Source organism: Hordeum vulgare, chromosome 6H, assembly GCF_904849725.1.
Source record: "Hordeum vulgare subsp. vulgare chromosome 6H, MorexV3_pseudomolecules_assembly, whole genome shotgun sequence".
NCBI lineage: Eukaryota > Viridiplantae > Streptophyta > Magnoliopsida > Poales > Poaceae > Hordeum > Hordeum vulgare.
In genome coordinates, this window is record NC_058523.1 from 268,060,793 (window position 1) to 268,132,881 (window position 72,089).

General features: G+C 47.8%; 1 protein-coding gene across 3 annotated transcripts; it reads left to right on the top strand.

The window, feature by feature from the left end:
- Window positions 1-27,349: 27,349 nt before the first annotated feature.
- LOC123401271 (ribonuclease J) lies at window positions 27,350-45,351 on the top strand. Of its 3 annotated transcripts, XM_045095031.1 has the most exons (18): window positions 27,350-27,549; window positions 27,654-27,882; window positions 28,218-28,341; window positions 29,179-29,235; window positions 29,354-29,545; window positions 29,620-29,697; window positions 36,713-36,898; window positions 37,007-37,087; window positions 39,720-39,785; window positions 39,873-39,965; window positions 41,405-41,530; window positions 42,000-42,113; window positions 43,219-43,314; window positions 43,393-43,490; window positions 43,672-44,063; window positions 44,212-44,265; window positions 44,377-44,657; window positions 44,973-45,351. In XM_045095031.1, exons 1-18 carry the CDS (start codon window positions 27,435-27,437, stop codon window positions 45,066-45,068), a joined length of 2,478 nt encoding a protein of 825 aa, XP_044950966.1. In that variant the 5' UTR covers window positions 27,350-27,434; the 3' UTR covers window positions 45,069-45,351. The 3 variants fall into 3 exon arrangements, with proteins under 3 accessions (XP_044950966.1, XP_044950964.1, XP_044950967.1); XM_045095029.1 differs by having other exon boundaries at window positions 44,212-44,657; XM_045095032.1 differs by lacking the exon at window positions 27,350-27,549 and having other exon boundaries at window positions 27,761-27,882; window positions 28,218-28,327; window positions 44,212-44,657.
- Window positions 45,352-72,089: the final 26,738 nt, after the last annotated feature.

Here is a 72,089-nt window from a genome sequence, read left to right on the forward strand (position 1 = left end):
GAAAGATGGTGGGAAAGGGTCGAAAGCACTCCGCGGCTCCTTCTTCGTCGGCGGGTGATGGGATGGGTACTTCCATTCCTGCCTCGCCTCTTCGGAGAGTGTTGCTCTCTACTATGCAAAGAGCGCCCCCCGTGAGAGGAGGTCGACCCCCCGCGAAGCCGAGAGGCACTAAAGGTACACGTTATATTCATGTTGGTATTTATGTTGTACTCATGTTGTATGCATATTGGTATTTATATACATTTTATTACTCATGTTGGTATTTATGTTGTACTAAAGGTACACGTGGCCGCGGGAGAGGTAGGGCGGTGGCTGCCACGCCTTCTGAGGTGGTGGCTACACGGTCTCCGCCACCACCCCAAGCTGATTCACCTGAGCACGGGACTTCTAGGGTGGATTCGTCTGAGGTGGAGGCTACACGGTCTCCGGTTCACGAGCCTCGGGTCGACGAGCCTTCAACCCACGAGACTCGTGTCCGAGAGGCTTCATTCCAGGCGACTCCGGAGCAAAGCAGGGATGAGGGTACGTCCCAAGAAACCCAGTGGGATACCTGGGTTGAGCCAAGTGGCCATGCTGGTAGCGATGAGGAGCTGGGTGAGGGGGCTACCGTCTACCAGAGTGGTAGTTCGGGGCTCCCGCTCGTGCCAGCGACCCCCGAGCAGTGGTGGTCGATTAGGCTAAATGGTACAAGTAAGTTAATTTACTCTTATTTAACCTTTTTCCTTCGCGTTTTCTCAAATATCTAATGTTTTGGCTTTAATTTGTCATATTGTAGGGGTTGGATTGTTGCCAAGGGTGTCCGCAAGCCCAACAGCGTCCTTGGTGTTCTTTGCCGTAAAAACTTCCCAGGGTTTGTTACGTTGCCTGGTCGGGAGCGAGAGGTAGGAATGACCTGGGAGCACTACTTGGGTGCCCGGCCCCGCCGGAGGTGGAGATCGACGGTGTTTTGTGCGACACGAGGGCGGACATGGTGATCCGAAAGTTCTGGATAATTTCTCCTTCACACAATTATAAATCAACCATACCTATTTATTGTACTAATCGGTGTTGTCTCGTTTGCACACCTACTACAGGTGTGAGGAGGGATACGAGGAGGACGCGGCAAAGGTTATCGAAACCGAATGTCGCTGCCTACTTCAAAAACTTTCGGCACGAGGCTCGGGTGCAGGTTGTTCGAGACTACTATGCCACGCGGCGTATTAGGCTTGACAAGGCGAAGTGCCGTGATGCTAAGATGAAGAAGGGGCATTACATGAAGGTAATTACATATTATTAAGGCTTTGAAGTTAGTTTCCTTGATTTGGTTCTTACGCGTTCAATGTGGGAGGCCAGCCACAACAACGCCAAGGAGAGGCGTGGCAAAATGGTTGGCGTGCCACACCATCAAGGGAGCGTCAACTTAATCCAATTTGGCGAGAACTGGGTATGTGGTTTGCTTCACGCCTCATGCAATTCATTCTTAATGCTATCTTGAGCCCTTTACTAATACAATTTTCCTCTCTCTCTCTCTTTTAGGCGCGTCACAATAAGACGGAGGCGCCACACATGTACGACCTGTATACGATGGCCCATACTGCCTCGTACAAGAAGGTCAAGGCATTCTCTAAGTCTGACCTCGAGCATCCAGAAAACTTCACCAACATCTCCTCCCACCACAAGCTCGTGAAGTACAGAGATCACGGGAAGGCGAGGAAAGGGGAGGACTTTAACCCGAGCGAGGGGCCTATTGATCCAGAGCTGGTGATGATAGCTGGCAACGGGAGGCCCCATGGCTCGATCGCCATTGGAGACGGCCTTATACAGTGTCCTAGCACTCTCCAGCAGATAAAGGCACGCCAAATGAGCTCTTGTCCGGAGATAACACGTCGCCCACGGCCAGTCGAGCTCGCCATCGAGGTTAGTTCAATGGACTCAACTATCTTTCCGCATTATGTTGTGCGTTGGAACCAATATGATTACATTGCTAACAATGAGTTGTGTTGTGGGCTGCTATTCAGAAAGAGAGAGAGGCAATGCAGGCGGCTATGGCGGAGAAGGATAAGGAAATTAGGGAGCTGGAGGAGAGGACGACTGCATTGGTGGAGGCGGAGAGGGCACGGAATGATGCGTCTAACAGGGCCATATATGAGCTCTTTGTGGTAAGTTTCTTCTTCATGTTATTTCAAATCTTGCATTTGAATGTCCGTTTCATTAATAAATAAAAACTTTGACTTTCCGAAACCAAATGTACAGTCTATGTGTGAGAAGAACGGCCAAGTCCCTCCGCCGATGCCAGTCATTAACGTAGCGGGGACTGTGAGTTTCATTTTAGTGCAGTGATCTTAAGAGTGTCCTCATGCTAACTACACATTGCAAACGATGTTTGGTGCAGAATATCTCCCGAAACGCATCGCACGACCCTTCTACAGTCGAGCCTTCTCTAGGGCAGCCTTCTCCACGTGAAACAAGCCAGAGCCACCGTGCTTCAACGCTGTGATGACGATAATGGTATGTTATTTCTAGTGTTTTAATAAAAAATAGCTAGACTTCCATTTAAATGACATAATCAGCTTAGTTAGCTCCAAGAAAGGCTAAATTGGCTAATTATCCTACGAAATGACATAATTAGCTTAGTTAGCTCCAAAATGACCTACATCTAGCTAAGTTCTCTCTTAAATGACATAATAAGGCTTACGTAGCTCCAAGATGACCTATTCCCCTAACTTAGGTATTAAATGGCCTATAATTAGCCTAGTTAGATCCAAAATGGCTTAATAAGCATAGTTTGCTCCGAAATGACCTATTTTACCCAAGTTAGCTCCGAAACGACCTATAGTTAGCTAGGGTTCCACCTAGATGACATAATTAGCTTAGTTAGCTCCTAAATGGTCTATTTAATAAAACATGACCTATACTTAGCTAATTATCCTTGAAATGACATAATTAGCTCCAAAAAGGCATTCTAAGCCAATTTAGCGCGAAGAAGGGGACAAGAGGAGAAGAAAGAGGAAAAATGAAAGGAAGGAAGAAGAAGAAGAAGAGGAGAAGAAGAAGACGGAGAGGGAGAAGGATAAGAAGAAGGAGAAGAAGGAGAAGGAGCTCCTCCTTCTCCTTCTTCTTCCTCCTTCTTCCGCCTTCTCCTTCTCCTTCTTGTTTTCTTCTTCTTCTCCTCTTCCTTCTCCTTCTCCTCCTCCTCCTCCTCCTTCTTCTTCTTTTACTTCTTCTTCTCTTTCTCTTCTTCTACGTAGCTTAGACTCATCCAAGAAAGGCTAAATTGGCTAATTATCCAACAAAATGACATAATTAGCTTAGTTAGCTCCAAAATGACCTACAGTTAGCTAAGTTCTCTACTAAATGACATAATAAGGCTTCCGTAGTTGCAAGATGACCTATTCCCCCTAACTTAGGTACTAAATGGCCTATAATTAGCCTAGCTAGATCCAAAATGGCTTAATAAGCATAGTTTGCTCCGGAATGACCTATTTTACCCAAGTTAGCTCCAAAACAACATATAATTAGCTAGGGTTCCACCTAGATGACATAATTAGCTTAGTTAGCTCCTAAATGGTCTATTTAATAAAACATGACCTATGCTTAGCTAATTATCCTCGAAATGACATAAATAGCTCCAAAAAGGCATTCTTCGCCAATTTAGCCCGAAGAAGGAGAAGGAGAAGGATAAGGAGAAGGAGAAGAAGGAGAAGGAGCTCCTCCTTCTCCTTCTTCTTCCTCCTTCTGCCTCTTTCTCCTTCTCCTTCTTCTTTTCTTCTTCTTCTCCTCTTCCTTCTCCTTCTCCTCCTCCTCCTCCTCCTCCTTATTTTACATCTTCTTCTCTTTCTCTTCTTCTACGTAGCTTAGACTCATCCAAGAAAGGCTAAATTGGCTAATTATCCTACGAAATGACATAATTAGCTTAGTTAGCTCCGAAATGACCTATTTAATAAAAAATGACCTACAGTTAGCTAAGTTCTCTCCTAAATGAGATAATAAGGCTTACGTAGCTGCAAGATGACCTATTCCCCCTAACATAGGTATTAAATGGCCTATAATTAGCCTAGCTAGATCCAAAATGGCTTAATAAGCATAGTTTGCTCTGGAATGACCTATTTTACCCAAGTTAGCTCCAAAACAACGTATAGTTAGCTAGGGTTCCACCTAGATGACATAATTAGCTTAGTTAGCTCATAAATGGTCTATTTAATAAAACATGACCTATACTTAGCTAATTATCCTCGAAATGACATAATTAGATCCAAAAAGGCATTCTTAGCCAATTTAGCCCGAAGAAGGGGACAAGACGAGAGGAAAGAGGAAAAATGAAAGGAAGGAAGAAGAAGAAGAAGAAGAAGAAGAGAAGAAGAAGAAGGAGAAGGAGGAGGATAAGGAGAAGGAGAAGAAGGAGGAGAAGAAGGAGAAGGAACTCCTCCTTCTCCTTCGTCTTCCTACTTCTTCCTCCTTCTCCTTCTTCTTCCTCCTTCTTCCTCCTTCTCCTTCTCCTTCTTCTTTTTTTCTTCTTCTCCTCTTCCTTCTCCTTATCCTCCTCCTCCTCCTTCTTCTTTTACTTCTTCTTCTCTTTCTCTTCTTCTACGTAGCTTAGACTCATCCAAGAAAGGCTAAATTGGCTAATTATCCTACGAAATGACATAATTAGCTTGGTTAGCTCCGAAATGACCTATTTAATAAAAAATGACCTACAGTTAGCTAAGTTCTCTCCTAAATGACATAATAAGGCTTACGTAGCTGCAAGATGACATATTCCCCCTAACCTAGGTATTAAATGGCCTATAATTAGCCTAGCTAGATCCAAAATGGCTTAATAAGCATAGTTTGCTCCGAAATGACCTATTTTACCCAAGTTAGCTCCGAAACGACCTATAGTTAGCTAGGGTTCCACCTAGATGACATAATTAGCTTAGTTAGATCCTAAATGGTCTATTTAATAAAACGTGACCTGTACTTAGCTAATTATCCTCGAAATGACATAATTAGCTCCAAAAAGGCATTCTTAGACAATTTAGCCCGAAGAAGGGGACAGGAGGAGAAGAAAGAGGAAAAATGAAAGGAAGGAAGAACAAGAAGAGGAAAAGAAGAAGGAGGAGAAGAAGGAGAAGGAGCTCCTCCTTCTTCTTCCTCCTTCTCCTTATCCTCCTCCTTCTCCTTCTCCTTCTTCTTTTCTTCTTCTTCTCCTCTTCCTTGTCCTTCTCCTCCTGCTCCTCCTCCTCCTCCTTCTTTTACTTCTTCTTCTCTTTCTCTTCTTCTACGTAGCTTAGACTCATCCAAGAAAGGAAAAATTGGCTAATTATCCTACGAAATGACATAATTAGCTTAGTTAGCTCCGAAGTGACCTATTTAATAAAAAATGACCTAAAGTTAGCTAAGTTCTCTCCTAAATGACATAATAAGGCTTACGTAGCTCCAAGATGACCTATTCCCCCTAACCTAGGTATTAAATGGCCTATAATTAGCCTAGCTAGATCCAAAATGGCTTAATAAGCATATTTTGCTCCGGAATGACCTATTTTACCCAAGTTAGCTTCGAAACGACCTATAGTTAGCTAGGGTTCCACCTAGATGACATAATTAGCTTAGTTAGCTCCTAAATGGTCTATTTAATAAAACATGAACTATACTTAGCTAATTATCCTCGAAATGACATAATTAGCTCCAAAAAAGCATTCTTAGCCAATTTAGCCCGAACAAGGGGACAAGAGGAGAAGAAAGAGGAAAAATGAAAGGAAGGAAGAACAAGAGGAGGAGAAGAAGAAGAAGGAGAAGGAGGAGGATAAGGAGAAGGAGTAGAAGGAGGAGAAGAAGGAGAAGGAGCTCCTCCTTCTCCTTCTTCTTCCTCCTTCTTCCTCCTTCTCCTTCTCCTTCTTATTTTCTTCTTCTTCTCCTCTTCCTTCTCCATCTCCTCCTCCTCCTCCTCCTCCTCCTCCTCCTCCTTTTACTTCTTCTTCTCTTTCTCTTCTTCTACGTAGCTCAGACTCATCCAAGAAAGGCTAAATTGGCTAATTATCCTACGAAATGACATAATTAGCTTAGTTAGCTCCGAAATGACCTATTTAATAAAAAATGACCTACAATTAGCTAAGTTCTCTCCTAAATGAGATAATAAGGCTTACGTAGCTGCAAGATGACCTATTCCCCCTAACATAGGTATTAAATAGCCTATAATTAGCCTAGCTAGATCCAAAATGGCTTAATAAGCATAGTTTGCTCTCGAATTACCTATTTTACCCAAGTTATCTCCGAAATGACGTATAGTTAGCTAGGGTTCCACCTAGATGACATAATTAGCTAAGTTAGCTCATAAATGGTCTATTTAATATACATGACCTATACTTACCTAATTATCCTCGAAATGACATAATTAGCTCCAAAAAGGCAATCTTAGCCAATTTAGCCCGAAGAAGGGGACAAGAGGAGAAGAAAGAGGAAAAATGAAAGGAAGGAAGAAGAAGAAGAAGAGAAGAAGAAGAAGGAGAAGGAGAAGAAGGAGGAGGAGAAGGAGAAGGAACTCCTCCTTCTCCTTCTTCTTCCTCCTTCTTCCTCCTTCTCCTTCTCCTTCATCTTTTCTTCTTCTTCTCCTCTTCCTTCTCCTTCTCCTTCTACTCCTCCTCGTCCTCCTCCTCCTCCTTCTTTTACTTATTCTTCTCTTTCTCTTCTTCTACGTAGCTTAGACTCATCCAAGAAAGGCTAAATTGGCTAATTATCCTACGAAATGACATAATTAGCTTAGTTAGCTCCGAAATGACCTATTTAATAAAAAATGATCTACAGTTAGCTAAGTTCTCTCCTAAATGACATAATAAGGCTTACGTAGCTTCAAGATGACCTATTCCCTCTAACATAGGTATTAAATGGCCTATAATTAGCCTAGCTAGATCCAAAATGGCTTAATAAGCATAGTTTGCTCCGAAATGACCTATTTTACCCAAGTTAACTCCGAAACGACCTATAGTTAGCTAGGGTTCCACCTAGATGACATAATTAGCTTAGTTAGCTCCTAAATGGTCTATTTAATATAACATGACCTATACTTAGCTAATTATCCTCGAAATGACATAATTAGCTCCAAAAAGGCATTCTTAGCCAATTTAGACAGAAGAAGGGGACAAGAGGAGAAGAAAGAGGAAAAATGAAAGGAAGGAAGAAGAAGAGGAGGAGAAGAAGAAGAAGGATAAGAAGGAGGATAAGGAGAAGGAGAAGAAGGAGGAGAAGAAGGAGAAGGAGCTCCTCCTTCTCCTTCTTCCTCCTTCTTCCTCCTTCTCCTTCTCCTTCTTCTTTTCTTCTTCTTCTCCTCTTCCTTCTCCTTCTCCTTCTCCTCCTCCTCCTCCTCCTCCTCCTCCTTCTTTTACTTCTTCTTCTCTTTCTCTTCTTCTACATAGCTTAGATTCATCCAAGAAAGGCTAAATTGGCTAATTATCCTACGAAATGACAGAATTAGCTTTGTTAGCTCCGAAATGACCTATTTAATAAAAAATGACCTACGGTTAGCTAAGTTCTCTCCTAAATGACATAATAAGGCTTACGTAGCTGCAAGATGACCTATTCCCCCTAACTTAGGTATTAAATGGCCAATAATTAGCCTAGCTAGATCCAAAATGGCTTAATAAGCATAGTTTGCTCCGGAATGACCTATTTTACCCAAGTTAGCTCGGAAACGACCTATAGTTAGCTAGGGTTCCACCTAGATGACATAATTAGCTTAGTTAGCTCCTAAATGGTCTATTTAATAAAACATGACCTATACTTAGCTAATTATCCTTGAAATGAAATAATTAGCTCCAAAAAGGCATTTTTAGCCAATTTAGCCCGAAGAAGGGGACAAGAGGAGAAGAAAGAGGAAAAATGAAAGGAAGGAAGAAGAAGAAGAAGAGAAGAAGAAGAAGGAGAAGGAGGAGGATAATGAGAAGGAGAAGGAGGAGAAGAAAGAGAAGGAGCTCCTCCTTCTCCTTCTTCTTCCTCCTTCTTCCTCCTTCTCCTTCTCCTTCTTCTTTTCTTCTTCTTCTCCTCTTCCTTCTCCTTCTCCTCCTCCTCCTCCTCCTCCTCCTTCTTTTACTTCTTCTTCTCTTTCTCTTCTTGTACGTAGCTTAGACTCATCCAAGAAAGGCAAAATTGGCTAATTATCCTACGAAATGACAGAATTAGCTTAGTTAGCTCCAAAATGACCTATTTAATAAAAAATGACCTACAGTTAGCTAAGTTCTCTCCTAAATGACATAATAAGGCTTACGTAGCTTCAAGATGACCTATTCCCCCTAACTTAGGTATTAAATGGCCTATAATTAGCCTAGCTAGATCCAAAATGGCTTAATAAGCATAGTTTGCTCCGGAATGACCTATTTTACCCAAGTTAGCTCCGAAACGACCTATAGTTAGCTAGGGTTTCACCTAGATGACATAATTATCTTAGTTAGCTCTTAAATGGTCTATCTAATAAAACTGACCTATACTTAGCTAATTATCCTCGAAATGACATAATTAGCTCCAAAAAGGCATTCTTAGCCAATTTAGCCCGAAGAAGGGGCAAGAGGAGAAGAAAGAGGAAAAATGAAAGGAAGGAAGAAGAAGAAGAAGATGAGAAGAAGAAGAAGGAGAAGGAGGAGGATAAGGAGAAGGAGAAGAAGGAGGAGAAGAAGGAGAAGGAGCTCCTCCTTCTCCTTCTTCTTCCTCCTTCTTCCTCCTTCTCCTTCTTTTCTTCTTCTTCTCCTCGTCCTTCTCCTTCTCCTCCTCCTCCTTCTTTTACTTCTTATTCTCTTTCTCTTCTTTTACGTAGCTTAGACTCATCCAAGAAAGGCTAAATTGGCTAATTATCCTACGAAATGACATAATTAGCTTAGTTAGCTCCAAAATGACCTATTTAATAAAAAATGACCTACAGTTAGCTAAGTTCTCTCCTAAATGACATAGTAAGGCTTACGTAGTTGCAAGATGACCTATTCCCCCTAACTTAGGTATTAAATGGCCTATAATTAGCCTAGCTAGATCCAAAATGGCTTAATAAGCATAGTTTGCTCCGGAATGACCTAGTTTACCCAAGTTAGCTCCAAAACGACCTATAGTTTGCTAGGGTTCCACCTAAATGACATAATTAGCTTAGTTAGCTCCTAAATGGTTTATACTTAGCTAATTTCTCTCCGAAATAACCTATATATACACTTCTTAATCTAGTATTATTCTTCTAACTTTCTTATTTGTCATTTTGTAGATTACCTTCACTTCATGGGAAGCTTGGATTATATTGATGGAATGCTTGAAGATGATTTCTTGTACCATGGCTTGTATTGAAACTATTGTAGTATATGGATATATATGAAACTTTGTATGCATGTGGATGAAACTGGTGTAATATATGGTTTGGTACGGATGCAACTTGCATAATATGTATGCACTATGGATGAGAGTTATTTTAATATGGTTATGAGTACGGATAGAAATTTATTTATGTCAAATATATATATATATATATATATATATATATATATATATCCCGATTATTGTTAAAAATGTTGGATATAATAACAAATAAATTAAAATGGGGCAGGTTCCCGTCTTTGCCGTCTGCCCCCACATGGGAAAGGGGGGTGGGCAGACGGCAAAGGGGGGAATCTGCCCCCTCTGTTTCCCCTCTTTGCCGTCTGCCCCCACATGGCAAAGGGGGGTGGGCAGACGGCAAAGGGGGGAATCCGCCCCCTTTGTTTCCCCTCTTTGTCGTCTGCCCCCACATGGCAAAGGGGTGAATCAGCCCCCCCTCTCTCCCCTCTTTGCCGTCTGCCCCCACATGGCAAAGGGGAGGACGGCAGACGGCAAAGAGAAGACGTCTGCCGTTAACACTTAACGGGGCCGTTGTAGTATATGCAGTCCCAGCTAATTTGCCGTCTTCTCCCTCATGGCAAAGATTCTTTGTCGTCCGCTTTACAAAAGCAGACGGCAAAGAACCTCTTCACCGGATTTTTTTACCGTCTAGTTTGCCGTCTGCTGACCAACGGCAAAGCCTTTGCCGTCCGTGGTTGCCCCCTTTGCCGTCTGCCATGGCAGACGGCAAATTTATGAATTTCATCGATATGGGATGGGTTCCAGGCCGGCATCCTGGGATAGCAAGGATGGGCGTCGTTCTTATTTTTTCGTTTGTTTTCGTCCGTAGTCGGACCCCGCTCTTACTCTTGATGAATATGTAATGTACTGATGTGACTCTGATGTAGCTTGTGGTGAGTGTAAGCCAAATTCTATTATATATCTCTTCTTTTCAGTACATGTACTTGTAACGATATCCATTCTTGCGACACGACGAGATGCACTTCTATCCCTGACGAGGCCCTCGTGCAAATTGAGGATAGGGTCGCATCTTGGGCGTGACATGAAAGCACTTAAGAAAGAGCGAGGATGTTGAGTTCGAGTAACTTTTATATGTGGCGTCTAATATGTGAGTTGTTCACTTTCACACGCATCAGTTATTGGTTTATGATGGTGTTGAATGGGTACTCCGAAAATTGAGAGCACAAAGTAGTGTAATGAGGAACTTAGTTTTTCTCGAGTGATGACTGCGAAGAAGAAAAACATGTACTATAGTTGTAGGTGGAGTCACATGGAGTTTGGGAGTACCAATGGTGCTCATGTTATAATCTCAAGTACAATGTACATGGAGATTCACAAATGAATCCAAGATGGTGGACAATATTTGCTAAGATGGAGTTTGTTGGAATTGTGTCGAATATATTTGTACAAGGTAAGTTACAATTAGACTTGATTTTGGACTGCGTGTAGACATTATCGGAGTCGTCTCCTATTAGGACACATGTATCCTTAGTCCTCTACCACTAGGCATCAGACTATAGATACTTTACTAGTTGTTTGCCTACGGATTAGTAATTTCTCATGCGTCCGATGCATGGATAGGTAACGTGAATCAGGGGAGTTAGGGTACATGCATGGTCCACTAATTCAATTTTGCTTCCTTTTACTACTTCCATGAATTTCTTCCTTTGAACTCCTTCCATGAATTGCTTCCTTTTAACTCCTTTCGTGAACTACATAGGATCGGTGCTATATGCTTTCTTATTCTTCTTCCTCTTTTTTCCTTTTTAACCCATAGGGAGAACTAAATAGGAGTTTGAAATTTAACAGTTTGCTTCTAACGTAACACACTTTGCTTCCATCTTGATTGAAGTTTGCTTCGATCTGATCTTCTGAGTTAAACGGCTTGTTTTCAACGCTGCAAAACAATGTTCCCATAGATAAGAGAATTTTGTTCAATTTGAGAGAACCTTTTGCCTTACAATGATACATTTTGTTATAAAAACATCAATTATTGATCTAGACAAGTAAGAAATTTGTTCGAATGAAACAAAACTTGTTACCAAGATTTCTTAGCTTTTCTCTTTCATGATTACACGCGAGCTTCGATGAAATAGGAATGCATTTCTAAAAAACTTCTATTTCCAACTGCTTGGAGTATAAATTATCAGTGCTTCCTATCCAGAAATATTTTGTCTTGACTAGATTGCTTCCACAACAAATTATTTTGACAAGTAAAAACTAGATATAGTGGACATTTGTGCTTATTGTCCCGGATGTAACATCAAATTGCTTCAAAATAAAAAAAACATTTGTTTCCAAAATATATTAGAGTTTGCTTCAACAAATTAAGATAAATTTGCTCCATATTGAATTGGATTTTGCTTCTACACAACAAGGACTTAATGTGATACTATGTGTTGTGTGGCCAAAATGACAACACGTGTGATTCACCTCAACTGCCATGGACGCCATAGGACCACTAGTATTGCTTAAAAAAAACTACCCAATTGCTTCCAAACTATATCAGTATTGCTTCCAAACTCAGATCATCGTGTGCTAAGGGATTCGTTGGTGCAAGATGTCAGGACATCCAGTCCTAGAGTCCACACTATCATCGAGAGGAAGCACCATCAATGCCATTGGCAGGGTGATGAGACCCGACTAGACGACGAGTCGTTTGTTGGCCCAATCTTTCACGGTACAAGGAAATCAACGATGAATCACAATGGATAATTCTTGTAATGGCAGAAATATATCAAGAAGTAATATATTGGCTCTCCAGATCAAGCAAATTGCAAGAAGACCAAAGAACAGAAACTTGCGTATGGAATCGATCGGATCAATCCTCATGCGTAGCAACAAAAAATCCCCATGGATCAGCAATGAAGACGATATTTGATGTTCCCCGACATGGGATGTTTTTGTAGTTTTATTTAACTCAAGCAAAAGCAATCTCCTGTACAAAGGCCAAATCCTGCCTATTATATAGGCTACACATACGCTGACCAAAACGACCCTAACAAACCAAACTAGAAACGAACTCTATCTCTTTCTTGTTTTAAACTAATCATGATATAACTAATTAAGTATGTGGCATGCTAATCACTAGAATCCTAACAAACTTGAACTGACTCGCAAGTCACGACCACGGTGTTGTAGCAATACTAATTGTCTACACCGGCCACAAAAATTACCAACATGGAGGAGTCCCGAAATTTGGTTGGACTTCTTGCACAGCGACGAGTTCAAGTGAAACTTCTCCAATGAAAATAATTGGCGCTTCCTCTCTTAAGTTTGTCAAAGTGTAACTAGGAGAAGTTGTATGCTTTTCTTCCTTCGTGATGGCACATGGAATAACACTCAATATACTTGCAGTTTCCCTCTCCTTTAGTTTTTTCTTCTCACTTAGCAAATTATGTGCATGCAAAATAGTAGTAACTGTAGTGCTAGGGCTAGTGATCACACCATCCCCTCTCCCTTCAAAGGAAACCATCCTCGGTTTCAGATCAGCCTTTGGAATCTTCTTCTTCAACTGAACATTTTCATCTACAGTGATGGCATTGTCAAACATTGGTCGTATCACAAGTCGCTTTCGAGCCTCCCAAAACGAATATGTATTCATTCGGCCTTCATGTGTAGCATTTTGGTCATACTGCCATGGTCTCCCAATAACAAGTGACGTGCATCCATTAGTATGACATCACATATCACCATATCAGTATAATCACCAATAGAGAATTTGATGCGCACTTTATGAGTGACCTTGAGCTTTCCAGTATGGTACATCCACTCGACACGGTGGGGTTGCGGGTGCCTCCATGCAGGCAACCCCCAAAGCATCAACCAGCCCTTTGCTGAGTGCATTGGTGTAGCTTCCACCATCCATTATCAGCTTGCAATTGGTGTTGTTGATTTTACACTCGGACTGAAAAATATTCCATCGCTGGCCCTTATCCTCAATACGACCCTCTTGCACTCGTTGCAACATTAATGATGGGTATGCTTCCACCGCTTCAAAATTCATCAAAGTCCCTTTTTCTTCATCTTCAGATTTCCCACTAGAAGTGTTAGCATTTTTTTCTTCATCACTTGCAGACATGTATCCTTCTTCTGTGAGGAGAACTCTCCTCTCATCGCGACACTCAAACTTCTTCTGCCCCTTGCCACCACACTTGAAGCACACAATATCACTAGTACACGAATTAGAAGAGGAGATGATTCAACCTTGGACTGAGATACTTCCTTGGTAGCCAGCTTAGAATCTGATTTGAAACCACCGTTACCACCACCTTCTCGCTGAAAATTATGTCGCACTAATTTACTAAATTATCATGACTTCCACGACGCTTTACGTGCTGCTCTGCCCGAACGACATGATGTAACAACCCCTGTAATCCATTATATTCTACCATATCGACACGATCTCGTATCTCTGATTTCAGACCATGCATGTACCGTGCCATTGTAGCCTCTTCTTGCTCCTCTACCCCTGTACGAATCAGCAATATTTTCATCTCCTTATAATATTCCTCAACACTAGAGTTACCTTGTCGAAGTTGCTACAAGCGTGTGTACAAGGTCCTAGTGAAGTGTCGTGGAACAAAGCGTCTCTTCATGATATTCTTCATGTGATTCCAAGACTCTGGACGTCCTCCCGCATGACATAGTTGGTTCCACCATATTAAAGCATAAACCGTGAACTCAATAGATGCAACACAAACCTTTTTCTCCTCGGTGTACCGCTGCCCATCAAAAAATTGATCCACGCGCATCTCCCACTCCAAATAATCATCCGGGTTATCTTTTCCACTAAATGGGGGTATAGAAATGTTTATCCTGCCAATACCATCATCCTCATAAGCACGATGCACACGTTCATGGCCTCCCACGTGGCGCACACCATCTCCACGATGATTATAAGGACGGCGTACATGCTCACAATAGAGACGAGCCCCCTCGGACTGATGATCTTGATGCTCACCATGGTTTCGAACACGTTCATTTACCCGTTGTCCGACTAATTGTCGATTACGTCTCGGTGCAACAAACCCATCACTAGGTGGTGATCGTGGTCTCAGACGATGAACGACCTTAGTCAAATCAACTATCTTTTTTCCAAGACTTTCCTCAACCTTGTTGATGCGCCTCCCAACTCGATTCAGCACATAGTCAAGAATTGCCTCCAATCCTAGCACAATAGCCGGGGCAACACTCGGATCATAGGTGGGCAAGGGCATCTCGTCCTCTACATCACCTTCATGTGCAGCGTGCACACTTGAATTTGAGTTCTGTGAATTCACCATGGTAGCAACTCGAATAGATCAACTTCAAAAACCAAAGAGAAAAATTGTATCGTGATCAACCTTGCTCTGAATACCACTTGATGAGACCCGACTAGACGACGAGTCGTTTGTTGGCCCAATCTTTCACGATACAAGGAAATCAACGATGAATCACGATGAATAATTCTCATAATAGCAGAAATAGATCAAGAAATAATATACTAGCTCTTAGGATCAAGCATATTGCAAGAAGACCAAAGAACAACAACTTGCGTATGGAATCGATCGGATCAATCCTCACGTGTAGCAGCAACAGATCCCCATGGATCAGCAACGAAGACAATATTTGATGTTCCCCGACATGGGATGTTTTTTGTAGTTTTATTTAACTCAAGCAAAAAACAATCCCCCGTACAAAGGCCGAAGCCTGCCTATTATATAGGCTACCCATACGCTGACCAAAACGACCCTAACAAACCAAACTAGAAAGAGACTCTATCTCTTTCCTGTTCTAAACTAATCACGATTTAACTAATTAAGTATCTCGCATGCTGATCACTAGAATCCAAACAAACTTGGACTGACTTGCAAGTCATGACCACAGTGTTGTACCAATACTAATTGTCTACACCAGCCACAAAAATTACCAACATGGCGCTTCCTCTCTTAAGTTTGTCAAAGTGTAACTAGGAGAAGTTGTATGCTATTCTTCCTTCGTGATGGAACATGGAATAACACTAAATATACTTTCACTTTCCCTCTCCTTTAGTGTTTCCTTCTCACTTAAAAAATTATGTGCATGCAAAATAGTAGTAACGGTAGGGCTAGTGATCACATCATGGGGAGGAAGATGCTGGTATGGGTGCACATGTGAACACGGCCGCATGGCGAGCCCTATTTGTCACCTATCAGGTGCTCGACTGCAGGTTGCACACCGTTTCCATCATTGAACACAATCAACCAGTGTTGCATGCTTGGCTCCGATGTGCGCTTGCTCTTCCGCTTCCATCATGCCCCTACAGACCATGGCTTGCAAGTAGCTACGTGGTTGGTACGGCGCCACCGCGTCATGGAGAAAAAGACTCACCACAGGTCGGGTAGCATTTGCCTCGTAGGCGTAGGTGATAACATGCATCTCAATAGGGCAGGCCTGCTTGAGCTGCATGCCAGTGGGGTCACTCTTAGTGAACCCACTGGGTGTAGTCCCCGAGACCGCTGTCGACTGCTTGCATCGGCAGGGGTCTGAAGAACTTAGACTTTTAACTGTTGAACTTTCTGATTGTCTCTTGGTGTTTGGTGGCAGAAAACCTGTGAAATGGGATCAGCCTATGAGACTCTCAAGGCGGAGAGGAATCGGTTCGCTGGTGAACTTGATGCGGCCATGCTTGCAATGGCCGGCATGAAGGATGCTCTGGCGGAACGGGAGAAGTCATTGGAGCAGGCGCGTGAAGTGAACAAGGTGTTGACTGAGGAAGTGGAAAAGATGGGGAAACAGAGGACTGCGCTGATGAGTCAGATGGATGTGCTGAACAAATGATGCAGAGCACAAGAGAAATATGTCAGCGACTGGGCTCGGCAGATGATGACGCGTCTGGCTGGTAAGTCCTTCTTTTTCCGAGTGGTTGTGCTATGCGCGTAACACTCGGCGCTTATTGTCTGTTTGTCCTATTGTCGCAGATTTTTGCTTTGACGCCGAAGCTGAAGCGGCTGACGTGGAGCGTTCGATTCTTGAGAACGTTCCACTCGGAGACGACGCCAATCGGGATCTGCTTCGTGCGCACATCCGCGTGGGCAAAGTTGGTCCTTTCATCGGTCGACTGAGAGAAGTCGTCGGCCGAATCGACAAGGAGCTTTGGCCAGAAGATGAGTCGCGACAGGAGATGGAGAACCTGATGACCCGACTGGAGGAGATTCCCAACAGAGTGCAATCCTGGAAGAAATCTGCAGCTCGTTGCGGTGCAGATGTTGCTCTGTCCTTGGTCCGAGTCCATTGCAAGGAGGTGCGTGAGGAAAAACTGAAGACGCTGAAGGTCGCCAACACGAAGAAGCTTTGATTCGAAGACTTCATGGAGACGTTCCTTGAGAGTGCTACCCGCATCGCCGACGGAATCGACTTGGACACTTTTGTGGAGCCCTCCAGTCCTGGCGCTGGCCCAGCTGATGCGTAAGAAACTTTATCCTCGGTATGCCGAGTGTTTATCTGTAAGGTACTTTGGCCACTTCTGTTGGCTGTCACACTTTTAAATAGGTGTGGGTAAGCTTGATCCGCACCGAGTTAGCTATCTTTGCGAGGATTTTGGAATCCGATTTTTGCTCTTCTGTTGCAATGTTGATTCGAGTTTTTGTTTGGCGTTTCTTGGTGAAGCCAAAGGCAAACAGCGGATGCTGGATCGCTGCTAAGCCCCCGAGTGTGACGTGAAGTGCACACTCGGAGAAGGTTAATACTTAGGCGATGCTGGATCGCAGCTAAGCCCCCGAGTGTGACGTGTAGTGCACACTCGGAGAAGGTTAGTACTTAGGCGATGCTGGATCGCAGCTAAGCCTCCGAGTGTGACGTGTAGTGCACTCTCGGAGAAGGTTAGTACTTAGGCGATGCTGGATCGCAGCTAAGCCCCCGAGTGTGATGTGTAGTGCACACTCGGAGAAGGTTAGTACTTAGGCGATGCTGGATCGCAGCTAAGCCTCCGAGTGTGACGTGTAGTGCACTCTCAGAGAAGGTTAATACTTAGGCGATGCTGGATCGCAGCTAAGCCGCCGAGTGTGACGTGTAGTGCACACTCGGAGAAGGTTAATACTTAGGCGATGCTGGATCGCAGCTAAGCCCCTGAGTGTGCGTGTAGTGCACACTCGGAGAAGGTTAATACTTAGGCGATGCTGGATCGCAGCTAAGCCCCCGAGTGTGACGTGTAGTGCACACCCGGAGAAGGTTAATACTTAGGCGATGCTGGATCGCAGCTAAGGCCCCGAGTGTGACGTGTAGTGCACACTCGGAGATAGTTAATACTTAGGCGATTCTGGATCACAGCTAAGCCCCCGAGTGTGATGTGTAGTGCACACTCGGAGATAGTTAATACTTAGGCGATTCTGGATCGCAGCTAAGCCCCCGAGTGTGACGTGTAGTGCACAGTCGGAGAAGGTTAATACTTAGGCGATGCTGGATCGCAACTAAGCCCCCGAGTGTGACGTGTAGTGCACACTCGGAGAAGGTTAATACTTAGGAGATTCTGGATCGCAGCTAAGCCCCCGAGTGTGACGTGTAGTGCACACTCGAAGATAGTTAATACTTAGGCGATTCTGGATCGCAGCTAAGCCCCCGAGTGTGACGTGTAGTGCACACTCGGAGATAGTTAATACTTAGGCGATTCTGGATCGCAGCTAAGCCCCCGAGTGTGACGTGTAGTGCACACTCGGAGATAGTTAATACTTAGGCGATTCAGGATCGCAGCTAAGCCCCCGAGTGTGACGTGTAGTGCACACTCGGAGAAGGTTAATACTTAGGCGATGCTGGATCGCAGCTAAGCTCCCGAGTGTGACGTGTAGTGCACACTCGGAGATAGTTAATACTTCGGCGATTCTGGATCGCAGCTAAGCCTTTTTTTAGACTGAAGTCTGCGACCGAGGAAGAACTTTGAACCTGCAAAAAACTCAATCTGCTTTATATTATTTCACCGATACTTGTTCTTTACATTGCTTCAGTCGACGGTCACGTGTAGAAGCGCTTCAGGAGATCTCCATTCCATGCACGCGGCTCGTCTGTCTCCCTCTCGATGTTGTAGAGTCTGTATGCTCCGTTGTTCAGCACCTTGGAGATGATGAAGGGTCCTTCCCAGGCCGGAGCCAACTTGTGAGGTCTTTGCTGATCCACTCGGAGCACCAGATCGCCTGCTTGGAACGTGCGACTTCTGACGTGGCGTGCATGAAATTGTCGCAGATTTTGTTGATAAATGGTCGAGCGAGTTAATGCCATCTCGCGCTCCTCCTCCAGAAGATCTACTCCGTCTTGCCTTGTTTGTTCTGCTTCGGCTTCGGAGAAGAGTTCGACTCATGGCGCATTGTGAAGCAAGTCACTCGGAAGGACCGCGTCTGCTCCATAAACGAGGAAGAACGGTGATCGCCCTGTAGATCTATTCGGGGTTGTGCGAAGTCCCCAAAGCACTGAAGGTAGCTCGGTAACCCAAGCGCCAGCGGCATGTCCTATCTCTCGCAGGAGTCGGGGCTTCAAACCTTGCAAAATAAGTCTGTTTGCCCGCTCTGCTTGTCCATTGGACTGAGGATGTGCTACAGAAGCAAAATCCACTTGGATGCCTTGGCTTGTACAGAAACCTTTGAATCTGTCCGAGTCAAAGTTTGTCCCGTTGTCCGTGATTATACCGTGAGGTACACCGAATCTGAAGATGATGTCCCTGACAAACTTGACAGCTGTTGAGGCGTCGAGCTTCTTGATAAGCTTCGCTTCGATCCATTTCGTGAACTTGTCGACTGGCACCAACAGATGTGTGTATCCACCTTGGCCTGTCTTGAATGGGCCGACTGTATCTAATCCCCACACTGCAAACGGCCACACCAGAGGGATCGTCTTCAACGCAGACGTTGGCTTGTGAGACTTGTTGGAGTAGAACTCGCAGCCCTCACATCGATCAACCATATCCTTAGCCATCTCGTTAGCCTGCAGCCAAAAGAAGCCAGCCCTGAATGCCTTGGCGACGATTGCTCTCGAAGAAGCGTGATGACCGCAGGTCCCCGAGTGAATATCCTCCAGAATCAGCTGCCCCTCCTCTGGGGAGATGCATCGTTGAAGAATGCCTGAGATACTTTCCTTGTACAATTGGCCATCAATGACAGTGAACGACTTCGACCTGCGGACTATCTGCCTGGCTTGGACTTCGTCTTCTGGAAGTTCTTGCCTCAAGATATATGCCATGATCGGCACAGTCCAATCGGGAATGACAGCCAGAATCTCCATGACCAGATCAACCACAGCAGGTACATCGACTTCAGTCGGATCTGTTGTGCTCTTGGGTTGTACTGGTTCCTCTGTGAAAGGATATTCTTTGACTGAGGGGAGGTGGAGGTGCTCGAGGCAGACGTCACTCGGGACTGGTCTCCGAGTGGATCCGAGTTTTGCTAACTCGTCAGCTGCTTGGTTCTTCAGTCTTGGAACATGGTGAAGTTCTAGACCTTCAAACTTCTTCTCAAGCTTCCTCACTGCATTGCAGTATGTAGTCATGGTGGGGTTCCTGACGTCCCACTCTTTCATCACTTGATTGACCACCAGATCAGAATCGCCGTAGACCATCAGGCGACGGACGCCGAGTGAGATGGCCATACGCAACCTGTAGAGGAGAGCTTCATACTCCGCCCCGTTATTGGAGGAATCGAAGTGTATCTGTAGCACGTACTTGAGCTTGTCGCCCTTCGGTGATATGATCACAACGCCAGTGCCAGAGCCATTCAACATCTTGGACCCATCGAAGAACATTGTCCAATGGGCCGAGCAGATGTGGGTCGGTTGCTGTTGTTCTACCCATTCTGCTATGAAGTCAGCCAAAGCTTGAGACTTAATAGCTTTCTTGGCCTCGAACTTGATGTCACAGTACAACATCTCCATCGCCCACTTCGCCACTCGGCCTGACGCATCTCGATTGTGAAGAATTTCCGACAATGGAGCATCAGAAACGACAGACACCGAGTGGTCTTGGAAATAGTGGGCCACCTTCTTCGCAGTCATGTAAATCCCGTAGATAAGTTTTTGATAATGGGGATACCTCTGCTTGGAAGGGGTCAAGACTTCGGAGATGTAGTACACTGGCCGCTGAACTTTGTATGCTTTGCCTTCTTCTTCTCGTTCGACTGTAAGAACAGTACTGACGACTTGATTTGTAGCCGCAATATACAGAAGAAGGGGCTCTTTACTGAGCGGAGCAGTAAGAACCGACTGGGTGGAAAGTAGGACTTTGAGGTCGTCGAATGCGACTTGGGCTTCCTCTGTCCACTCGAAAGTATCTGATTTCTTCATGAGTCGGTACAGAGGAAGTGCTTTTTCACCGAGTCGACTGATGAACCTGCTCAAAGCCGCTAGGCAACCTGTGAGCCGTTGAACATCGTGTATTCTGACCGGCCTCCCATTCGGACGATGGTCCCGATCTTTTCGGGGTTGACGTCGATCCCTCGTTCGGAAACGAAGAAACCGAGTAACTTTCCGCTGGGAACACCGAATGAACATTTGGCTGGGTTGAGCTTGATATCGTACCTACGAAGGTTGGCGAATGTTTCTGCCAAGTCAGTTAGCAGGTCGGAACCTTTGCATGACTTGACTACGATATCATCCATATATGCCTCCACATTCCGACCGATCTGATCGAGGAGACATTTTTGGATCATGCGCATAAAGGTAGCTCCTGCATTCTTCAGACGGAATGGCATAGTGATGTAGCAGAAGCACCCGAATGGGGTGATGAAGGTTGTCTTTAACTCATCGGGACCATACAGACGGATCTGATGGTAGCCCAAGTAGGCATCGAGAAATGACAGACGCTCGCAACCCGCAGTCGAATCGACAATTTGATCTATGCGGGGGAGCGGAAAATGGTCTTTCGGGCACACCTTATTGAGATGCTTGAAGTCGATGCACATTCGGAGCGACTTGTCCTTCTTGGGCACCATGACAACATTGGCGAGCCATTCGGAGTGGTGAACCTCGCGAATGAAGTTGGCTGCCAGCAGCTTGGCCACCTCTTCTCCAATTGCCTTCCTCTTGTGCGCGGCGGACCGGCGCAGGCGCTCTCGGACAGGCCGAGCCGTGGAATCCACGTGCAGTCGGTGCTCAGCCAACTCCCTAGGTACACCTGGCATGTCAGAGGGTTTCCATGCGAAGATGTCCCAGTTCTCACGGAGGAACTGGGTGAGCTCGGCTTCCTATTTAGGATCGAGGGTGGTGGAGATGTTCGTCGGGGCAGCAGTGGCGTCTGTCGGGTGGATGCTGACCTTCTTCGTCTCTCCTGCCGACTGAAATGCAGACTCTGAAGCCGGCTTCTTCGAGCGCATCAGGTCGGCGGGGTCGATTGTTTTCTTGTACTCGTCCAGCTCGAGGACGGCCATCTGCTGGTCGGCGATTCTTGATCCCTGCTGCAGACACTCTTCAGCCCGCTGCCGATTGCCTGTGATGGTGATCACACCTTTCGGGCCTGGCATCTTCAGCTTCAGGTACACGTAACATGGACGGGCCATGAAGTGCGCATACACTAGGCGACCCAGAATTGCGTGATAAGCGCTCTGGAAGTCAACCACTTCGAACGTCAGCTTTTCCTTGCGGAAGTTCTTGTCGGAGCCGAAAACGACGTCCAACGCGATCTGGCCGAGTGACTTGGCCTTCCGTCCAGGGACGACTCCGTGGAACTGCATGCTGCTCTCGCTGAGTTTGGACATCGGGATGCCCATCCCCTTGAGGGTGTTGGCGTACATGATGTTCAAGCCGCTGCCGCCATCCATGAGGACTTTTCGCAGTCGGACTCCTTCTACCACCGGGTCGACGACCAGGGCCTGTCTCCCTGGGGTGGGTACATGTGCCGTATGGTCCGACTGGTCGAAGGTGATCGTAGTCTGAGACCATTTGAGGAACTTGGGGTTGGAAGGGGTGGCCATGTTCACCTCTCTGTTCACCAGCTTCAGTCGGCTCTTGCTCTCGACATCGGCGAAGATCATCAGGGTTGCATGGACTTGGGGGAACGGATCCTCCTTATCCTCCTCATCCTGTTCATGGTCCTTCTCACTCGGTTGCCCTTCGCTGAACCCCCGGATCAGGAGGCGACACTGTCGAGTGGTATGCTTTGCATATATGGGGTTGCCTTCTTCATCCATCTTCGTATGAACCGGACATGGCTGGTCCAAGATGGGGTTATTGAATTGCTTCTTCTTGGAGGTGAACTGAGCCTTTCCTTTACCCTTGAACTTGGCATTGGTTACGGTTGTAGCTTCCGCTTGCGGAGCGGTCGGAGCTTTCTGCTTCTGCTTCCGAGTGTTGCCCCCATCGCCATCAGCGACTGTTTTGTGCTTGCCGCTTCGGATGCGGTCCTCTTCTTCGCCATTTGCGTAGCGTGTTGCTATCTCCATCATCTTGCTCATGGAGATGTCGCCTGTTCGGCCGAACTTCAGGTACATATCCCTGTACCGCGCGTCTGCCTTGAAGGCGCAGACTGCTTGATGCTCGGTGACGTTCTCCACCGTGTGATAGAGAGTTGTCCAGCGCTGGATGAAGTCACGCAGGGGCTCATTCTGCTTCTGGACGTAGTGCTGGAGCTCCACAAGGCTAGCAGGGCGCTTGCACGTCCCTTCGAAGGTCCTGATGAACACTCGGGCCAGATCTGCCCAACTGTAGATGCATGAGGGGGCCAACTGGTTTAGCCACGCTCACGCCGAGCCGTCGAGCATCAGAGGGAGGTGCTTCATGGCGACATGGTCGTCCCCTCCTCCGATCTGGACTGCCACTCGGTAGTCATCCAGCCACATTTCTGGCTTGGACTCTCTTGTGAACTTGCTGATTCCCGTCGCCAATCGGAAGTTGGCAGGGATGTCAGCCGAACGGATGGCTCAACTGAAACACTCGGGACCAGACACGGTGGCCCTGCTTCCACTCGGACGGTCGATATCGCAACCATCGCGGTGGGCTCGACCTCTGTCGACTCTTCGCTGGGCGATATGTCCTCTCGCGTCGGGTCTTGGGTCGTAAGTGTCGCCGACTGAACGCCGATCATCATGATGTCGGGACCCATAGGGCCCACCCCGCGGAGGGGTGCGTGAGCGGCGGCGATCTTCATGAATCATGGAACGGCTGCCTCCCCTGTGGCGCTGATGGGAACCAGGGCTGTGAACCGACCGATGCGTATTCGCGTGGACGGAACTATTATAGATCCGGTTGTGCGACTGGGAGACCGCCGAATTCTGCTGCTGCGCTATGTGCAACAGGGCTCGGATCTGCTCGATCCCTCTACCAGCCTCTAAATCAGTTGGCTGGAGGGAATCGACTATCTTGGCAGCTGCAGCCAAGTTGAGGAGTGGTGTGCGGAACAGCTCCACGTTGCTCCGCCGAGTGTGCCGACTAGCAGAACGGCGAGGTGGACGACGTGCGTTGAACGCTTCATCGATCTCGTGCTCGTTCCGGCCAGCCTGGCGGGGATCTTCATGGGAGTTGGCCATGTGTACTTCTGCTGCGGGCCCGTGACCCGCATACTCGGAAGGAAACTCAGTCGGAACCGAGTCCGAGTGCTGTGACGACGGGGCAACCACAATGGACTCAAGAACCGCCACTTGCGAAGATGTGTTCTGGCGCGCCTGGGCGTGTTGCACCCAACGCTGGAGCCGCGGACGGCGGGACCGCTTGACGCGGCGCGTGACGGCGGTGTAGGTCGACACCGGAGCCGACCGCTGGAGAAGAAGAATGCCGCGGGCGCCGGCACGGAAGTGCGTAGCCCTGCGACGGGGAAGCGCCTTGATGTCGAGGGGCGCATCCCGAAGCCACGCCGAATCGTCGATGATGAAGGAGAGAGCGCCGAAGAAGATCTGGTGACCCATGCTCGAATCTCCACCGGACGACATGACGAAAGGAAGTAGTCGCAAACTCGTCGGAAGTCGCTTAGACGCCTGCCCCACGGTGGGCGCCAACTGTCGTGGGTATAAGCCTGACAGTAGATGTGTAGGGTACGAATGAGATGGGCAGAGTCCTAGCTACGGCGAGGTTGTATGAGTTCAGGCCCCTCTGCGGTGGAGGTAACAACCCTACGTCTCAGCGCTCTCGGAGCTTGTTGTCGAGTGTAATATGGAATACAATGATTTGCTAACCCCTCTACCAGTGGGGGAGGGCGGCTTATATAGAGTGCGCTGCCCTCCACAACGGTTCCGGTACAGGGGTGGAGTAGTGGGGATTGAATGCGTACGTTACAGGTAACGTATGCTCTAAATGCTAATAAATGCACCCGGAAACGTACGACAGTTTCCCTCCAGAGAGGTTACGATGTACCGAGTGTAGCCAGTCGGTTAGCTTGGTATCTTCCGAATGCTAGTCTCCGACTGGATGGTTGAGGACCTGTTACCGACTGGATGATGGGGACCCCTTAATTCAGTCGGGACTGACTAGGGCCTTGTCCTTTGTGAGGGGTAGTCCTTGGGTAGGACCTATATGGCAGGCCTATGACCCTACCCTAGGACTATGACCCCATCAGTGACCGTATGAGGCAAGAAACACATCATATAACATAGATGCACTCGACAAAAATCATGGAAGCTAACCACAATGTATCAAAAAGCCATCTATCCGAATTTAAAATGTAGAAGCACGACATGTATGTAGCACGTCATATGGACCAACGATGCATCATCCTTTCGTCTTTCCTAAGGTACGCCCGAGCTAGACACTGGCAACGTCGCCCTCGCGTGCAGCGTTGGTGAGGCTCCCGACCACCTAGGTGCCCTGATGTTGACGGCCTACACAGATGGCTATGTTAGCAAAGGCGACACAACAACACGGGGATGGAGGATCGAAATCATACCCAGATCAGGGAGGTGCTCACCATTCAGGCCACCACGCTCGCCTTCAGGAGAGGATGCCGGCGCTGCGCTCCACCACGATAGGGTCAGCTACGACGTCACCCAGATCGGAGGGATTGCCGAGAAAGGCGAAAATGGCGGTGGAGCGATTAGATATGGATCGGTTTAGATTTTCCTAACCGTCTGATTAACAGGTTGGTGGGTTGCTTCCATCCTTGATTGATGGATGCATTAAGTGGAGCGAGGGAGACGTTCTCAGCCTTTAGATGGAAAATGAATCAGTGGTACAAGATTGGTCTGACGAAGGAAATAAATCAGACGTCTGCGGGAAAGTGTTTGCCTATATATAATGAGGGATATAAACACGATGCAACCTATGCCGCACAAACACGCACGGGAACTGGTGGCGTGTGCATGCGACCAGGATGCGGTATTGTAGCGGTGTCGTGGGGAGGAACGCCCGTAGTCTGGCCCCGGGATGTAGCCATAGGGGAAACTCGTTAACAAATTTTGGTGTCATGTTCGTATGATTGCTTGGCCCTCGGTAGATCAACTGTGTGCCTCGGATTAATTATACAACAAATTCATGAGATCCGGATAATCAGATATGTGAGGAGATATAAAACTCCCTAATTTTGTGACACAACCAAAAAATAAAATAAATTTATTCTCAAAAAACAATGATCACCAGACGACGACGAAAAACATAAAATTCTTGAAGACATGAGGTCCCCTCACCTTTCACCATCGAGATGGCAATCGAAGGCGAGCGAATCGAAAATTTCCACGTGACGGCCGCAACTAGCCTAGAGTTCCGTGGATTCTTCACACGATAGTTCTTTTGGTCTTGCATAACTTGAGATATAGCTCTCGCGGTTTTCCTCAGCCCGTTGGAGTTGGCTCAACAATTGCCCAATTCCTAGCTGGTCGCCCGACAGTAAGGCTGGTCGTAATGGAAGTATCATAAGCATTATCCTGCATGTGAACTAGGCTTATTTGATGACGTGGCACACTATTAAATGAGGAAAAAGAGGATGTTGTATCATATTAAATGTTGTACTACTTTGTGTCATGCATGACAATTAATAAGGCAACCTAGATATTAATTTATGATACTATGCATTATGAAAATAATACATATTACTAGTGTGTGATACTCCCTATTATGGACAACCTAGGCTGGTCGTAATGGGAGTATCATAGATAGTATCATGTATATCAACTAGGCATATTTGATGAGGTGACATTCCTATAATTAAATGAAGAAAAAGAGGATTGAGTATCATATCATAATACTGTATCATATTAAATGTTGTGCTACCATTTGTCATGCATGATAATAAATGAATTATGCTACAATACTCATCTACTCCGTCCGTTTCTAAATATAAGACCTGTTAGAGATTTCACTGTGAAATACATACAGATGTATATAGACATACTTTAGAGTGTAGATTTATTCATTTTGATTCGTATATAATCCATAGTTGCAATCTCTAAAAAGTCTTATATTTACAAACGAAAGGAGTATAATACTATGCATTAAAGATGTAGTATCATACACTAGTATCATATGCATGATACTTAATATAATAATCTCTCCGTTTCTGAAAAAACATTTATCTTTTAAAGATTCAACTACACACTACATACGGAGCAAAATGAATGAATTTTTACTCTAAATTATCTATATATATATATATATCTGTACGTAGTTTATAATGAAATCTCTAAAAATATAAATATTTAAGAACGGAGGGAGTATATAATACTCTCTGTTACAAGGTTTTCCATTTTATTGCGTAGTTACTCTTTGACCGCGATACAAACATTAACAGAAAATGAAAGAAACCGCCGATAAATGAAAGAAGGGAACCAACACAATGTGACTTCTCGCCTGTTGGACAATATGACAGAAGCGCAACCAATGCACCTTCAAGAAAAAAGCTCCCAAGCATGAGAGTTATCATCGCAAGGATCACAAATGACATTGGAGCAATGGAGGTTAGCGGAAGCTAAATGCATAAAAAAACCTTCAAAAAACCACCGTGAGATATCAAACTATATGCCTTTTTTTTCTTTTTCTTTGGGAAGTTTGACCGAGGTGGTTAAACGACCCTTACATCACTTTCTTTTTTTCCATCGCTTTCCAATTGCGAGCAAGGGTGAAACTTAAAAAAACAATACAAACATTAACTCCCCGACCCGAAAGAAAAACATTAACTCGCCAACCACGGCTCCTCCGTTATCCCATTCGCTCTCTCGCGGCCTGTGCTCCACTCCACTCCACGCCCTCCCTCCCGGCCCCCGGTCCGAACCTCCCGCGCCGCCGCCATGGTCGCGCTCGCCTCCCTCTCTTCTCTGTGCCTCTGCGGCTTCGATCGCCGCCGTTCCGCCTCCGCGCCAACCTCCATATCATGCTGCGTGGTCGCAGCTCCCTCCGGCAGAGGTAAAATGTCTCGACTTTCTGAACCTTCATCCCCTGTTGACGAACCTGTCCTTTCTCTCACCCCAAATTGGCCTACCAATGTGCTTCTCCTCTTTATTTGACAGGGTCTCACGAATCCAGAATACCCCGTAGAAGGTTCCGAAGAACCGAGGGTGCTACTAAGAGCATGGAAGATTCAGTCAAGCGAAAGATGGAGCAGTTCTACGAGGGGGTGGATGGTCCGCCCCTCCGGGTCCTCCCAATCGGCGGCCTTGGGGAAATCGGCATGAATTGCATGCTCGTCGGGAACTATGACCGTTATATTCTGATTGATGCAGGGGTTATGTTCCCAGAGTATGTGTTTCATACTTGCATTCCTGTAGCTTGCTAATCTCTTTCTGCGTATGCCATCCTTATAATGCATTTTCTGACCACATTTAGAAATCATATATTCAAGTGAGGACTTAGATGAATAACTGTTTCTCTTGTAAATCACACTGCTTCACAAGGACTTCAATTTTTATGTGGATTCTCTAGGTAGACTTGTATAATGTGCATGTACAAAGTTTCCTGTTCCCTTACTCCTTAGTTGGTGCGGAGGCCGAGAGGAAAACTGTCATTATCTATTGTTTCCTGTCCACACGTGTTCTGAATTTTGACGTAGTGGGTTTTATTTGAACTTATGTCAGCTACGACGAGTTTGGTGTGCAAAAGATTATTCCTGACACAACTTTCATCAAGAAATGGAGCCACAAGATTGAAGCAGTTATTATTACACATGGCCATGAAGATCACATTGGTGCGTTGCCTTGGGTAAATAATTCTTCTGTTACTCTAATATAACATTTATCAGGATTGCTTGGCTATCTGCCGCTCACTTAATTGCGTGATAATGATATGAAAACTAACAGTCTTGTATCATGTTTTGAGTCACAATAGCACAATGGAACTCCTTAGTTGACAAGTTAGAACCTTTTGCTTACAGTCTGGTTCTTTCCATGCGTAGCATCTCTTAGTGGTCAAACTTCAAAGATAGGTAGTTTAGTTATACAACACCCTCTGTGTTGTACAATGCACGCAATCCTGAGCCAGAGTTTCCATTTGCTGAATAGCATGTTTCAGAAATAGCTGCAGTGTCAATTAAATCCAAGAACTGCCAAGGGAATGTCACATGACAAGTGTTCTTATGAGGAAAATCATGTGGCATCTCTAGTGTTTGTTTTGCTAGATCTTCTAGTTTGGAGGAAGTACTCTTGATAGTTCCTTCTAGAGCATTAAGTGGGAAATAGATCATTAACAATCTTTGCTTTCAAGGCATAGATCGATTTTGATTTGTCTCAACGTTAGATGTATGACTTGGGACCAGAAGTCACTTGATTTTATTTTGTGAATACCATAGTTTTTCTTTGAGTTAGTTTGGGCAAGGCTTGTTCAAACATGACACACTTAAATTATACACGACCATGCCAATGTTTGGCATCTGGTTAGCTCTTTTTATGTATACATTTTCTCTGCATTTTTGTTATTTTATATGTTGCTTTTCATAGACACTGCTAACTTGATATCTTGAGATCATATTTCTGAGCTTTTTTTTATCCACCTTTGGAAGTACCATATGCTCATTTGTCCCTTCATCGTTGCTGTTGATAGGTTATTCCTGCATTGGATTCGACCACACCTATTTTTGCATCATCTTTTACGATGGAGGTAACACTCAATTGTTTGATCACTACTTGCATGTTTCATGATGTTGATGTATTATTACTAGTATATTTGCTGCCAAATCTTCAAAAGTTATGACATGAATTTATTCTTATTTGGGCAGCTCATAAAAAAGCGTTTGAAGGAGTTTGGGATTTTTCTCTCATCCAGGCTTAAGAGTTTTAGAGTTAGAAATAGATTTCAGGCTGGTCCATTTGAAGTGGAACCTATCCGTGTAACTCATTCAATTCCAGACTGCTGTGGATTAGTACTTCGTTGTGGTGATGGCACAATTTTCCATACCGGTGACTGGAAAGTAAGTTATATCAGCAATAATTGTACACTGTGTTCTTTAACTGGACTGTTCGGTTAACTTATTTTCAATTAAAGATTGATGAATCACCAGTGGATGGAAAAATATTCGACCGACAAGCATTGGAGGAGCTCTCGAAAGAAGGTGTTACTCTGGTAAGTTGATCCCTATTGACTGACATCTGTACCTTTTTTTCCCAATTCTTTAGGCCGTTGGCATGTATTTCACATATACCATATTGTACAAAAATACTCCCTCATTGCCAAAATGTAAGACATAAATTTTGTCCTAAGTCAAACTTTTTAAAGTTCCCAAGTATGGTATTGTAGATGTTGATATTTTTCCCTGTGAACTTGATCAAACTTCAATTTTGACCCTATATTTAAAGCTACACAGTTACTATGGAAAAAGAACTACAAATATTTAAAAACTAAACAAGTGTTTTTTCGAGAAAACGCAAAAAGCATTTGCGTTTATTTGCATTGAAAACAAGGAGTTCAGTTACAATCGTCCTAGGACACGAATTGCATTACGATCAGTGGACATTCCAGGTTTGTGGGATCACAAGCCGGAGGCCAGGTGCCCCGGCGGCCGCCCAGGAACGAGCCTCGTCCTTGATCCTATCTAGAAGCGTATTCATGGATGGTGTTGCAGTATCAAAGACGCAGCTGTTTCTGTGCTTCCAAACCATCCAGGGCACGAGCAGCGCGGCTGATTTGAGGGCTTTGTGGAGGATCCCCGGCGTGTTCTCCTTGGCATGCATCCACCACTCCATGAGCGAGGGCTCGCGGCTGGGTATAGGAGCTGGAATGTGTAGCCAAGCCAGGGTCTCATGCCATGCCTCGCGAGCGAATGGGCATTCCAGCAGTAGGTATCGTAAGGTTTCCGTCTCTTGATTGCATAGGAGGCAGCATGGGTGGTGCTGCAGTCCATGGCGGGCCAACCTCTCGGCAGTCCAGCAACGATCCTGGTTGGCCAACCAATGGAAGAATTTAACCCTCGGCGGCGCCCAACTTTTCCATATGAGCTTCCAGGAGTAGCAGGCCGTCGATCCATGGAATGTGGCCAAGTAACAGGACTTCGCAGAGTAGGTGCCGCTTGCTGTCCAGTTCCAGATCAACTGGTCGGGGGCAGCCGAGAGCTCGATGTGTTGTATGATCTGCAAGAGCTGCAGGTACTGACCGATCTCCTACAAGCTCAATGTGCCGTGGATGTCGCGTGCCTAGGAGTTGCCATTGAGTTCGTCCGCCACAGATCTGGTCGTGTGTCGGCGCTTGGGTATGCAGTCATACAGGCGGGGCATGAGCTCGCACATGGACCGGCCGTTGATCCACCGGTCCTCCCAGAGCAGGGCGGTCATGTCGTTCCCGACGACCATGTAAGAGGATGCCCAGAACAGCGCATGCTCCACATGCGAGAACTGGAGGTCAAGCCCTTGCCATGCACGCTCGGGATCGGTTCTTGAAAACCATAACCAGCGAAGCTGCAGTGCGAGTCCGGCACGTTCAAGATCGCGTACGCCCAGGCCCCCAAACTCGATGGGGCGGCAGACGCGGTTCAGTTCACGTGGCAGTGCCCACCGTTGGCCGCAGAGCGCCCGACCCAGAGAAATCCGCGTTGAATCTTCTCAAGCTGCTTGAGGTTTTTTTGGGGGGTGCGAACGCTAGCAGCTAGTGCACCGGGATGGCGCCTAGGACAAATTTTACCAAGGCCAAGGCGCCTGGTTTTTGACATCAGCCATGCCTTCCAAGTTGGGAGCCGCGCGACAATAGAGTCGACCATGGGCTGCAGCTGGGCGGCCGACGGGCGACGCGTAGACAGGGGGATGCCGAGGTAGGTGATAGGCAGTGTCACCACCTGGCAACCAAGGTGCGCGATCGTCTCCGTGGCCGTCTGGTCACCATGCAAGACGGTGGCGGAGCTCTTGGCGAAGTTCACCTAGAGGCTGGAGGTCCTGCCGAACAAGGCGAGTATCTCCTTTACCGCTGTGACGTCGCTAGCCGTGGCATGGTAGAAGATCATGACATCGTCGGCGTATAGCGAGATCGCCGTGATGTGTCGCCATGGATGCAGCGGCAGTAGAATGCCCGAGCTGTGGGCGCGTCGGAGGAGCCGGCCAAGTGTGTCGACGGCCAGCACGAACAGTTGCGGGGACATGGAATCACCCTAGCGGAGTCACTGTCGTTGCCAAATGGGTGGTCCCGGCTTGCCGTTCATCAGGATTCACGTGCTGGAGGATGATAGGAGGATGGCGATCCACTCTAGGAAGCGGTTCCGAAATCCATATTGACGCAAAACCTCAAAGAGGAATGGCCAAGATAGGGAATCAAAGGCACGTGTGAGGTCGAGCTTAAGCATGACCCTCGGATCTCCCAGCTGATGCAACATCTTGAGTGACTGCTTGGCGAGGATGTAGTTGTCGTGCAAGCTCCGTCTTGCAATGAAGGCATTTTGGTTGCGGCCGACAAGGCGGTCCAACTTGGCGCCAAGGCTTAGCAAGAGCACTTTGGTGAAGATCTTTGCCACGATGTGAATGAGGCAAATCGGCCTGTAGACTCGCAATCCATTTGCAGCGGCATGCTTCGGAAGCAAAGTCAGCAACGCTTGGTTGAGCTTGTAGAACCCCCTTCCACGTAATTCAAACAACTGTTTAAACACATCGATGAAGTCTTGTCTGACAATGCCCCAGCACGCGCGAAGGAATTCGGCTGTGAACCCGTCTGGTCCAGGTGCCTTGTGCGTGGGGAGTCGCCTGACAACCTCCCAGATCTCCTTAACACTGAACGCTTCGTTGAGGTCGGTCAGCTCAATGAGATGTGACAGGTCGAGGGAGTGCGCCCGGTCGGCGGCGGTGCCCAGCAGGGCGTCGTAGTGCAAGAATGTCGCTTGCGCCATGTCGGTTTGTTCCGTGAGCACCCTGCCGTCCACGGTCAGGCTGAAGATATGGTTCTTCTGCCGGTGGAACGAGCATTGCCGGTGGAAGAAGCCCGTGTTGGCGTCTCCGTCCTTGAGGTTGGCTATGCGGGAGCGTTGATGGGCAATCGTGTGCTCCAAGGACGCGGGCCCAAGGTAAGATACCTTGAGCTGCTTGCGCAGTCAGTCCTCCGAGGGCGACAAGTTGCGCGATTCCTGGGCCTTGTCGAAGCACGAGATGAGTTCGCATGAGATCGCGAGCTTGGCCTTGATGTTGCCCGTGGATTTGGAGCTCCAACTCGTGAGCCTCGTCGCCGTCGCCTTGAGCCGTAGCATGAGGTGGTGGAAGGGATCGACGCGGTAAGTGGAGCTCCAGGCTGTGGTCACCGTATCATGGAACTCATCCATCCGAAGCCAGAACTCCTCAAAATGGAATCGTCGATGCGCCTTGGGCATGGGCGAACAGTCCAGCAACAGCGGGGAGTGGTCTGACACGACGGATGCGAGGCACCGAAGGCGGCATCCGTCATGCGCGTCTTCCCAATCCGAGGTGCATAGCACCCGATCAAGGTGTACCAGAGTCGGCGGGGATTGCTCGTTGGACCACGTGTAGCGCCGCTCGTTGAGATATATCTCCTTAAGCGCGAGGTCGTTGGTGAGACGACGGAATCTTCCCATCATTTGTCTGTTTACGTTGCCCGTGTTCTTGTCCTCATCATGGAGGATGATATTGAAATCGCCACAAACCAACCAAGGCTCCGGACAGACTGCCTTGATCTCACGAAGGATCACGAAGCTCGTGCAAGAATGCGACTTTGTCGGCGTCGTCTTGTGGTCCGTAGATCTCCGTAAGCCACCACGGCGTCCCAGTGGTCGTGGAAACCTTGGCGGTGAGCGCATTGGTGGTGAACATTGGGTCCGTGATAGACACGACCCCGCTCCTCCACGCCAGCAGGATGCCGCCCCGCGTGCCATGGGCCGGTAGGTACGCATAGTCGTCGAACTCTGGGCCGAGTGCGTCAAGTAGGACAGCCGAGTATATCAACTCCATTTTCGTTTCTTGCAAGCATACAATGGAGGCCTCGGTGGTGCCCAGCAAGGACCAAATGGCATGAGAGCGGGCACGCGCGTTAAGGCCGCACACGTTCCATACAACTATCTTTAGGCTATGATCCATGAAGACAGGATCGTCCGACAACGTAATCTAGACTAAGCTAGTCCTCACGCACGACGTTGATGCGTGCCCCGGTGGTCGCCGGTGACGCCATGCAGACTGGGATTTCACGATCAACCAGTGCGGCGATGGCCTTGATGACCGTCAGGGGGAGGGGCGCAACAAACATGTCGTCATAGGCCTTCACCTTTCCAGCGGTGATCTTCTGATCAAGCCCGATTATCCCGAGCGTGCGCAGAACCTGTACTTGGGCGCGTCGCTGTGCTGTGGGGGCGCGCCCGTAGCGTGGGTGGCGGTCGCAGATCGACCGCGGCGGGTGGCGAAGTTGAGAGGTTGGCGTGGCTTCTTCCCTGATGCCGGCAAAGCGGCGCTCAACTGTTTTGTCGCAGTGGCCAGGAACTTCCCAAGCGTCCAGGATTGGGACGTGGTACACCCACGGGATCGTCGCAGCGTAACAGGCGGCGAAGCAAAGCGGCTGGGCGTTAGGCCGCATGGGCTTTGGGCATTCATGGCCTGGGCAGTTGGCGTTGACGGGTCTTCCCTTGACCTCGGCGGAGAGGGATGGGCCACATGTCTTTGCACGATCGTGACTGGGCCTCGTGTGCAAGGGCCGGGAGTTGTCGTGGCAGAGGCAGGCAGGCGCGAGCTCGGGCGTGGGAGAGTTGGCGCCAGGGGGTGTCGCCTCCCCGTCCAAAACGTTGTGCGTGGGGGGCGAGTCCGTCGACTGGTCAGCGGCGTCCAGCCCCATGTTGGGATTGGGTGGGGATGTATTGCCACTTTGTCCCGACAGGGCCGCTCACACGGCTGGCACCTCCCGCTACGAGTCCTGCACATCGCTGGCCAAGTCCAGATCTCGACAACCCAAAGCATCAGGTGAACCAGGATGTGGCCCCGTTGAATCGTCGTTGGGATCGTTGCCAGCCTCCAGATTCAAAATCCCAGACGGCTCCGGGCCAACTCCAGCCTGTGCGATGCTGACACATGTCCCGACCGCGCCTGTCTGGATGTCCTCCGTGGCCGCAACAACGTTGTGTGTCAGGCGTACCGCCAAGTTCTGCTTTAGCTTTCCTCTGCTTTTTCTTCTTCTGGCATGGTGATGCTGGTTGTGGGTCCCGTGCTGGCCGGGCCAGGCAGCATGCCAACTTTTGTTGGTATCGAGGGTGGCTGCGTCGTCATGCTGGAACTGGCAGGCCACGCCGGCGACATGGTCAGTCCGTCCGCCTGTGCCTGCCTTCCTGCGCGCCAGCCCAACTCGTCCACAACCATGCCGTCTGAACGATCGGTGGCAGGAGCGTCCGTGCGTCTGCGCTTGCGTCCGCGGCGGCGTGCACGCCCAGGGCCGCGGCCAGGAGCTTGGCCATGATCCTCGTCGGCGCCATGTTCGTGGTCGGCGTGCGACAACGTGGTGTCCGGAGCTCTGACCATGGTGGCGCTGGCGAGCGCGATGGAGACAGGGTACACCAACGTCCTGATGGTAGGAGCGTCGGAACCCATGGGCGCAGGCATCTGCTCGAGCACCTCCAGGATGGCAGTGCGGTGGATGCTGGCGGGGTCGTGCGTGCGCCCAGAAAGCCGGAAGACGGGGAGGTCGGCATGGGAGCGGGTTTGCGGGTGGAGGTGCTCAATCCAGCAACTCTGCCCCAGGATATGCTCGGCGGTGGATAGGTGCCATGCCTGGGTGGGGACTTCATGCAGCTCGAGCTCCAGACGGAACTCAAACTCACCGGCGCCGGCGTGAGCTAATTTGCACCACAGACGCAATGAGAGGGAGGAGTGGGGTGAGTTGATGAAGTGGTCGCCGGCAAGACGCGCCTTAGTGGTTAGCGAGGAGAAGAGGATCAGGAAGTCCTCAGGGTGGTGGCGGTGGACAGTGAAGTCGTCGTCGGCGAGGTCGAAGGAGTCTAGGAGCAGCTTGGTCACCTTGTCGGACGTGACGGGCGGACGGTTGCCGGTGATGGACGCCGATGGACGCCACCATCACGCGAGACAGGACCAACTCCGCATCCTCCATCTCGACGGTGCGCGACACAATGACCCGCACAGGCTCCGCCAAGCGTGCGTCGGTCGTCGGCGCCACCATCGCATTGGGGGGTGCTTGCGGCGTGGGGGCAGCGGTGGAGGGGAGCGGCACGAACGCGGCCTGCCGCCGGGGCCCGGCGGCGTGGGCGGTGCCCTGCTGCCGGCGTCGTTCCGCGTCCTGGCGGAGAGGGCCGCGGGAACGGGAGTCGTGGCCGGAGTGCAGGCATCGGCGGCACCGGATGTCGTTCGTGCGTTTGCGCACGCGGTGGCGGGGGTCCAGACAGCGCAGAGCCCAGCGACTTCCTCGGGCGAGGGGCTCCGCCGTCGGAGCGGTGGCGGGCTGGGCGTGGCCTTCGGCCTGGGGCGACGATGTCGGTCCCTGCGCCGCGGTTGCTGGAACCCGTCCGCGTCCATGGCGTCATCGTGAGAGGCGCGGTGCACCTCCGAGCGGGGGCTGAGGCGGTGGATGGCCGGCAGCCTGGGGCGTGCCTCCGCGGGGCCGTGAGGGGCGGGCGACGCATGCCTCGACGGGGCCGGAGGGGGCGGTGGAGCCCGGGCGACGTCTCTGTACGAACGCGCCGAGGACTCACTCCCCGAGCTGAGCCAACAGTCGCCAGAGGACACGCGCTCGCCAGAGAGGGCGCACAATGGTTGACAGTATCAGCGCCGGGGGTCGCCATGGCTGGGGGGAGGAGAGCGGGGAGGGGAGGAGGGCTACCGGCATGGGTCGACGGCGGCGAGGCTAGAAGGTTGGGCGGGGCAGGGGAGGACTGGGGAGCCAGAGAGGGCGCACAGCGGTCGACAGTATCAGCGCCGGGGGTCGCCATGGCTGGGGGGAGGGGAGCGGGGAGGGGAGGAGGGCTACCGGCATGGGTCGACGGCGGCGAGGCTAGAAGGTTGGGCGGGGCAGGGGAGGGCTGGGGAGAGTGGAGCGGAGCGGCATCCCCTGTGCCCTAGGAACCTTTCAACTAAACAAGTGTTGAGCCAGGCCTCACCTGGCGTGAGAAGTTCTTCGTTTGTATGATCCTAACTATATATTTCTGTTTTTTTTCTCTCAATGCAAGATGATGAGTGACTCTACAAATATTCTGTCCCCTGGAAGATCCACCAGTGAATCTGTTGTCGCTAGTTCATTGTTACGTCATGTTTCAGAAGCAAAAGGGAGAAGAGTAATTACAACACAATTTGCTTCAAATATACATCGCATTGGGAGCATCAAAGCCGCTGCAGACTTAACTGGTCGAAGGCTGGTAATCTTTGAGTCTTAGTTCAACAGACTACACCACACCTCGTTTAGTTAGATGATTTTTGTAGTTCATAGTTTCTTACTAGTCTGTAATTTTGGTAAACTGAAACAGGTGTTTGTTGGAATGTCACTGAGGACATACCTTGAGGCTGCTTTCAGGGATGGAAAGGCACCACTGGATCCATCAACCTTGGTATGCAGCAACTTACTTGATAAGTCACTTATTCAATTGGTATCACGATTGTCGTGAAAGATGCAATTTTGGAACTGTCTCTTTTTACTGTCTACTAGATGGCCCGTTGCGCCGATGGCGCAAAAAGCATCGGCCAGCCGAGTATTCAAACAATGTGTATGTGACAGTTTAATAGATATAGTTTTATCTCATTATATGGTATCATGATAAAGCAAACTGTAGTAGGATCAGTTTAGAGAGTTATATTTTTGCTGAATTAGCTTTAGTTTGCCATAGTTGAAGTCTTGCAGGTGCATAGCGAAGGTACTGTAGGAAAGATTCTCAGTAGGCAAAAACAAAGACGTAAAATATCTTCTTGTTTCTTGTTTGGTGACATATCTCCAAGTATGTCGTCATCTGAATATAAGAGACAACAATAGATAATAAACACAGGTCGCATAGATAAATTACATTGGTTTAAGCTATCACAATTGATTCCATATTTATATATGAGAAGAAAACACTTTGAAACGGAAACAGGCAGGTAAAGCAAGCATTACATGCGATTGCAAACTGATTCTGAGGCAGAAAGTTCTAAAGGCCAATAGATAAGTCAATAGAAGTGAGGAAAATGTAAAAACTGTAGCTGTATCACAAGAAGATCATGAAAACCAGATAATATATATAGCCAAAATCTTACGATATATGTACTATAGACTACCATTAATAGCACCTAGGGAATGGACTGGAAAATCTCAGGGAATATGATGTTCCTTGTGTGAGAAGCAGTTTCGTTACCCTCTCCTTTGATCAAGATCTTTAGTGATTTCTTCTAAGTAACACGCAATACTGCCCCGTAGAGTTGTCCATGTGTGAACACAACACTTGAATGAGTCTGTCCTTGACTTTTGTTAATGGTCATTGCATAGGATACTATAACAGGGAATTGACGACGAAGGCCCATTTATGATCCTTGGTAGTTAAGCTTATCCTTGGAATGAAAACAACATTGCCTATATTTGGACCAGTGATGACAGCCGCCTCAATAATTTTGTCAGGAAGTTTTGTGATGATAATCCGTATGCCATTCAGATTCCTCAAAAGCATTACTCAGACGCCGCCACCACCACTGCTCCTCTCGCCTCTTCGCAGCTCGACACCGCCACCTCCGCTCCTCCCCTTCGCGTTTCTCCTCCTCCTGCGTAGGATCCATGGTTTCATGGTGGCGGCTGGCTCGAGGTGGGGGAGCCGCGGCGGCTCCATGTCGGCGGCTGGCTCGAGGCGGGGGAGCGGCGGACGTGGCGTTAGCGGCGGCGTCAGGAGAGGTGGGGGTCGCAGGGGGGAGGCGAATGGGTTTGGGCGCAGGGCTCGAGGGGGAAGGGGATTGGGGGTTAGGGTTTTCACAGCGCTCCCCGCACGTCGGTTATTCTCGTACGCTGATCGGAGGCAAACTCAATTCATTTGCCTGGGTCTACATCCAACGAGTCCCACCTGTCATTGATGTTACAGTATATGTGGATTGCACTAGCCCTTTCCATCAGTTCGGACTTTTTGTTGCGTTGGCTAGTGCATGAAGCTTAACATGGTATCGGAGCTAAGGTCTTGAGTTCAAGTCCTGGCTTTCGCAATTTATTAAAAATTGCTGGTAGCCCCCCCTTTGTGTCCACGTAGAGGCCTCTTGAGTCATACGTGAGTTTCGCGCGCCGTCGCTCTCTTCCGGTTGCACGTGTTGACTTGTCTTCCCCGTCACACGTGAGAGGGGGTGTTACAGTATATGTGGATTGCACTAGCCCTTTCCATCAGTTCGGACTTTTGGTTGCGTTGGCTAGTGTTTTCCATCAGTTCGGACTTTTGGTTGCGTTGGCTTGTGTTAGCGCAATCTGCTTTCAGCTATCTACTTTACCTTCATTGTATAGCGCTCCTGTGAGTATACTCAGGGGGCTTGAATGCTAGTTGCAGAAGTTTTAGCAGTCCTACAGTAGCTTGATGCTTGACTATGTTTTGCCCAAGTGAACCTTAACCCATGTACTGTGTTTACCTCAATAAAATTAGTTAGCTCCCTGTTGTGGCAAAAAAAAAGTGTGTGTTTGGTAGACTAGCAAGCGATATGTACATGCGAAAACATCTAAAGGGGCCTACGAATTCCTTCTAACGTAACTTGAGTTAATGGACACATAGATATACTGTAAACAAACATATTCTCACTGGGTCCTCATGATGTTGCTTCGGCGTCTTAATTATTGTGAGTAATGCACTAGCTTGCTGGTTAAGTTATTTCTTTATCACAATGTTCTGCCCAATGTGCATGAATCTAGTACATGTTGTGCCTCTGTTAGTGCACATGTTATGTTGGACAGCCCATCTAACTTGGAGGCTTATCTCTTAATTAGAGTCGTAGTTGATCAAGCAACTTTGTTAGGAAAGAGTCCAGTCAGTTTAGAAATCGTATTAGAGTTTGAATAGATTTACCGGCTTGTTGGTCAAATCGTGTCTACTATATAAAGGGGCTGACCCCTCTCAATAAAGCAGATTACTTTTATCTACTTTTCAGTAATTAGGGTTTGTCTCAGTACTAGATTCTTCCAGCAGTCTTTTGATATTCCACACGATGATACAACAAAGTACAGTTCATAATTTCAGAACTTTTCTGCAGGTTAAGGCAGAGGACATGGATGCATATGACCCTAAAAATCTTTTAGTCGTTACTACAGGTTCACAGGTAAGACTTACAGGCTAAGTGGCCCTCAAAATCAGTTGATCATTCACATTCTTATAATTCTCGCATCTCTGTATTAAATTTGTCCAGGCAGAGCCACGTGCGGCTCTGAATCTCGCATCTTATGGGGGAAGCCATGCTCTTAAACTATCCAAAGAGGACGTCCTTCTTTATTCAGCTAAGGTATTGCTCATGTAGTACCATTGAGTTGTTTAAAGAACCTTTATCTGAAGAAAATCGGTATCCCCTCTGTTTGGAGATGCAGGATGTCGTTTGACTGCCCTATTTTAAGTTTTGATTGTTGATGTATTAATCCAATAATATGTGGGTTATGTTATGGAAAATTTACTTTCTTATGATTGTGTTAATACTAATAGATATTGCACAAGAAATTTGTGTTCTCAGACAGTTAAACTGCACCATGCCCCTCCCCCTCCCCCCTCGCGCGCGGAGGAGCACATTCTATTATGTGGGCACGTTTATTTTTAAAAATATCATTGCTCTTTACAAAGATGCCCGAAAGGGTGCCAACTTTATGGGGCGTGCTAGGCGGCATCCGACTGCAACGAACTAAAACAGCATCCGTCTCAGCCATCAGATGTGAAACGCTTGACCAGATCTCCGCGCACCCCGCAGTGCCTCTCGCCTCCATGGTCCGTTCATCCCTGCTGCAGAACTGCTCCCAGCAAGCAAGGAGTCCACCGGTATGCGCATGCCTCCGCCGATCACCGTTGCTGCCACCCCCTTGTCGCAACAGCCATCGTTGCTGTAGCCGGCTTTGCCGTCGGTCGCCATAGCAGTCGGTGTTGCTGCATCCGGCTTCGCCACCGGTGACTGCTACTGCAACCCCCCTCGCCACAACTGTCAGTGTTGCTGCATCCAGCTCGTCGTCGACCACCGTTGCAAATCCGTCATCGCAGCATCGAATGCTTCCAGCGAGCGGCATCGCAGCATCCGAGGGTCTCCGGTGCTCTTGCCGGCGAGCGGCGTCGCAGCATCCGGGAGTCTCCGGTGCTCTCGCCGGCGAGCGTCCTCGCAGCACCGATGCTTCCGGCGAGCGGCCTCGCAGCATCCGGGAGTCTCCGGTGCTCTTGCCGGCGAGGCCTCGCAGCATCCGGGAGTCTCCGGTGCTCTCGCCGGCGAGCGTCCTCGCAGCACCGGATGCTTCCGGCGAGCGGCCTCGCAGCATCTGGGAGTCTCCGGTGCTCTCGCCGGCGAGCGGCCTTGCAGCATCCGGGAGTCTCCGGTGCTCTCCCCGGCGAGCGGCCTTGCAGCATCCTGGAGTCTTCTTGCAGTGTGGTGGTGGCAAAGTTCCTCAAGAAGAAATGCAGTGTGGTGGTGGCAAAGTTCGCCAGGAAGAAAGAAACAATGGCGAACGAACTGAAAGGATAAGGACGGGAGGCGCCGCGCGACGTGGGTGGTCCAGGGGACGCGTGGTAGTCAGTGGAGGCGGAGGGCGAGCGGAGCTTCTACATCCGCCTGTTTTAAATCAATTCCCCAACTTTATTGCTGAAAAGCATCTAACGTAACTTTGGTGTAATATTTATGGTTGCAGGTCAACTGGTTTCTCCTTTTGAGCATAACATTGCCAAATCTCATCATGTATATGCTTTTATTTTCAGGTTATTCCTGGAAACGAATCCAGGGTAATGAAGATGTTAAATCGCCTCACCGACCTTGGCCCCAAAATTGTTATGGGTAAAGATGCCGGCCTCCATACCTCTGGGCATGCTTATCATGATGAACTGGTATTTTTTTTCCTCATGTGTTGCTTTCTGCTCTACGATATGGTTTTGTGCCTGGTAACTAATACTCCCTCCGTCCCATAATATAAAAGCGTTTTTTGCACTATATTAGTGTTAAAAACGTTCTTATATTATGGGACGGAGGGAGTACTATATTACTACACCTGTTTGAAACCTCACCGTCTTTGCCAACCAATTACAAAAAGCAATTTTTTTTTGCTTGGTAGAATGCACCATTAGAATTTTCATCAAAATAGTTTGGAAGCATACCATTTTTGTAATTTACTGTAAATATAAAAAAGAACAGTCAAAGGTGCATCTTGGAGATTGTGTTTTGGAACATCATGCATTTTTGTAACATAGCGAGTATACTGCTATAGACTTAGGCTTAGATCTCCCTGTGAAATGTTCTCAATTCTGGTGTTAACTTGAGATTAGAGGAGATAACATGTCTTTAATTTGTTATTTCCAGGAGGAAGTTCTACAGATTGTTAAACCGCAGCATTTCTTGCCTGTTCATGGGGAACTCCTGTTTCTCAAAGAGCATGAATTGCTCGGAAGGTCAACTGGCATAAGGCACACTACTGTAAGTAATCTGTTTTCCATGGTTTGGGACTTCAGATATCTTAGTGCCATGGATGTATATGACTATTCTAAGGGAGACAAACCTTAAACTTAAACATGTAGTGGTGCTCATTTTACTAGTCTAGCACTAAAAATGATGGCATGATGTTATTTCTTGTTAGGTAGCCGGCCATCCAACTGTGCCTGCATCCATTTGAAAGCAAATCTGAACAGACCGGACAAATTTCATCAAACACGCCGGAATTCACTAAAGTTCGGACATAATTTACATAAAACGGATGATATTTCGTCAGTCTAACTCAAAAAATCTAGACTAGTTTGTAGTGGACGGTGACCTCGTACGCATGGCCGGCCGCACCACCTTCGCCGTTCGTGCTGTCGTCGTCGGAGTAGTCCATCCAACGGCGGATGGGCGCGGGGGTCGGCAGCCTTCGCCGGCCGGCCACCTAGCACTCGCGGAGGAGCCGCTCCTCTTCCTCCTGCGCTATGCGGAGGGTCGTTGCGGCCAATGCCGACCCCTGGCGGTGGTCTTGCCCTTGCTTGCGGTGGCGGAGGTGTCCCTTAGTGAGCATTCGTCTTGGCGAGCTCCCTCGTCGAGGCGGCGGTGACGCCACACGGCCGTCTCCACGGTAGTGAGCGACCGGTCATGGGCCCAGGCCTCCGCGAGGTCAGAGTCCTGGAGACCCAGGTCGGCGCCTCGCTAGACTTGGCGAACGCGGAGCGGCGCACCGCGTTTCGCCGCTCCTACCGTGCCAATACGCTCGACGCCTTGTCCTCGACTGACACGATGGCCCGCGACGACTAGGAGCCGCCGCGGCCACCGAGGTAGTGGATGAGGCGGTCGTGTGCCTTCGCGATTGCCGCCTCCTCCTTGACGGACTTGCCGTGGCAGGCTAGGCGCGGCGGCAACACTGGCTGGTTGATACGCCCATAGTGATGATGGCAGCTCGTCCTTCACATGGCAACCTCTCCACGCGGAGAGTTTTTTTTTTTGGACGGGACGTTTTCTGGGTGAGACAAGGGTTTAGGGGTCTGTGTTGGAGATGCCCTTACTTTGATTATGTTAGCATTTAGTAGGATATCTTAGTTGCATATTCTGATTGCAGGTAATTAAAAATGGGGAGATGCTTGGTGTATCTCATTTAAGAAACAGAAAGGTTTTGTCAAATGGGTTTATTTCTTTAGGGAAGCAGGACTTTAAGGTGAATCATTTAATCCTACTATCTCTGTCTTGTCTCTTAACAGCTCTGAAACTTAACATGATTTACTTGATATTATAGCTAATGTATAGTGATGGAGACAAAGCTTTTGGAACATCTACTGATCTCTGCATTGATGAAAGATTCAGGATTGCATCTGATGGCATTATCTTTGTCAGGTAATTTCTCACACGGTTTTGGGGCATTTGTCTTGATGTTTATCTTCAGCAGAAGTTGTTTTTTAATGTGAATCAGAGGACCCCCAAAATGCATCTGAACATTGTTGAGATGATAAAACAGTATGTAGTGTTTGTTTTTAGGTACCCCCCAAATGCTAAGCATATTAGTTGTTCCCTGCAGCATGGAGATCTTCCGACCTGAACCTGCTTCACCAGAGTCAGGCTTGAAAGGGAAATTTAAAATAACTACACGGTGTCTATGGCTTGATAATGGGAGACTACTCGACGCACTTTACAAGGCTGCACATGCTGCATTGTCAAGCTGTCCTTTGAATTGCCCACTTAGTCACATGGAGCGGATGGTATCTGAAATCTTGAGGAAAATGGTCAGAAAGTACAGTGGAAAGAGACCTGACGTCATTGTAGTTGCTTCAGAGAACACTACAGTAGGTTTCACAGAAGAGGTAATAAATAAATCATCTGGGAAGTTTGGGCCTTCCGCAGCTAGTAGGCATATGAGTCTTGTAGACTATGAGAAAACACGGCCAGAGAACCCAGAGCGTGAGGCTGAAGGTATGAAGCGGCAAGTATTTGATATGTTACATTATTTGTCCCTGGAACTTTAAACACTAGTTGTTAGTTCAGTTGTCAACATTTCATGTAGTATGTGGATTAATTCGTGCATGTTGACGTACCAATGATGTCATTACGTTGTTTGCAGAGAGCATCCCTGAGGTCATGAGAACACCTGACGATGCAACCACTAGCTCCAATGGTGAATCATTCTTATCTTCTGATTTACATCAGCCTAAAACATTGGATCATTTTTGGGAGTCCTTCAAATCCCCTACAGCAGTAAAAATTGCAAGAATTGTCAATGCTTCAGCTCAAGGGAACAAACCAAAGCTCGGCAAGATCAGCATAACTGATAAGGATTCCAGCACTTCAGCTCCCGCTCCAGCTAAATCTTCAAGAAAGAACAAGTGGAAGCCCGAGGAAATTAAGAGCTTAATACAGCTGCGTGGGGAAATGGATGAGAAATTCCAATCCGTGAAAGGAAGAATGGTTCTTTGGGAAGAGATATCTGGTAGCCTGTTGAAGCAGGGGATAACTCGTACACCGGCACAGTGCAAATCTGTGTGGACATCATTGCTTCAGAAATACGAGGTAGGTAGATGAAACCCTGAAATATTGCATAAACTCTAATGAAGGTATGTGGTTGGGCAGCCACAGCCCAAGCCCAACCAAACAACCCCATAATTCCATTTTGGATGTCATAATGTAATCTTGCCAATTAGTATTGTTGGGTGAAAGCATGCTAATCTATGCGCATAGCAGTAAAAATTATTCCCTCCGTAAACTAATATAAGAATATTTAGAACACTATTTTAGTAATCTAAAGACTCTTATATTAGTTTACGGAGGGAGTACCAAATTTTTTTCTTCAGACAGAAGTACCAAATATCTTATTTATGTTTGCAGGAGAGCAAGAAGGATGGCGAAAGCATGCAAACATGGCCTTATTTTTTAGCCATGGATGGTTTTTTATCATGCGAAGGGGAAATGGCAACCAAATGAAACAGACCCGTAATAGCTTAGCGATAGTAATTTGGAGATCAGCATATTGTAAGGTAGCCCGTGAATCAATGACAAGATCAGTAGCCTCAGGAAGTAATCGCTTCGTATCATTCTTTGCCATTGCATGAGATGCCTGGGGTAGTTAAGTGAAACTAGGTTTACCAGTCTACCATGTTGTTGTGTTAGTTTTTGTAACTAGATCTAACAATTGATTAGTCAGTTCTGTTGGAACATTACTTTCAGCGCAAGTAAAAAGGTGCTCTCGTGGTACGGTATGGATTGATTCTGGCCTCACATGGAGGTGTTTGTTTTAGAAATTGGTAACGCAAACGGTAACGAAATCAGATTGCGCTGGTAATGGAAACGGAACTAGAAAAACTGGACTTTATTTGTTTTGTCAACGTAATGCTATGCATATACGGTACAGTGTTTGGTTCAAGAAATTGGGGGAATTTTATCTGTACAACAACCCTTGCAAGCAGTGGGCTAAAATCCAAGAATAAAATCAATCAGGAACAAATCTAACGAGGCGGCTGAGGTAGAGGCGAGGGAACGGACATAGTACAGTTCGTCGTGGAGCTTTTTCTGCTGCTTTGGCTCTGCCACGCAGTTCAGGCACTAGCCGCTGCCGTCCTTGCCGGAGCCCCTCTGTGGCTGGCCGTCAGGTCCCCTTATGCATCTTGCTCCCCTCCGACCCTGAATCCGCCAACCTTTCCACGCCGGCTGTGCATCTGCTGGTGCTCTCCGCCTTCCCACGACTGCGGCATCCTCCTGGACCGCCACCAGATTGAGTGACGCTAAGTTCGTAGAGGTTTGGCGAAATAAACCTTAAAATCGAAATTCGTGTCGATTGTATTCTAAATTATGTAATCTCGGTCTAAATCAAACCGTGAGATTTTTTATCAAAACGGAATTGTAAAGGATGACCGAGATTGTTTTTTTTCAGACAACGTGCCGGGCATAGTTTGCTGTTTTTTTTCCTTTTTTCCTATTTATATTCACATTTTTTTTATTTTTTGATGTGTATATGTCCTCATTTTTAAAAAATGTCCGTGTTTTCAAAAACTGTTTGTCTATTTCAAAAAATGTTCAAGTTTTTCAACACAATGTCGCAATTTGAAGAAACGTTCATCTTTTTGAAAAATGTTTCAAAACAATTTCTGATGTTTAAATTTGTGAACTATTGTTTTCAACAATGTTCTCGTCTTTCAAGTGTTTCAACAAAATGTCGCAATTTGAAACAACGTTCTTAAAAACTGTCCATGTTAGAAAAAATGTTCCGGATTTCATAAAAATGTTTGTATTTCAAAAGGTGTCTAAAAATTTCAAAAAATGTTCTTGCTTTTTTTTTTCACTACTTACAAAAAATGTCCGTGTTCCAAAAAAGTAGTGTTCCTGTAATTCAAAACTATTTTAAAATGTTCTGCATATTCAAGAAATTCTTCGTATTTTCAAAAAATGTACTTGTTTTCATTTTAAAATGGCTGGTTGTATGTGCAGGTTTTCAGAATATAGCTGATATCAGGAAGGAACGTGGATCAGGTGGTCGTGTTGGGCAATGGGATCGAGGGCTCGATGACTACAAATGGCGGATCCTCGCTTTGCGACGGCTGGATCCGGCGTGCAGCGCTTGAGGAAGGGTGATCGAGGCCGGCGGCGGCGCTTGACCAGGGCGGAGGCGATGAGGCTTGACAAATGTGCGACCGCGGCAGATCTTGACGAGGGCGCGACGGTGGGGCTCGAGAGGGCACGACGACGACGGAGCTCGACGAGGGCGCGGCAGTGAGACTCGAGAGGGCGCGACGACGACGGAGCTTGACGAGGGTGCGGCGCGGTGAGGCTTGAGAGGGCGCGACGACAGAGGATCTAGACGAGGGCGCGGCGGTAGCGCTCGAGAGGGCGCGACGGTGGACCGACCCAGGTTACCCGCCCCTCTGCACGAAACACACACATTTGAAAAAAATTAAGTGGGCCAGTCCAACCGGGAGCAGGGTGTGCGCCTGTTGGATTTTTTTTCAAACGACGGGCCGGCCCATTAGATGAATCCCAATTGACACGGTGTTACGATTTGATTTAGACCGGAATTGCATAGTTTAAGATACAATCGATTGAGATTTCGACTTAGGTTCATTTCGTCCAACCTCAAAATTTAAATTGTACTTTTATCCCGTGCAGGTCCAGCCGGGTCAGTGGTTGTCGTGTCCCACGTGACCGCTGGCGCCTCAGCCTGCTACTACACATGTTGGAGATCTTGCTAGGTGGAGAGATTGAGGGAGCAACTACAATAGAAGATGGACCTGCAGTGTAAAAATAGAAAAAAAAATACTCCTGAGCCATCAGATCATAGATGGGTGGCACATGTTCTTGGGAAGGGATCTCAGGCCACTTAAATGGACATTTTATGAAAAACCCCTAGTGACAGTTAGATATAAACAAAACTTTGCAATAACCACCTCAAGTACCTTATCTCCCTCTCCAATCGTGATGTCCAACGACCATTTGTAGTACTGCACATCGATAATGCCCCAACCCTCTTAGTCTTATAAAATCTTTGACACATCTATTGCGTCACATTCATGTATATTTTAGTGCATTAGTGGATTCTACAGCATCACCAATTATGCATGGAAGTTGTACATGCTTGTCACTAAAAAATATATCAATATCTATCACAATTATGTGATCCCCTTCAAGCATAACTAAATATGCATCTCAAACTAGAACAAGACTCGCATACATATCAAGTGATACACAAGAGAATCATTTTTAGTACTTGACCAACAAGACTAACTTTTAACTTTAAGGACTAAGCTCAACAAGCATTGCTATTAAAAATTGCATCAAACTTTACTATCTCGAGGGTACATGACCGAGAAGCTCTATTTGCTCCTTTCAGTTCCCCTACTTCTTGCTCATCGAGCTTCATGTGCTGGGAGAATCACACTAAACAAACACAATTCGGTTAAGCACAAGTATATGTGTCCGTGTATGCTTAACAAAATAATTAAAATTTTCTTGCAGATAAATTCTTGCGATTGCAAGGGAACAATTAAAATTATCTTTCCTAAACATTTATTCTCTCCATCTCTAGTCCTTATGTTTCGAGTTATCACATCATCATCCAACTACAAATATGAGGACACTTTTATAGTTTACATCATCGGGTAAGAAATAGAAAAATATGTAAAATATTTTAATCAAGCATAACTAAACGTACAAGTTGCATTTCCACGTAACGCATACCACACCAAACAAGGATACAACCTCCAACTCATTTGGAAGATGCTTCAGATTGTAGCTGCAACAACTTGAAAGAGGTTACTTCAAAATGAAAAAGTGTAGTGTCATAGAAGTTGCAGCTAGAACTGAATGCTACTCGTCCCACAATTTGGTAACATGTTTCAGACATCATACTTTGAAGCATTAAAAAATGGATGCTTCATTATGTGTGTTGCTTCATTTTTAGAGTTTCTTTTGTGAAAAGTTTTCAGCGGGCCAACACATTATCTTATTGTTTTTCTGTCCTAGATTCAACTCATTCTTACGTCTAAAAATTCAGTATGTTGGGTTGTGAAAGTGCGTCATATCGACTAGAGGGGGGGGGGGGTGAATAGGAGATTTTTAGAATTTCATCACTGAGGAAATTCCTTTTGAGGAAATTCCTCACTGATGACTAACTTACAGCGGAAACAGTAAAGGCTCAGATGTGCAAAGTTTCACAACAGCAGTTTTTCAGAGTGAAGAATGTGAAAACAGATTGCACTGTGAGCAGGCACGCATAATACAGATGAGGATTAACTGACGTGAAGAATTTGGGGTTGAGGAAATTCAGAGAAAGTCTTCAACAAATTCTTCAAACAGTGACAGTGAAAGTCATCAACACATAGTACGAGGAAAGTAAGAAGTTGAGGAATTAGAACCCGTTTCTCAGTGAAGACAGTCGTTGATGACCCAGTTCCAACTGCTGTGACAGTCGTACATCTGGTTTGGAGCGGCTTGGTATTGAAACCAAAGGACACCCAGTCCCGGGACACACAGTCCCTACCGTATTCTCCTTGAGCTAAGGACACACAGTACTCGCCCAACACTCGTGGTAAGTCTTCAGGGCAGACTTCCAAACCCTCACAAACTTGGTCACCCGGGGATCCACAATTGACTGCTGGAAAGCTCTAGACCATGACGCCTAACCGTCTGGAGGATGCACAGTCCTCAAAGGTAAAAGGCTTCAGTCCCACACAGGAACAACTTCTTCAGTGATGCTCAATCACTAGGTTTGGTTTGTGGTTTCGGTGTATGGTGTATTTCCTCACTGATGAATTACTCCCGAAGGCTCTGAGGAATTTGGGTTGCTCTTATGACAAGTGTCAGTTTCTAACGGAGCGGCCAACCAGCTAGTGGTTGTGGGGGGTGGCTATTTATAGCCTGGGAGCATCCCGACATGATTTGACACAAATGCCCTTAAGTAATATGACCGTTGGAGTGGATAAGACCAGTGAGTTGGCGTGGCTATCGAAACGGTCGGAACCCTCAACTGTGAGAGTCCTCATGTCACTCATATTCCTCACTTTGAGGCTTTTGGTAGGATTAGGCTTGGGTTGAGCATCATGAGGAAATTCATTCCATAGTGTAACTTCGACCCCCTTTAACAGTACGGTGTTCCTATTACTCGAATGCGAAGAAAGTAAAACAGAAAGTGTAAATCTTCATGCTTCAATTCTTCAGAGTGATTTTCTTCAAGAACCACCGGACTTCTCAATATCAGTATCTTCATGAGGAATATCAATTTCATCGCAGATTCCTCGCGATTCATTTCTTCAGCTTCAGACCAATCTCTCCAACTGAAGACATATATTTTTAGGGGTCGATATTCTTCAAATATCTCAAACTCCTCAATGACTTATAGATCCTGTGTACACTCACAAACACATTAGATACTTAACCTATAAGTCTTCAAACCACCAAAATCACTAAGGGACACTAGATGCACTTACAATCTCCCCCTTTTTGGTGGTTGATGACAATTAGGTTAAGTCTTCAACAGGGATCAAAAATATGAAGTTTAAATATTCATTTGAGGAATTTGAAATCAAGATTCAGAGAGACTCCCCGTGAAGATGTGCATATCTTGAGGATTTTGCTTTTTTTTACAGCAAATGCACATTGATGATTTATATCATGGAGATCTTCCCCTAAGTCTTGTAAATCATGCATACAAGTAACATATCATATGAAGAATATGAAGATGCATGATGAAAAATGGTATCTGACGAATTCCAGCATGCGTGCATTAAAACTTGAGGATAAGCATGCGAAGAAAAACGTTCAAAAGCGTCAGAGTACCATCGGGCTTAAGTTACAACTCATTACATAAAAACTTCAGAAGAGCCATGAGTTTGTAACTTAAATATAGTTCATAAGCCCCAAAAATATCCCGCTTGAAGTCTAACTCTCAAGTTTCTCCCCCTTTGTCATCAAGTGACAAAAAGGGACAAACTGAGGACTAACACCCATGAAGACTTCACTTCTTGGCGGTGGAGGAAGAGCCGTGATGTTTCTTGGGAGTAGTCTTCTTCCTTGGACCGGTAGCAGTGTCGAGCTGTTCTTCATCAGTTTCAGCAGTGCGGAATGAAGAAAAGGAGCTGTCTTCAAGGTCTGGCACTGGAATAGGCCTGAACTTCTTCTTGGGAGGCCACGACCATTCAAAGTCTCGCTCAAAGTCCATTTCTTCAAGCTCAGTCTGAGTCTTCAGATGTGCAAGTGTAGCCCAGGTGCGATCGAAAACCTCATGCAGATAGTGATGGTTGAGCTTCACAGAGTTCTGTGTTTCAGTGAGGGTTTTCACAATGGCACCAAACTGGCGTTTGACCCATTTGTGGTTGCGATCCACCTTCTGGTGAAGACTGAGGAGGAGCTCTCTGGTATTCATCACCCGAGGAGGAACGGGGCTTGCCGGACGAGTCTCAGTATCATCCCATGAAGAATAAGCTTCTGGCTCTTTGAACTGGCCATCAAGGGGCCTACTGCCTTCTTCAATCACATATTTGCCTTTTCCTTCAATGGACTCGAAAGTATGCTTGTTGACCCGGATAGGAGGCATATAACCCATATGGTTTTGGAAATCAGCGTGGAAGTTGATGCCTGTCCTTGCCCTGATGAATCTCATGATCCATGGAGCATATATCTTGTGATCAAAAGGACACATAGCATTGTCGGCCAAAGTCCTCAAGAAGAAATCATGGATGTTGATAGGAATACCATGAATGATGTTGAATAGGATATTCTTCATGAGGCCTACAACATCTTCTTCATCATCATGGCCTTTGATCGGCGCGAGCACATTGCAGAGGATTCTGTAGACAGACCTGTGTGTGTACTTGAGCTCGTGGACGAGGAAGGTTGTTCTCGGAGATTTTCCTTCAGCCAAAGGCTTCATGAGGACTTCCATCATTCCATTTGGCAGCTCATGCTCACCATAAAGCTTCACAGCCTCATCTGAGGGAATTGGTACGGGCAGTTCTCTGAGGAGTTCAGTAGCAGGAGCCTTGTAGTGAGTGTTTTGTTACATCCAGTCAAACACCCAAGTGTTAATGTCTTCAGGGTTGCCAGATATGTGAAGAGTGGCATAGAACTGAAGAATTAACTCGCTATTCCAGTCAGATATGTCGGAGCACATTGGGAGTAAACCTGCATCATGGAGTACACTGAGGACTGGCTCCAGGCACGGTATTGCTTCAAGTTCAACATGAGGAATATGCCCGTGCTAGAATATCTTGTTTCGTCCACATAGCACAGAGGCATAGTAATTCATCTGAGTCCTAGTACAAAACTTCAGATGCCTCATTTGAGCCTTGTCATAGGGGTTCTCTCCAATGAAGTACATGCGTTCTTCAAAGAAATTTTCCTTTTGAAACTTTGGACGCTTGGAGAATGGCCGACGCTGAACTGGGTTGAAGATTTTGCTGAGGAATAGGAGGGGATACAACAATGGCAGTCTCTGGGTTGAGCACGACGAATGCATTGGCTTGGTCAGGTGCATTCTCCTCAGCATTTTCCTCAGGGTGAGGAATTTCAGCAACTGGTACTTCAGTCTGAGGAGATGGTGCTTGCTGGGCGTCAGGCTGAGGAGCTTGCTCTGGCTGTGCTTCAGGCTGAGGAATTTCTTCTTCTTGCTCAGTTGGAGGAGTTGGATCAGCCTGTTCCTCATCTTGAGGATTCTGCTCAGAGTGATGAATTTCATCAGCTTGAGGATTTTCAGTGTGCATTTCCTCAGTTGGCTTGGTGGCAGAGGCAGTTTCATCAGCTGGTGCAGCTGATGCTGGAACATTGTCTGTTTGAGGAATGAAAGGTTGAGGACCGTCGTCTATCTGAATTTCCTCATCAGTGTGTTCCTCAGAGGCGACATCTTTCATTTCCTCATCTGCCTTTTTCGCTGGATCATCAATAATGACCATTTCATAGGAAGGAGCGACATTCAGGGGCACAGGGTCCAGAGGAGCAGATTCTTCAAGTGCTTTGAGGCGCTTTGCCTCTGTTTCTTCTTCTGTTGAGGAGGCCTTTCTCTTTTTGGCTTCCTTTTCAGCAGCCCTGGTTTTCTTCACGTCTGATGCAGACGGAATCATCTTCTTCACCTTTGAAGCTTTTGGTGAAGGGGTTCTCTCTACAGATTCTTCAGCTGGTATTGAGGAACCAGCTGGAATAGAGTCATCAGCCTGCTTTGATGAAGCAGCTGGATCAGGGGTAATCTCATCAGCGGCAGCAAATTCATCAGCTGGAGTTTCCATGATGATTTCTTCAATAGCCGGTTCATCAACACGGTGCTCTTGGTGTACTTCCTCAGCTTGAGGAGTTTCCTCATCATGAGGAGATTCATCTGCTGGCTCCTCAATCAAGGGCTGAGGAGTTGGTGCTGGGGGTGTGTCCTTCTTATTGTAGGCATCAACAACACTAGTGGCCAGCTTGATGAAATTGCTCTTGAGGCTTTTACGATCTGACAGCTTGGAGTACTTGTCAGTCAATTTCTTCAGCTCTGCCTGTGTTGACACGAGTGCATCAGGAGTCAGTTTGAGGAGATTCTGCTTGAGGAATTTCTCCTTTTTAATCTTGGCAACTTTGTCCTGCCTGGCCTGCTGTTCTTTCCACTTGGCTTCATTGATGAATGTGGTCACCATGTGGCTGATGCCAGACGGAAGCTTCAAATCATCAACTGGAGTGTTTGGATCCTCATACCAGATGTTGATGTAATCAAGGAGGACCTTGGGGTCCATTGCCAGAGGAATGGCACTGCCTGATGCTTGAGCTACTCTTTCCTGCTTGTTTCTTATTGTGACATCCTCGACTTTTGCTACAGTAGTAATCGTAATTAAGCTACAGTGATCAACCGTTAATAATGCCACGTCATCGGATTTCCATCTCAGACCCGCGTTGATTCGAGTTTGTCCGGATTTCAGATTTGAAAACAAAAGTAGAGTACGTTATGAGTTCATTGCAAATATTACAAGAATATATATGTAAAAACGAGGAAAGTATTAAAGAAACAATAAAGATAAAAGAAAGAAAGAAAACTGAAAGAAAGAAATAATAAAAAGAAAAGGGAAAAGAGAAAATAAAACAAAACAAATCAGAAAAAAAAGGAACAACCCCCCCCCCAACCGGCCCAGCTGGGCCAAAAAGGGCCCAGCCGGCCACCTCCCGCGCCCCCACCCCGCAAACCCTAACCCCCCCTGGCGACCGACCCCTTCCCTCGCTACTCCCTCCTTTCCCCACGCCGCCGCCGCCAGCCCCCCCCCTCGTGGGGGCCCCACCCCACGACGCCAGGCCCCCCCCGCGCCTCCTACCCCCCCCACGACCTCTCACCCTCCCGTAACTCCCTCCCCTCCTGTCGCCCCTCTCCCCCATCTCGCCCCTCCCTGGCCGCCCCTCTCCCACCGGCCGGCGGCCACCCCTCACCACGCCGGCGAGCCCCCCCCGGCGGCCACTCCTCCTCCCACCGGCGGCCCCCCCTCGGTCCCCCTCACCACGCCGGCGGCCTCCTCTCCCCACGGCCGCCTCCCTCCACCGAGCATCCTCTCCCGGCGGCACCCCCCCACCTCTCGGCATCCACCCCGCCGGCCGGGGCGTCGGCCACCTCGCCCCCCCCCATCTCGGCGGCCGGCCCCTTCGGGAGGTCCATCTCCGGCGGCCCTCTCTACGGTGGCCGTCCCTCCCCGTCGGCGGCTCCACCTCCGGGGGCCTCTCCTCACCGGGGCCCTCCTCACCGGCTCCTCCTCGCCGGCACATCACCACCGGAACCTCACCGTCACCGTCTCCACCGTCACTTCGTGCGAACTCCGGCTTCACCGGGCCGTCACGTCACCGTCGGTGAGCCCCTCCTCGGGCTCCTCCCACCGTGTCGATCTCCTCGCCGTCCCGGTTCCGTTCCGGCAAACGGGGCCTCGATCCGTCGACGGTGGACTCCGGTAGAAGGATTCGAAGTTTGTGTTCTTCTAGGTGGAGTAGCAAAAGAACTTCTCTGTCTCTGTTAACAGAGAGAGGGAGATGAGTGTTTTGAGAGAAAAAGAAATAAAAACAATTGATGTATTAGATGCCGTATGTATGTATGTATGTATGTATTCGATACCCGTATTATGTATGTATTTGCGTATATGGATATTTAGAGGAATACGGTATTTGCACGGATAAGTATCTAATAAAAATAAATGAGAAAATAACCTTAAGCCACTTACCGGTGGGGCCAATGCACCGCTGTCAATGACAGGGAGGCCCCGCGCGATAATTAAAAATAATGTTTTCTTAAAATAAATAAATAAATAGATATATTAGTTAAAATAATTAATTGACATAATTAGAGTATGACACGTGGGTCCCTCGTTGAATTAATCTGATTAATAAATATTTAATCTTAAATAAAACTTGTGCCTATGACGTTCGGGACCCGCTGGTCAGTTGACCAGTCAAATGTGATGTCAGCATGACATCGCGATGATGTCATAATAGGATTTTATTAAATCATTTAAATCTGTTTTTAATTCCTAAATAATTAATAAACCTTTGAAAATTAATATTAAATAATCCGTAAGTCAGATCGAAATAATTTCAACATGAAAGTTGATCAGCAAAGCGAGACGAACCCGGATACACGGTCCGTTCGTCTGTCACGCGTCCCTAGCATAGCAAACATGGAACTTTTCCATCGTTTCCAGTATAACCGGTAGTAACCCGAGACCCGGGAAAATATCGTCAGATATTCTTCCGACCCGTCTATGACGGATGTTGCTGCGTTAGCTCATGTCTAGCCTGCATATTTCCATGTCATGTTTTGTGTTGCATCGGTGCTATTATTTATTGTTTCTTCCCCCTCTTCTTACCGGTAGACCCCGAGACTGACGCTGCTGCCGGGTACATCTACGACCCTGCCGATCAGTCCTTTGCCGCAGAGCAGCAAGGCAAGCAAACTCCCCTTGATCATTCCTATATCGCCTATGTCTTTCTTTCTACTGCTTGCATTAGTTTTTTGCTACTGTTGTAGTTAGCTCCTATATCTGATGCATAGCCTGTTTTTGATGAACTGCTACTTTCAGTCCTGTACCTTTAACCTGTTTAGTATAGGTGGAGCAGTCATCCCCTCTGACCCCGTAGATCAGTTGCCCCGCTTGTTTCCAAATCTCGATCTCTGATCGACGAGCCAGACCCGACACAACACGTTCACCCCCCCTTCGTTGTACGACGCTACAGGGATACTATCGGGTACCGAGGGTGACACCTCGCTAAGTACTCCTGATGATATCTCTGTAGTATAGCTAGTCGGTCATGGTTATCGAGGGTGATTCCTCTTTCACCATTCCCGATGACGTCTCTGTCGTGCCACCCCGCAAGTGTGGGACCCCCGAGGGTGATTCCTCTAAGCCCACCTTGACGGGTACATCGTTCGGAATCCAACGAGGGTGATACCTCGGATTCCCCCCGATGTTACAACCACACAGTTACTCGACCATGTTACTGGGATCTTCGGTGATTAGTTGTAAGACGGGTGGATTCCCGCGAGACTGTGTTGTTGGCCTAATTAAAATGCTAATGGATTTGGGTATTTGATCTGGGTTGGTCGGAGACCTTTTCGCACTAACCGGCTACGCGGGAAGAATTATGGGTACTCGGCGTCGCGGTATCAGCCGAAGCTTTTCAGATGCCAGCAGTGTAGCGGCGCGCGCCCGAGTGGTCCCGAGATGCATCGCGCTTGTGATTAAGGGATGCTAGGACTGACGTCGGCCGCCCACGCCACGTGCAGGAGCGTGAAGGGGAACTGGGCCCATGAACCCTTTGTGCTTAGGATTTAGACCGGCGGGCTGGCCTCTCTGATTAGTCTTAGGTGGGGCTGCGACGTGTCGATATTCCGAGGCCGGGCAGGACCCAGAAAAGTATGTCCGGCCAGAGTGTTATCGAGCGTGACGGGACATGTGGTGCACCCCTGCAGGGATGAAAATTAACTATTCGGATAGCCGTGTCCACGGTTACAGGACGACTTGGAGTTGTGCCCCGATCTTATACAACTACAATTGTTACTTAACTGGAATTAGTTTGTCTCGGGATTGCTTCCTTGCAGGGAGTCGAGGGAGGATCTTCAAGCGTGACCTCACTTTAATATTGCTGCAACAATATGACTATTAATGTGTTACCCCCCCCCCCTGTTCTACTCTCGTCTATTGCTGCAAGACCCTGAAGATGCTAGTCTTCGATAGGACTAGGCATTCTCTCTCTTTTCTCGCATTGCTGCAGTCAGTCCACATATAACCCCCCTTCTTTGATACTGATGCATTATTAGAATAGTTCTGATGTAAGACTTGCGAGTACTTTGGATGAGTACTCACCGCTGCTTTGCTCCCCCCTTGTTCCCTTGGTCCGTTTGCTGCGACCAGATGATGAAGCCCAGGAGATGGAGGTCCCCGCCACCGACGACTGCTACCCCGACGGTGCCTACTACTTCGTGGAGGCCGCTGATGATCAGGAGTAGTTAGGAGGTTCCCAGGCAGGAGGCCTCGCCTCGTTCGATCGTTGTATCTTTTGTGCTAGCCTTCTCTAAGGCACCCCATGTTTTATGTCTGTACTCAGATATTTGTTGCTTCCGCTGACTCGTGTGTTTATCGAGCTTTCGTATTCTAGCCCTCGAGGCCCCTGGCTTGTAATATGAAGCTGATGTTATTTTTATTTGTGTCTAGAGTTGTGTTGTGATATCTCCCCGTGAGTCCTTGGGTTTGATCGTACGCATTTGCGTGTATGATTAGCGTACGATTAAGCCGAGGGCGTCACAAGTTGGTATCAGAGCCAACTGCCTGTAGGTAGCCCCCTTTCCAACTCCTTGGCCGAAGTTGAGTCTAGTGTTTGAAAAACTTTACTAACACTGATGTTGTGGCTTACGGGCCCACATCTCAATTGGGTGGTATTAGTATCTTTTACTCCTTTTCTATACTCTGGGCTCTACTTTCTCTTCTCTTTCGGGTCAAAGATTTTACTAACTCTAACATTAGGTTCTCGAATCACATCAATCCGGAGCGCTGGACTATCTACTCTTTTTCTCCTGAATATGTATTACACACACTGTCATTGACATCCGTCAATCTTATTTTCAGATGCGTCCCGCAAGACAGCACGTGCGCCTGACACAGGCCACCGAGACGACTGGGTTCCCGGCCATTTTGGTCGATCTCCTGACCAGGCTGGGATATCGCTGGTACCCCGAGTACACTGTGTTCGAGGATTTCCGTGAGTACAACCAGTACCAGTACCAGGCTGAGGTTCGCATCTTCGACCAGAGGGGCGGTGAGACCCTCGAACGCCACGTGTTCTGTGGTATTGGAGTGTCGGTCGAGATGGCCGTCCATGATGCGGCCTACATCGCCATCACCCGACTCCGTGGAGCGTACCCTCACCTGGAGGAGAGCCCTTTCAGATACATCCCGCATGCTCCTGCTGGGGATGAGACTGGGTCTGATCTCACTGCCTACGCTTCTGACGTTCGGGAGCGCAACGACCATTCATACGTCGCTGTCTGCGCCCCCTACGTGACGCGTCGGTACGACGCGCGGATTCTGGTGCAGTACACTGAGGCAATGGATCGTGCTTTCCGAGCTCTGACTGTGGAGTTGTATGCTACGCGCGCTCGTCTTTACGACGCGTTGACAGAGCTACAACCATCACACTGTCCGAGGGTTCCACCTATGCGCCTCCGCGAGCCGAGCAGGACAGAGCTACCATCAGCTCTCGAGTGGACAGATGTTGGGGGTAGAACCCCTGCACTTGGACCTCAGCTCCTCGACTGGATGCGGCACCGTCATCAGAGTCACAACGGGACACAGGGTCCTGTCCCTACCTTCTACCACCGCCAGCTACCAGGATTCGTTCGTCCTCTCCGACGTTGATGTAGCCTTATCGCTACATCTCGTTGTGGTACTCTTCCACCGCGTGCCTGCGCGCCGCCTAGTGAGTCCAGGGTATCGTCAAATGCGTCCGGGCTATCGCCAAATTTCGAGTTTTTAATCGTTAGTCTGTAATCGAACTTATGTATGGGTCTGTATGTCGAACTCAACTACTATGGAGTATCTATCGCATTTCCCTTTCATTATGCTTGATTACTTCATGAATGCGTGCGATGCCTTTCGATTACTTTAAGCTAAACTACCCCTGCTAAATATTTAAACAGGATGGTTAGACCAGCTGGCCGCCCGCGTGGCCGTGCCAACGATGCACCAGCCCCGCCTCCTGAGTATATGGCGGGGATGATCCAACAGTTTGAGCTGAACCGCCAGTTTATGCAAGGGCTCATGGATCAGTTCCAAAGGCCGAACATGAACCAACCACAAGGCGTGACACTGCAAGACTTCTGCCGTCTCAACCCTGCGATCTACCGCAGCTCAACTCAGCCTCTTGATGCTGATGACTGGCTCCGTGACATTTCCTATGAGCTAGAGTCTGCCAATGTGCCCCTCGCGAGCTATGTCAACTTTGCCGCCTACTTTCTGAAGGGTCCCGCTGCTCAATGGTGGGACAGCCACAGGCGCTCTCAGCCCGATGGAACTATCATCACTTGGGCAGAGTTCAAGGCTGCTTTCCGTGCTCGATACATTCCCCAGGGAATCATGGACCGGAAGAAGCGTGAGTTCCGCAACTTGGTCCAGGGCAACAAGACTGTGGATGCTTATCAGCGGGAATTTCTGGAATTATCTCGCTATGCTGAAGAAGACATTGCGACTGATGCACGCAGGCAGGAGAAGTTCCGTGAAGGCCTCCACCCTGATATCAAGCTGACACTCCTCGTTCAGGACTATGCTGATTTCGCCACCCTCGTGAACAAGGCTATTCAGGTTGAGACTGGTCTGCAGGAATACAAAGATAGCAGCAAGCGCAACCGTGACATGGGCTCATCTGCACAGAAGCGGAAGATCTGGATTCCCAACAACATGTACCATGCACCTGCTCCTACTCCGAGGCCGTCCTATGCTGCACCTCGCCTGCCTCCTCCACCACCTAGGCAGCCGAGGCTTCCAGCTCCACCGCCTCGAGTTCCTCCTTCCCGTCCTGAGGACGGGTTGTGCTTCAAGTGTGGCCGTCCAGGTCACCGTGCTAGAGACTGCAGGCAGAATCAGAATCAGCTGGCACTTCCCGCAACTGGCCGTGGCAACAACCAGAACCGCAACTTCAACGCTAAGCCTGCTTATGTTCGTGGTCAGGCCAACAACATTGATATGGGTCAAGCTCAAGACCAGCCTGCTACCGTGATGGGTACACTTCTCGTTAACTCAGTACCTGCTTCTGTATTGTTTGATACAGGAGCATCGCATTCCTTTATGTCGGAAAATTTTGCATACATGCATGACATTAGGAGCGAAGAGATGAACATCCCGATAGTGGTAAACACCCCTGGGGGCGAATGCCGAACCTCTGTGGTTTGTCCCCATGTTCCAGTTGAAATTGAAGGATTAGAATTCCTTGCCAACCCCATCCTACTAAAGTCATCCAACATTGATCTCATATTGGGGATGGACTGGTTGAAGGCTCATACGGCATCGATCGTTTGTGCCACCAAAACCGTCCACCTCCTACACCCTTCAGATGAACTAGTAAGCTACCATGCTCGTCTCGTCCGTAATGCTGAGGCACGGCTGTATGCCTTGAATGCATTAAATGCGTCGCCTCTTGAAGGGATTGAAAACATTCCAGTGGTCCGAGAGTTCCAAGATGTCTTTCCAGAAGAACTTCCGGGGATTCCCCCTGCTCGAGCTGTCGAGTTTGTCATTGACTTGGTACCCGGTACCACTCCTATTGCCAAGCGTCCTTATAAAATGCCACCACATGAACTCCTTGAACTTAAGCAAGAAATTGACAACTCGCTCCGTCTGGGTTTCATCCGTCCGAGTTCCTCTGCTTGGGGAGCACCTTCTCTCTTTGTTAAGAAGAAGGATGGGACAAATCGATTGGTTCAAGACTATCGTCCTATCAACCAGGCCACTATTCAAAACAAATATCCTCTCCCTCGGATAAATGATTTGTATGATCAACTTGCTGGTTCCACCGTTTTCTCTAAGCTCGACTTGAGATTGGGATACCACCAGATCCGTGTTCGCAAGGAGGATATTCCAAAGACCGCCTTTGTTACTCGATATGGATCATACGAGTACACCGTCATGTCCTTCGGCTTAACCAATGCACCGGCAACCTTCTCTCGACTGATGAATTATATATTCATGGACTACCTCGACAAATTTGTCGTGGTATATCTGGATGATATTCTGGTGTTTTCGAAGAACAAAGAAGAGCATGCTGAACATCTTCGTCTTGTACTGGATAAGCTTCGGGAGCATAAACTCTATGCGAAGTATTCCAAATGTGAGTTCTGGCTAGACGAAGTGACTTACCTTGGTCATGTGATTTCCAAGGATGGTATTGCGGTCAACCCCGAACGAATTCAAGCTATTCTTGACTGGACTCCCCCGAAGAATGTCAAGCAAGTCAGAAGTTTTCTCGGACTCGCCAGCTATTGCCGTCGATTCGTCGAGAACTTCTCCAAGATTGCGAAGCCCTTAACCAACCTGCTTCACAAAGGTGTTAAGTATGAATGGACTGATAAATGTCAGGAAAGTTTCCAGGCACTCAAGGACAAACTGACGTCCGCTGCAGTACTTGCTCCTCCAGATACGAAAAGGGATTTCGTCATATACTGTGATGCTTCTCGTCAAGGAATAGGTTGTGTCCTAATGCAGGATCGCAAGGTGATCGCTTATGCTTCGCGTCAACTGCGTGCTCATGAAGAGAACTACCCAGTTCATGATCTCGAGCTTGCCGCAGTCATTCATGCATTGAAGGAATGGCGACAATACCTTGTCGGTAATCGCTGTGAAATCTACACCGACCATCAAAGTCTGAAGTACTTGTTCACTCAACCGGAGCTGAACCTGCGTCAACAAAGATGGATGGAGCGTATAGCAGATTTTGACTGTAGTATATCATATACCCCTGGCAAGGCTAACGTAATGGCTGATGCCTTAAGTCGCAAGTCATACTGCAACCACCTCCAGGTTCATCAGGTTCACGATCGTCTGCAAGAGGAATTCCGTAAGCTGAACCTCCACATTGTTCCTCAGGGTTACCTTGTTCCTCCCCCTGAAGAGTATCAAAAGATGAACCTTCGTGTTGTTAATCAGGGTTCCCTCAGTAACCTAGTGGTTGAACCAGATCTTGTGAGCTCCATAAAGAATATACAAAACTTTGACGATGATGTCGACAGGATTAAGAGTTATATTGCGAAGGGTAAACCCTCCTTTTTCACTGTTGATGAAGGTGGTGCCTTGTATTTCAAGGGTCGCCTATTCGTTCCAAATAAGAAGGAAAATCTCAGGATGACTGGGAAGGTGATGGAAGAAGCTCATGACACACCATTGTCTATTCACCCGGGTAGTACCAAGATGTACCAAGACATCCGGCAAAGATTCTGGTGGCCCAATATGAAACAAGACATTGCACGCTATGTGGCAGAATGTGATATATGCCGGCGTATCAAAGCAGAACACCAAAAGCCTGCTGGAACTCTGCAACCTATCTCTATTCCCGAGTGGAAATGGGATCACGTTGAAATGGACTTCGTCACTGGTTTTCCCAGGTCTCAGAAAGGTAATGATGCTATTCTTGTCGTCATTGATCGACTATCCAAAGTTGCACATTTCCTGGCCGTCAAAGAAACGATTAATGCTAGTCAGCTGGCAGATCTTTATATGTCAAGAGTTGTTTCACTTCACGGTATTCCGTTGGTAATCAGTTCGGACCGTGGCAGCTTGTTTACTTCAAAATTCTGGGAAAGTTTTCAAAAGGCTATGGGGACTCATCTGTCCTTCAGCACTGCATTTCATCCTCAATCCCAGGGACAAGTTGAACGAGTCAACCAAATTCTCGAGGACATGCTTCGAGCTTGTGTCATTTCTTTCGGTAAGAAATGGGAGGAATCTCTCCCGTATGCCGAGTTCTCGTACAACAATAGCTATCAAGCTAGTCTGAAGATGGCCCCTTTCGAAGTATTGTATGGGCGAAGGTGTCGAACTCCTCTGAATTGGTCAGAAACTGGGGAACGATCACTCTTCGGTCCGGATATTATTCAACATGCCGAAGATCAAGTCCGCATTATTCATGAGAATCTGAAGGCTGCTCAGTCTCGTCAGAAGAGTCAGTATGACCGTCATCATCAAGATATGGTCTATCAACCTGGCGAAAAGGCTTATCTTCGTGTCACACCAATGAGAGGTGCACACCGTTTCGGAATCAAGGGCAAGTTAGCTCCTCGTTATATTGGTCCTTTCACTGTTCTCGAAAGGCGTGGAAGAGTGGCTTATCAATTGGAACTGCCGGCGAACCTTTCTCAGGTTCACGATGTCTTCCATGTTTCTCAACTCCGTCGCTGCTTCAAGGATCCTATTCGAGCAGTGGATCACGATATGCTAGAGCTACAACAAGACCTCTCTTATAAAGAGCATCAAGTCCGCATTCTCGACCAAGCTGAACGTAAGACTCGTCGCAAGGTCACCAAGTTCCTTAAGGTGCAGTGGTCAAATCACTCTGAAGATGAAGCCACTTGGGAACGCGAGGATCATCTTCGTGATGAATACCCCGGGCTCTTTCCATCTACCTCTTAATTCTCGGGACGAGAATTCTTGTTAGTAGGGGAGAATTGTGACATCCTCGACTTTTGCTACAGTAGTAATCGTAATTAAGCTACAGTGATCAACCGTTAATAATGCCACGTCATCGGATTTCCATCTCAGACCCGCGTTGATTCGAGTTTGTCCGGATTTCAGATTTGAAAACAAAAGTAGAGTACGTTATGAGTTCATTGCAAATATTACAAGAATATATATGTAAAAACGAGGAAAGTATTAAAGAAACAATAAAGATAAAAGAAAGAAAGAAAACTGAAAGAAAGAAATAATAAAAAGAAAAGGGAAAAGAGAAAATAAAACAAAACAAATCAGAAAAAAAAAGGAACAACCCCCCCCCCCAACCGGCCCAGCTGGGCCAAAAAGGGCCCAGCCGGCCACCTCCCGCGCCCCCACCCCGCAAACCCTAACCCCCCCTGGCGACCGACCCCTTCCCTCGCTACTCCCTCCTTTCCCCACGCCGCCGCCGCCAGCCCCCCCCTCGTGGGGGCCCCACCCCACGACGCCAGGCCCCCCCCCGCGCCTCCTACCCCCCCACGACCTCTCACCCTCCCGTAACTCCCTCCCCTCCTGTCGCCCCTCTCCCCCATCTCGCCCCTCCCTGGCCGCCCCTCTCCCACCGGCCGGCGGCCACCCCTCACCACGCCGGCGAGCCCCCCCGGCGGCCACTCCTCCTCCCACCGGCGGCCCCCCCTCGGTCCCCCTCACCACGCCGGCGGCCTCCTCTCCCCACGGCCGCCTCCCTCCACCGAGCATCCTCTCCCGGCGGCACCCCCCACCTCTCGGCCTCCACCCCGCCGGCCGGGGCGCCGGCCACCTCGGCCTCCCCCCCATCTCGGCGGCCGGCCCCTTCGGGAGGTCCATCTCCGGCGGCCCTCTCTACGGTGGCCGTCCCTCCCCGTCGGCGGCTCCACCTCCGGGGGCCTCTCCTCACCGGGGCCCTCCTCACCGGCTCCTCCTCGCCGGCACATCACCACCGGAACCTCACCGTCACCGTCTCCACCGTCACTTCGTGCGAACTCCGGCTTCACCGGGCCGTCACGTCACCGTCGGTGAGCCCCTCCTCGGGCTCCTCCCACCGTGTCGATCTCCTCGCCGTCCCGGTTCCGTTCCGGCAAACGGGGCCTCGATCCGTCGACGGTGGACTCCGGTAGAAGGATTCGAAGTTTGTGTTCTTCTAGGTGGAGTAGCAAAAGAACTTCTCTGTCTCTGTTAACAGAGAGAGGGAGATGAGTGTTTTGAGAGAAAAAGAAATAAAAACAATTGATGTATTAGATGCCGTATGTATGTATGTATGTATGTATTCGATACCCGTATTATGTATGTATTTGCGTATATGGATATTTAGAGGAATACGGTATTTGCACGGATAAGTATCTAATAAAAATAAATGAGAAAATAACCTTAAGCCACTTACCGGTGGGGCCAATGCACCGCTGTCAATGACAGGGAGGCCCCGCGCGATAATTAAAAATAATGTTTTCTTAAAATAAATAAATAAATAGATATATTAGTTAAAATAATTAATTAACATAATTAGAGTATGACACGTGGGTCCCTCGTTGAATTAATCTGATTAATAAATATTTAATCTTAAATAAAACTTGTGCCTATGACGTTCGGGACCCGCTGGTCAGTTGACCAGTCAAATGTGATGTCAGCATGACATCGCGATGATGTCATAATAGGATTTTATTAAATCATTTAAATCTGTTTTTAATTCCTAAATAATTAATAAACCTTTGAAAATTAATATTAAATAATCCGTAAGTCAGATCGAAATAATTTCAACATGAAAGTTGATCAGCAAAGCGAGACGAACCCGGATACACGGTCCGTTCGTCTGTCACGCGTCCCTAGCATAGCAAACATGGAACTTTTCCATCGTTTCCAGTATAACCGGTAGTAACCCGAGACCCGGGAAAATATCGTCAGATATTCTTCCGACCCGTCTATGACGGATGTTGCTGCGTTAGCTCATGTCTAGCCTGCATATTTCCATGTCATGTTTTGTGTTGCATCGGTGCTATTATTTATTGTTTCTTCCCCCTCTTCTTACCGGTAGACCCCGAGACTGACGCTGCTGCCGGGTACATCTACGACCCTGCCGATCAGTCCTTTGCCGCAGAGCAGCAAGGCAAGCAAACTCCCCTTGATCATTCCTATATCGCCTATGTCTTTCTTTCTACTGCTTGCATTAGTTTTTTGCTACTGTTGTAGTTAGCTCCTATATCTGATGCATAGCCTGTTTTTGATGAACTGCTACTTTCAGTCCTGTACCTTTAACCTGTTTAGTATAGGTGGAGCAGTCATCCCCTCTGACCCCGTAGATCAGTTGCCCCGCTTGTTTCCAAATCTCGATCTCTGATCGACGAGCCAGACCCGACACAGCACGTTCACCCCCCCTTCGTTGTACGACGCTACAGGGATACTATCGGGTACCGAGGGTGACACCTCGCTAAGTACTCCTGATGATATCTCTGTAGTATAGCTAGTCGGTCATGGTTATCGAGGGTGATTCCTCTTTCACCATTCCCGATGACGTCTCTGTCGTGCCACCCCGCGAGTGTGGGACCCCCGAGGGTGATTCCTCTAAGCCCACCTTGACGGGTACATCGTTCGGAATCCAACGAGGGTGATACCTCGGATTCCCCCCGATGTTACAACCACACAGTTACTCGACCATGTTACTGGGATCTTCGGTGATTAGTTGTAAGACGGGTGGATTCCCGCGAGACTGTGTTGTTGGCCTAATTAAAATGCTAATGGATTTGGGTATTTGATCTGGGTTGGTCGGAGACCTTTTCGCACTAACCGGCTACGCGGGAAGAATTATGGGTACTCGGCGTCGCGGTATCAGCCGAAGCTTTTCAGATGCCAGCAGTGTAGCGGCGCGCGCCCGAGTGGTCCCGAGATGCATCGCGCTTGTGATTAAGGGATGCTAGGACTGACGTCGGCCGCCCACGCCACGTGCAGGAGCGTGAAGGGGAACTGGGCCCATGAACCCTTTGTGCTTAGGATTTAGACCGGCGGGCTGGCCTCTCTGATTAGTCTTAGGTGGGGCTGCGACGTGTCGATATTCCGAGGCCGGGCAGGACCCAGAAAAGTATGTCCGGCCAGAGTGTTATCGAGCGTGACGGGACATGTGGTGCACCCCTGCAGGGATGAAAATTAACTATTCGGATAGCCGTGTCCACGGTTACAGGACGACTTGGAGTTGTGCCCCGATCTTATACAACTACAATTGTTACTTAACTGGAATTAGTTTGTCTCGGGATTGCTTCCTCGCAGGGAGTCGAGGGAGGATCTTCAGGCGTGACCTCACTTTAATATTGCTGCAACAATATGACTATTAATGTGTTACCCCCCCTGTTCTACTCTCGTCTATTGCTGCAAGACCCTGAAGATGCTAGTCTTCGATAGGACTAGGCATTCTCTCTCTTTTCTCGCATTGCTGCAGTCAGTCCACATATAACCCCCCTTCTTTGATACTGATGCATTATTAGAATAGTTCTGATGTAAGACTTGCGAGTACTTTGGATGAGTACTCACCGCTGCTTTGCTCCCCCCTTGTTCCCTTGGTCCGTTTGCTGCGACCAGATGATGAAGCCCAGGAGATGGAGGTCCCCGCCACCGACGACTGCTACCCCGACGGTGCCTACTACTTCGTGGAGGCCGCTGATGATCAGGAGTAGTTAGGAGGTTCCCAGGCAGGAGGCCTCGCCTCGTTCGATCGTTGTATCTTTTGTGCTAGCCTTCTCTAAGGCACCCCATGTTTTATGTCTGTACTCAGATATTTGTTGCTTCCGCTGACTCGTGTGTTTATCGAGCTTTCGTATTCTAGCCCTCGAGGCCCCTGGCTTGTAATATGAAGCTGATGTTATTTTTATTTGTGTCTAGAGTTGTGTTGTGATATCTCCCCGTGAGTCCTTGGGTTTGATCGTACGCATTTGCGTGTATGATTAGCGTACGATTAAGCCGAGGGCGTCACACTTATGATGGCTTGCAGGGTTTCATCACCAAATTCATCACTTCCCTCTGATGCAGACGGGACGGTGATGATTTTACTGGGGCTGGGCAGAGTTGCATGTTCAGCAGTTACCAAAGTCTTCGCAGGAGGTGTTGAAGACTTTGTCCCCGAGCTGGTTGCAGCTGGGAGTGAGGAGCTGGAGCTGGCGGTCATAGGCTTCATGACTTGCTTCTGTACTGGTTTCTCTTGAGGCTTTGGTGATGGAGCTGAGGATTTTGGAGCTTAGGAGATTGGTACTGAGGGCTTTGGCACTGATGGTTTTGGCGTTGAAGGTTTTGGTGCTGAAGGTTTTGTGACTGATGCCTGAGCAGACTTCTCTTGAGGCTTTGGAGCCCTTGGCTTTGATGGCACAGACTGCATTTGAGGAATTTCTGAGCCAGAGGTTTCTGCGGCAGAGGAAGTAGCAGCAGCTGAGGCAGCAACCGAGGATTCATTGAATTTCCTCACTGCAGCTTCTGCCTGCTTCTTGAGCTTAGCCAGATGCTTTTCCTTCTCATCTGGATAGTCATCAATAGTCATGAGGCTTGAGCGATGTGCTACTTGATGATCCTCAAGTGGGGCCCTTCTGCCAGGGAGCTTCAGAGCGAATTTCTTCGCATATTTGGGAGTCACAAACTTGTATTCCTTCCATTCCTTCGCCCATCGGCGTTCTATCTTCTGCAGCCGTATCTTTCTCTTGGCCATTGTCTCATTTTCATCAGGCATGAAATAGTCCAAGTAAATATCCTCAGGGATATCCACAGCTGTGTTTTGCTCAAGTTTCTTTCCTCCCTTCTGTTTTCTGTCTTCCTCCATTTTCTTGAGTTGAGGATTTTGCTGATGAGATTGAATTCTTGAGGATTCTGATGAGACTTGAAGAGTTTGTTCCAAAAACGATGCAAATGAGTTAATGTGATGAGAACCGAGAGATTCATGAACTGACATGTGTATACATGTGAACAGAGTATAGTTGCGAGGAATTTGTAGAGGTCATATGCGTTCTCAGATTTGAAGAAAATGAAAAAGTTTGACAGTTTGAGGAATATAACCAGTGGTTGAGGAATTTGCCTAAGCATACTGTTCTTGGGTTCCAGAGTTGTATAGATCCGAAAATTCGCACAATTGAGGAATCTCGTGAAAATCTTAGATGCTTAGCATAGTTCATCAATGATGTGAGGATAGGCAGTGTTTGAGGAATCAAGTGCTTATCGTTTTTTTGAGGAAAAATAGATTTCACATAGAAGATGTAAAATTTTAGATCTAACTTGCTGTAAAAATGGGATTTATTTACCCTGGAAGGTGCGCACGAAGAACACAGAAAGTTGTGTGTCGAGAAGCTCTTCGGTTGCGTGTCCAATGCACCCTAACCCGGCGACAGAGGACGTCTACGGCGGCGGCGGACGAAGATGGTCTGACTCCGGTGTGGTTCCGGCGACGGAGAAGTCGAGGCAGTGAAGCTCTTCCTCACCGGCGACGAGACTACTAGCGATGGCGCTAGGGTTCGGTGGTGTATGCTATAGCAGGAGAGCGTTGGAGCGAAGAAGAGTATGCCGAGGGGGATAAGGACATATTTATAGCCAAAAGTTACTGTTGGCGCGAGAATTTCGGACCAAACAACCCCTGCCTCTACGTCTCCGCAGGACACGTGTAGCTCCCGTACAATGTGGTGGAGATAGTGGAGATCGTGGTTATCCGATCGTGGGAAGTGGGGTTGAGTTACAGTGTCTTAAAGAAACAATTTTTGAAGATTTGAGGATTTTCGTTACAAAATCATCAGCTGACAAGGATACAGTGAGGATTTTGAACAAAGTTTCAAGTAGAACGCATATGAAGAATTGAATAGACTGGATGAGTATAGCATAGAGGGAAAGTAGGGTCCGATCACATTCACTTAGCAGAAATATCAACTTGAAGAAATAGCAATAAGTGAATGCTGTTGAGGACTTGAAATCACATTCTATCTAGTCAAATGAAAGTCATCAAGTGTATGTGAAGATTTTGCGATAAATCATCACAATGAAGTGTTGGGAAACGTAGCATAAATTCAAAAATTTCCTACGCATGTTCAGATCTTCCTATGGAGAGACCAGCAACGAGAGAGGGGTAAGAGCATCTTCGTACCTTTGAAGATCGCTAAGCGGAAGCGTTGCTAGAACGCGGTTGATGGAGTCGTACTCGCAGCGATTCCAATCTAGTGCCGAACAACGGCACCTCCGCGTTCAACACACGTGCAGCCCGGTGACGTCTCCCGCACCTTGATCCAGCAAGGAGGAGGGAGAGGTTGGGGAAGAAGACCAGCAACACGACGGCGTGGTGTTGGTGGAGAGACGAGGTCTCCCGGCAGGGCTTCGCCAAGCGCCGGCAGAGAGGAGGAGGAAGAAGTGCAGGGCTGCGCCGAGAGAGAGGGAAAACCGTGTCCTCCAAAGGCCAAAAGTGCCCACTATATATAGGGGAAGGGGAGAGGGGGTGCCACCCCTAGGGTTCCCACCCTAGGGGGTGCGGCAGCCCTCCCAGATGGGGTTTGTGGCGGCCAGATGAGGGAGGAGGGGTGGCGCACCCCTCTGGTGGGCCTAAGGCCCACCTGAGTTAGGGTTCCCCCCCTTTTTTCTTTCCCCTGCGCCATGGGCTGAGTGGGGAGGCATACCAGCCCAACTAGGGGCTGGTTCCCACCCCCACTTAGCCCATCTTACCTCTTGGGGTCACAGCCCCCCTTCGGTGGTCCCCCGGGACCACCTCCGGTGGTCCCGGTGGTCCCGGTACGTTACCGGTGATGCCCGAAACACTTCCGGTCTCCGAAACCATCCGTCCTATATATCAATCTTTACCTCCGGACCATTCCGGAGCTCCTCGTGACGTCCGGGATCTCATCCGGGACTCCGAACAACTTTCGGTAATCTCGTATAACAATTCCCTATAACCCTAGCGTCATCGAACCTTAAGTGTGTAGACCCTACGGGTTCGGGAGACAGGCAGACATGACCGAGACACCTCTCTGGCCAATAACCATCAGCGGGGTCTGGATACCCATGGTGGCTCCCACTAGCTCCACGATGATCTCATCGGATGAACCACGATGTCAAGGATTCAATCAATCCCGTATACGATTCCCTTTGTCTGTCGGTATAGAACTTGCCCGAGATTCGATCGTCGGTATACCTATACCTTGTTCAATCTCGTTACCGGTAAGTCTCTTTACTCGTTCCGTAGCACGTCATCGTGTGACTAACTCCTTAGTCACATTGAGCTCATGATGATGTTCTACCGAGTGGGCCCAGAGATACCTCTCCGTCACACGGAGTGACAAATCCCGATCTCGATTTGTGCCAACCCAACAGACACTTTCGGAGGTACCCGCAGTGCACCTTTATAGTCACCCAGTTACGTTGTGACGTTTGATACACCCAAAGCACTCCTACGGTATCCGGGAGTTGCACAATCTCACGGTCGAAGGAAAAGATACTTGACATTAGAAAAGCATTAGCATACGAACAATACGATCTAGTGCTAGGCTTAGGATTGGGTCTTGTCTACCACATCATTCTCCCAATGATGTGATCCCGTTATCAATGACATCCAATGTCCATGATCAGGAAACCATGATCATCTATTGACTAACGAGCTAGCTAACTAGAGGCTTGCTAGGGACACATTGTGATCTATTCATTCACACATGTATTAGTGTTTCCTGTTAATACAATTATAGCATGAACGATAGACGATTATCATGAACAAGGAAATATGATAATAACCATTTTATTATTGCCTCTAGGGCATATTTCCAACAGTCTCCCACTTGCACTAGAGTCAATAATCTAGTTACATTGTGATGTATCGAACACCCATAGCATTATGGTGCTGATCATGTTTTGCTCGTGGAAGAGGTTTAGTCAACGGGTCTGCAATATTCAGATCCGTGTGTACTTTACAAATATCTATCACTCCAGTTTGGACATGGTCCTGGATGGAGTTGTAGCGGCGCTTGATGTGCTTCGTCTTCCGGTGAAACCTGGGCTCTTTGGCTATGGCAATGGCTCCAGTGTTATCACAGAAGAGTGTCATAGGACCCGACGCGCTTGGAACCACTCCAAGGTCGGTGATGAGCTCCTTCATCCAAATTCCTTCATGAGCCGCTTCTGAAGCAGCTATGTACTCCGCTTCACATGTAGATGCTGCCACGACTTCTTGCTTGCTGCTGCACCAGCTCACTGCCCCACCATTCAACACATATACGTATCCGGTTTGTGACTTAGAGTCATCCGGATCTGTGTCGAAGCTAGCGTCGACGTAACCCTTTACGACGAGCTCTTCGTCACCTCCATAAACGAGAAACATTTCCTTAGTCCTTTTCAGGTACTTAAGGATATTCTTGACCGCTGTCCAGTGTTCTGCACCGGGATTACTTTGGTACCTCCCTACCAAGCTTATCGCAAGGTTTATATCAGGTCTGGTACACAGCATGGCATACATTAGAGAGCCCACGGCCGAAGCGTAGGGGACAGAACTCATCTTCTCTCTATCAGTTGCCGTGGTCGGCGACTGAGTCTTACTCAATCTCATACCTTGCAAAACTGGCAAGAACCCTTTCTTTGAGTTTTCCATATTGAACTTCTTCAGTATCTTGTCAAGGTATGTGCTTTGCGAAAGACCTATGAGGCGTCTCGATCTATCTCTATAGATCTTGATGCCTAATATGTATGCAGCTTCTCCAAGGTCCTTCATTGAAAAACTCTTGTTCAAATAGGCCTTTATGCTCTCCAGCATCTCTATATCATTCCCCATCAATAATATGTCATCCACATATAGTACGAGGAAAGCTACAGAGCT

Excerpts from the sequence above, each read along its gene's own strand:
- LOC123401271 (XM_045095029.1), top strand. The coding sequence starts at position 27,435 with ATGGTCGCGCTCGCCTCCCTCTCTTCTCTGTGCCTCTGCGGCTTCGAT. Across the intron at positions 27,550-27,653 it reads CGCAGCTCCCTCCGGCAGAG|GGTCTCACGAATCCAGAATA; the intron begins GTAAAATGTCTC and ends TTTATTTGACAG. Across the intron at positions 42,114-43,218 it reads CTGGCATAAGGCACACTACT|GTAATTAAAAATGGGGAGAT; the intron begins GTAAGTAATCTG and ends TTCTGATTGCAG.